Genomic DNA, 72089 nt, shown 5'->3' with positions numbered 1-72089 from the left:
AGTTTGAATGTTTTATTTCTGTACTGTATGTTCTCTGTTTATAGTGTTTGACTGATCTCACCTCCTCAACACGGCAATCTCATTCTCCAGGTTAAAGTCCCTTTTGTTTTTCTTTTTAACACACTTCATGGCGAAATGTTTTCCGGTTTTTCTCTCCTTCACCATGAAGACTTCAGAGAATGCTCCGCTAAAGAAAGAAAGGAAAAGGTCAAAGGATCAATTACTAGGCTTTATCTAAAGATCAGAGAGAGAGTATAATCCAAGGTTTATGTAATGGCAGTGTGACAGTAAAGCAGATTTTAATGAAGGTGAGGATGTGACCTTTTAAACCCTGCTGAGGTCTGTGTGATGCACCGGGTGCGATTCATTTAATAACAGCGAGAAGCTCTTGTACCGCAGTACAGATGTGAAAAGCGCACACATACATAAGAATCATAAACAATATAAATGACACTTATTTATTAAAATTCAAATTGAGCGTCATAATAATGTTAATATGAAACACACTGCATTTGTGCTACAGACATAAAAAAGAGAGTTGAGCTAGAATGCCCTAAAAGTGCTTAGCAACACCCTAGCAACCACCTAAAAATAAAGAGTTGCACTCTCTGACATTACTGCAAGCAACACTCACATTTTTTGTAAAACAACATAAAAAAATCTAGTTTTGTCTAATGCATAACCAAAAATGAATAATAATAAATTCTGTTCATAAGGTCTTAGGATTTGGGGGTTTTAGATCACTCATCTCCATTCAATCCTCTGTAACCGGGAATAGCTGTCCTGGGATGAGGATTACATGTGAAATCCCTTACGCAACGGAAACAATAATGGCTGAGATATTCAGGTGTTACACAGGCCAGTAAGCAGGTCACTTGGCACTGTAAGGCTGGAGAAAGAAAAGAGGCTATAGGTGACCATTAACAAGGATTGGTTAATATGGGTCTTAAATGGGCTATAAAGAACATCTTATAGTTATTGAGAGATTATACATGTTAAAGGTTTAACATATTCATATAATACTCTTATTAGGGTTTAATAAACTGTGGCCCTATTCTAAAACTTTGTAATCAGTGTTTTGTTTTCTAGTAAATAAAAATATTTATTTATTATTTATTTTCTTTCTTTATTAATTGTTTTACATTATATACACACACTAAACTCTTTCCCCGCCATTGACGAGTTATCTTTTAAAATAAGAAAAAAACATTTGCATGAAATAAACGTGTTCCTGATGAGTTTTTATGGTTATCTGTAATACCGCGATTATCCACAAGGTGGCTCTTAACAAATTTATAAAAAACTGAAGCAAAACATAATTTATTAATTTTACACTGTGTGTATGTTTTAATTATCGTTCTGAATCTAATCTCTAACAAAATTCCTTCACAAAAATTCAATTATTTGTAGCTTTTTGCTAAAAAAATATTTTTGAAGAAAAATACCGATATTTAAGAGTTTTTAAGCAGAGAAAAAATATAAATACACTGCAAAAAAAAGATTTTTCAAGAAAAAAAATTCTAAGTATTTTTGTCTTGTTTTCAGTAAAAATATCTAAAAATTCTTAAATAAAATGCTTTTCTTGATGAGCAAAACGAAGAAAATAAGTCTAGTATTTAAACCAAAAATATCAAATTTAAGTGATTTTGTGCATAAAACAAGCAAAACATAAAAAAAATCTTGAACATTTTCTTAAACACTAAATTCAAGAAAAAATTGCTTACCTCATTGGCAGATTTTTTTGCTTTTTTATGCACAAAATCACGTAAAGTTGATATTTTTGGTCTAAAAACTAGACTTATTTTCTTGGCTCATTTTGCTCATCAAGAAAAAGCATCTTAATTTAAGAATTTTTAAATATTTTTACTGAAAACAAGACAAAAATACTAAGAATTTATTTTCTTGAAAATCATTTTTTGCAGTGTAGGATGAAAGTTTTTTCCCGCTTTGTTTGTTTGTGTATTTATTGTTTGTTTGAAAGTAGAATGTTTATTCTTTCATTTGATATATTTGTATGTTTATATATTTATATATGTTTATATATAGTTAAGAAAATTTTCCTGGAAGGGATTTTTGTGAAACTTTTGTAAAATCACAAAAAAATGCTGGCGGGCAACTTTATAAGACTGACTATATAAGACTGGCGGGGAATGGGTTAAGTATATATTTCCTGTCTATAAATCCAGGCAAAAGTTTCATCTCTTATGATGTGATATGGAGCATCAAAGTTTTATTTCACATGGATTTCAATCTTTGACATGACCTTACTCTATCATTATTTTTATCTTATGGGATAGTTCCAAAAATTAAAATTCTGTCATCATTACTCTTTCTCAAGTTGTTTAAAACCTGTATGATTTTCTTTCTTTATTTTTTTGAGCATTTAGAAAAATGATGGTATAAGCACACAGTTTGACTGTACCCATTGACTTCCCATCAACTGTGTGCTTATCATTATTTTCAAAATATCTTCTGTGTTTAACAGAATAAATAAACGTATACAGGTTTCAAACAACATAAGGGTGATTAAATTATGACAGAATTTGTCATTTTTGGGTGAACTATCCCTTTAAAATACATGCATTATAGTACATTCAATGCATTTGTCATTTTCTCCTATTTTTTTAAATGTAGATTTTTGTCAGAAGACTGAATCTGCTTAAAATCACAAGCGCATTATTAAAAACGTGCAAAATGGCACATACTTAGTTTTCGACAGTCAAGATCGTCTTCCCACGCACAAACAGACCATCACCAATCGAGCCGTCTAACACATATTCCCACAAGTGTTTTTGAATATTAAAGCTCAGAGATGTGGTTCACCCACGGCCACAGACTAAATAAACCCTTAAAAAGCCCTAAATACATAACATAGATATCATTGAAATGCATCAATAATAAACAAATAACCTAAAATACAACTCAGACTGAAGGTCAGTACACAGACAGATTTCATACGGCCAAACACACAAAAACATCATTTAAGCACAAATCCCACTGGATATATAAACATAATATTATGCTGTTTTGCAGTTTGACGGATGTTAACTCTCTCAGGAGAGCGCTGAGGGATTGTAAAAGTTTGTCAGAGGAAACCATTGTGCTTAATCCTCCATGGCTTATATTTTCCATATTTTCATCATTATCCCTCTTCAACACCTTTGTGATTTGAGCACTTCTCAGACCCTCAGTTTTTAATTCACATCTTACATTTGGGATCATAAAACTTAAAACACAGTGAGGACATTTTCAAGTGCTCCCAAAACAACACAACACCGTAAGGTTTTGCACATTGCAGGCCATGCCTGGTAGATTATCAGAAAGCTCTCGATCTTGTTAGATGTTTCCTGAAGTCTGTGATCCCTGTTTTAGTCTGCCAAACTGATTAACATACTCGAGCAGTCTGGATGTGTCTTAACCTCCGCTTTACCCTTCATTCATCTACAGCCCAGTACAGAGAAATGAAACGGGTCGACCTAAATGCTTCAACTCTTTCTTTCTTTTTTAAAGAAAATGTGACAGCTGCACCAAGCAATATAGTCAAAGTTTTCTTAAACTTTCTAATAAACATCCTTCGGTTTTATATAAGGAGACGTTTAACCTCTTTAAGTAAATCCGCCGGTATTAAGGTTTGACACATTTAAATTATATAAACACCTCACAGCTGATGTGCAGACATGCTGTTGCTCAATGCCATCATTTCTGTAAATAAATGCATGTGTGTTTCTGGTGCTTAGGTGTCTCTTTAGGGACAAACGATTATTCTGCTTTATGAATACAGTACTGTACTGTAGAGTCAGCAAAGACAACGCACAGCTGCTCACGTCTGCTGAGCTCATAGTCTAGTCAGCTTTCTGCGAATGACATCACCACCACAAGACAACAGATGACTGGTGTCTGCTTTAATCTGAGACCCGTCAGGATGATGAGAATGGGTCAATTTTATTTTTAACCCAAAGCTTTTAGGATTTTTGTAATCAGTGCTCTGTTTCTCAAAACTTTTAACAAGAAATAGCCAGAATGGTCATCCATTATACACCCTACATCGATTTCTGTTTTTTTCAAGGTTGCACTATAAAATATCTATAATAGTCTTCAAATACTGTATTAAATGTCTCTAGAATTTGATTTTAAACTGTTCTTGTATACAGTAGCTACATTAAGCATTGCATTAGCAGCGCATGTGTCATGGACTCAGTGAACACACATACTGATAAAAATGTGTACCTGGTAATGCACTTTGGATAAATGCATCTGCAAAATGCATAGAAGTAAATGTAAGACTTGCTCTTATTCCACTGACATGAAAGGTTAAAAACTTAAATCTGAAAACATTTAAAGAAATGTCTTTAACTGTACACGCCACTGAGCTTTTTCTGAATGAACCACTCATTTCTCAAACACCTGACGGGGCTGGATTGGAAACCCATGGTGTACAATACAAGTAAGATTTAGCAGGGGAAACAGATGGAAAAAATACATATCTTAATTTTATTACTTAAATCATAATGCCAGATAACTTAAGGTACTTTTTGTCAAACTATATAATGGACTTTCAAAAATAATTTTACTTGAGAAAACATCAGTTTATTGGAAAAAAGAAAGTTTCATATGACTAAGATGTTTTGCATCAAATAGATTTTTGTTATTCTTGCAATAGATGATTCATTGTTACATTTATGACTTAAAGAATTACAATTAGTAGATCCTTTTCCTTTTAGTCACGCTCAAGCTTATTTTAAATGTACAAAACCTGTGTTAACATCGTGTGGGACCGGTAGCAAAGGCAGACGGTCCTTTAAAAGGCAGACGAAAGCAGCGCGACCCACGTTTTCCATGTATTTTATGGACACTACAACACACCTACCGCAATTATTTTTATATTTTTTTGCATTTCTTCCAATAAGTGGTCAGGACACAATCAACTTGGGCATAAAGCGGTGGGGGCATCTCGGCAAATTATGCAAGTGGCAGCCTAAGGACGCAACCTTCAACCTGGTGGCATGACAACATCAAAAAAACTAGACTGGCCCACCGGGAATTTTCCCGGTGCTCCCAATTAGCCAATCCGGGCCTGACACCTTAACATCTCCAGCCATTAATTACCAAGCTTACCATTCACTAACAAACCGGTGCCAAATCCTGTAAAGTTATCCATGTCTAGTCATGGCGAGGAAAAAACCTTAACAGATCCCATTGCAATATTTAAAATAATAACCTCTACAAAAGTTACAAACTTTTGTGTTCATGTGCTGCTAACCTGCAGTGCTTTAGATGCACAAAAGGTCATAGGATTGAATCCAGTGAACACACATATGGATTAAAAAAATGCATACCTTGTAAGTCACTTTGGATAAAAGTGTCTACCGAATACTATTGCATTAAGATCTGCAAAGTTTTTATAGCAATATAAATCTTTAATTCTTAAAGTGGTTTTGAAATCTTCAGTAGATCCACTAATACGATGCTGACAATAAATCTAAACCACCTTGGGTCATAAAACAATGATAAAATCAATTCTGCACTTACGATCCAAGCACCTCCATGAATTCGAACACATCCTGAATGTTGTCTGTGCTTTTCTTCCAGTCGTAATCTCCTTCCTTTCTTCCCATTTCGACGTGAGCTTCAGCAGGGATTTCTGGACACAAACAGAATAAAGAAACCTCTTTACAAAATGTCTAATAAACAACCGGATCTATTCGGCAAAATTACGCAACGATTGATGAATTTGTGAATATACCTTTAGTCCTATTCAAAATATTCCCTAATATTCCAGGAGCCATGAGGAATGTTAATAAATATAAATCTGACTAAAAGTCTGAATCAATCTGATAATCTGTGCAGTCCAAATGTAAGCTCAAACTTAGAGATGAAGCTCATACTGTATTCCTGACCATCTCCAGCTAACCATCTCAGTGGTTTGCGTGCCTTTGCCTTGAGCTTTCCTCTTTTAAAAATCCTGAGATCCTAATTGGTTGTCCTACATGACTTTAAGTCTGCTGTTGTCGTGAACAGATAATCATGTGTTGGCAGGTCAGACAGGCAAAGCATCTAAATACATTTGAAGTTTGGGTGTCACAAAGTACGTCATGCATATTGACACATTTGAATGGAAAACATCTACATTGAAGTCCCTGACAACATTAAATACAGCAAAGTATTCTGCCTTGACCTGTCATATCGTAACACAAAGGCATCCACGTGCCTGAGCTGACTGAATGCATGGTATTTGAACAAATGAATAATCTTCAACAAGATAGATCCAGTATTCAAAGTAACACGAACTGCACATAAATACAGCAGAAATTGCCGGGATGTCTTGAATGATGAGCTATTATACACCCCATCTATTTCTGTTTACTCCAAGGTTGCAACATAAAAGGCTTTCGGATGATGCATGAATGCACTTCCAAGGATTTTAAATTTGCCTGCCAACATAAAAACTCTCTAAAGACTTCTGCGTACTCTTAAATCTGTTAAGTTCGTAAGGCTTGCTCTCATTGCACTTATATAACAGGTTAAAGATTGTGATCTTTGGCCTCGCTTTAAAATAATAATAAACTGAGTTCATGATCACTTTTACAATATGAACAACAGCCGAATATGTGAGCGTGGAGGAAAGAAAATCTTATAAAGTATTTTGGTCAAACTGCTCTGTAATAAACAAATTAGGTAACCTAGCGAGGAAGGGATCATTCAATTACAACGAAAAAGCAACAGGGTTAATGCCAAAGATCATCAGGAAGGTTGGGTTTCATCATCAATGAATATTCTAGCAAAATTATGATGAACGTTTACTAAAGTCAAATTAAAAATGCATGAATTACTGTTCAAATTAGGTCTTCACTTGGTTATTTTTTAACAAAGCGCTAGGTCATAAAGGGACAAACCTTGTCTTGACATTGGGTTAAATCCATTTTGGATTGAAATAACTCAGCATAGATTAAATTTCAGCCCAAATGGTTATGGTCGTCCTTTTTGACCCAACACTGGGTTGAAATTAACCCAGCATGCTGTTATGCATTAGCCTAAATATTATTTAACATAAGTATTTAACAAATGTAGCTCAGTTGGTAAAGCATCAGCCAAATGCAAATTAATAAAATATACTTAAAATTTGTTTAATATCATTTAAAGAGCTTAAATGCTGAACAAATATGAATGATACTTTACATCATTTACAATTCACAACATTGCAATAAGTGCACAGATGATGCATCACTCCAGCCATCTTCTGTTTGCTTAAAAAGAAAAACATTCTGTACTTGCTTTTTCTTAATGCACAAGTAACAACTCACACCCCTCCCTCGGTCCACGAGACCAGCATAAACACTTACATGCAACTCAGCAGGGAGACACATTTGCATGCATGCGGCGTATGTCCCGGTGCAAGATGTCCCATACAGTAAGTCCATTATTATACACGTGATGTGACTCAGAGGATTTACAGTATACTGTACACACGTCGCAGCATAACGTGATGCATTATTATGATCAGATGCATGCATAAGCAGATAGTCTTATAGAGAGACGTGATGCATTCCTAATGCATTATTGTGCATAACGTGATGCATTATTATCAGAAGCAGAGAGAGACGGTTGACCTTACCTTCCGGTCTGTAACAACTCCAGCAAGATTTCTGTCTCTTGCAGAAAGTATGGAAGCGCAAGCAAGGACACCACTGACAGATAACACGACGGCGCGCGGAAACAGATAGCGTCGGATCCGAAATGCAATTACGCATTCCTGTGCACTTAATTGCAATCTGCAAAAATCTTTAATATGCATGCGCAGAAAAGTGAGTTTAAACACTGACAGGCATGCATGAATAAGTTTATATCTTAAACATTTATCTAGCGCGCAAAATTAATCTACTTTACATTATAATGTCCATGCTACGTATTTCATAACGGTAGCAAATGTGCACGAAGCAAAATGACAATTACTTAGGCATTTAAAACGTAACATGAACACAAATGTAAAGTAACCTGCAGCAGAAGTCTCGGACTGTACTCGGGTCAGTGTCGCGTCCTTTGACTTACCTAAAGACAAGTGCACTGATGCGCTCAGAGACTCTCCTGGCAAAAGCTCTCTGCACTCTGGATTTAACTCGACTAGATGCGCAGAAATAACCAACAGGTTGCAGATTATAAATGTGCTGGGATGAAGGAGGGGTCTGAGAGAGAGGCGGATTCTCAAGGTCTGCAGTTTTGTAGTAGACATGATGCACATATAGATTTTCTGAAGTAAACGTGCATAGGACTTGTCAGGGCATAACTTGCCACTGCCAGTATAAGGTGTTATGGGTGGTAACTAAGGTGTTGCTAGGGTCTGCAGCTTAGTTTTGCATTTTGTGAATTCTGCTAATATGGTTTTCTTGCAATGGTTTGGCTAAATTTAATTTTGTTGGTTCCTACAATTACAAAAAGTCTAAGTCACTGTTTCACTTATAGGTTTGTGGTGCTAGGATGCACTTAATGTTGCCATAATTGCTTTATGCTTTTTAAACAGCTGTTCATTGTATTATTAATGCAATGTAACATTCCTGATTTTATATAAGTTTTCCTTTTTTATCCAGTTAAATATGACGCCTGTTTTTATCATATTTGACTAAATGTTCAACAATCGAAGAAAAAGTTTGTTTTATTAGATTATAATCTATAAGGACAGCTCTTACAAAAATTTACCATGGTTTTACTACAGTTAAAAACATGGTTACTGTAGTAAAACCATGGCAACCTCAAAATAACCATAGTTTGACCAACCATGGTTTTCAAAAACCAGTTAGTGCAGTAAAACCATGGTTTTGCTGATAGTAATCAATACATTTAAAAAAAAATGGTTACTTCAATATTACACCACACTAAAACCATGGTTAATTCTCATAAGGGAGAAAAATGTTCAATATTAATTACATTCCAGATATAACTATTAATTTCTCTCTTTTCTGTGTTTTCGTTTCTTTGTCTTTTGTGTAAAGCTATTTTGAAACAATGCAACATTTTAAGAAAGCGCTATATAAATAAAATGCACTCTTGATGAATAAATCAGGACCATTTTCCTGTTTGGATTAAAAGTCTTGATAAAATGCACAATAAGTTAATAGATAAACCTATTTTGATATTTAAACCAACAACACTAGTTACTGGTCCAGATTTATGGCTACCATTACATGCATGTCTGTAGCAATGGAAAGTTACGTTTAATTTCATTTACAGTTTTTGCCAGACAATTTTATCCAAACTAACCTATACAAGGTAGACATTTCATCAGTATGTGGGATCAAAGCCAAAACCTTTCACGCTGCGAACGCAATGCTTCACCACTGAGCTACAGTCCACAAATGACAAAAGCAAAAGAACTTATAGATGTTTGGAATAAATAATGCACATCATATCTTAAAACATCACATTGTCCTATTTAAGCTGTCCGTTCTCTTTCTTTGCTGCAGGAAAATACACAGTGGGACACTTCCTGTTTTAATTGGCACATGCAAATCTCCAATGGGAATTTTAATTGTCGTCTTAGTAAACAAGCAAATACAAAACATAAAAAGTTTTCAGTATATTTCCCTTCTAAATGCAACAAACTATTATTGCATGCACATTATTAATACAAAAGTATTAATAGATCCAAATAGTATATTGTGAGAAGATTCCTTAGCAGGACTCACCTTTCCGATGCTTTTTGCTAGCCAGTGCTTTGACCTGTTTAAAATATAATGGCATTTTCAGAAGAGCTTGCGGAAAAACTTTACACTTTAGGAACATGGGTGGAAATCAGACTTCCTAAGATGTTTACTTCTGCAGACTGGGAGCAAGATGAACGAGACTGTTGTCTTATTAGTTCTCTGTGTACGGTGTTGCCATGGTGTGGGAAGGATGCACAGAAGACAACCGGACATGAAGATCTCTAGATAGTTCTATTTCAGGGAGGGAGACGCGTGTATGGGAATACGAATGTGGAGACACGGAATATGTTTCCATGTAAGAGGGTCTCAGATAGATGAATCACTTTATCCTCACAGGAAAGTGTTAGAACAACAAAATGTATTTGAATCTATGCAGAATTATTATAATTCTGGATAAAAAAAAATTGTGATAGATGGATCACTTTTTAGGATTTCAAAATTAAAGTGCATATACATTAATTTTATACAAATTAAAAAGTTGCATTATTATTTAAAGCATTTAGGCCTGAGTTCACAGAAGAGGCTTAAATTAACCCTAACCCTTACTTACTATATCTTTAATAAATCTGAAAAAAAAAGAAACATTACATTACTTGTGTGAAAACAATGGTGCTGATAATATGCCAGGGCAAGTTGTTTTAAGTTTAGATGAATTTTTAGATTTAAAAATATCACAGATGGGGTGGTACCCTTTCAAAAAGTAAACTTTTATATCTAAATGATGCAAATTAGTACCTCAAATGTACATACAGTATCTGTACCTGCTACTGTACCTCTTTGTCTTACAGTGCATCACAATTGTAATAAATGTACTTTTTTAGCAGAATTATATTTTCATCCTGAACTTTAAATGCTTCAGTCGGTTTTTTGAGGAACCTATTGCTCAACCGGATTTGGGCAAGACGCTCTTAATGGAATGATGGGAGAGAGCATATGGAGTTTTTTTATTATTTTATGCCATCGTAATGAATCTACGCTAATATAATTTTGTCTTGTCCTCAATCCCGAGGACAATGGGACTAACAGACCAAGTTCCGGCTGGCGTGGAGGTCATCACACCACTGATGCCTACTGGCCTTCCTTCAACGTGATGCCCAGCCGATGTCAGACCAACGACCACCAGCTGCCACTGTTTAATCTACTTATCCGTGTATATATATATATATATATATATATATATATATATATATAATGTTTTAATCCCCACAAAATTGTATAAAATCATACCTATTATATAATATATCCTTTATAGAATCAGCTATGTCTGGCTCTCTCCCCCAAGATTTTTTCCCTCCTAGGACTTTTCCCGCAGGGTTTTTCTCCTAGGGGTTTTTTTCAACCCCTGGGGAGTCTGCTGACATGGCTTAACTGAGCACCCTCTTGTATACATTACATTATTACTACGCTCGCTAGTATGGTTAATCCTAACTGCTGTGTTCTGCTGCTTATGTTTACGATTTTTCTGTGTTTTCTCCTGCATCTATTAATGTAAAGCTGCTTTGAAACAATTAACAATTGTGTAAAGCGCTATATAAATAAAACTGAATTGAATGAAATTGAATTAAAGATGCAAGGCACAACAGCTGTGTGTACTGCTGTATAAGCAGCACCATTTTTGTGTTTTCCCACTCGTGTTGCCAGATTTTTTACAACCAGAAACTGAGGATAGTGTAGATATTAAAGCGGACATTTCACAAGATTTTTAAAGATGTAAAATAAACCTTTGGTGAGTACATATGTGAAGTTCTAGCTCAAAACACCATATAGAGAATTTGTTAAAATTGACAATTTGTAGGTGTGAGCAAAATTGTGCCGTTTTAGGGTGTGTCCTTTAAAATGGTTGGATAGTGTAGATTAAGAGGCAGTATTATCCCCTTCTGACATCACAAGGGGAGCCAAATGTCAGTGACCTATTTTTTCAAGTTCTTGGGTTGATCTTTTTCACACTTACTAGGTTGATAGAAGCACTGGGGACCCAATTATAGCACTCAAAAAGTCAGATTTTCATGATATGTCCCCTTTAAGTCACTAAAAGGGTGACAATTACAAGGGGCAAGCCAAAATGTAAAATAGGAATTTCTCAGATTTACAAATCCCTGGGAATGTTTGGGATAACACAGCTGCATTTTATATATCACACTGCACTGTAAAAATGTTTTGCTGCCTTAAAATGTTTGTTTTATCAACTCAGATACAAGTAATTTCAACTTACTATTATTTATCTTGAGAGATGAGTTCTACAGCTTGAATGAAGTTGACATATAATTACAACTCATCTCTAGTCAAGATAAATAATTGTAAGTTGAAATGACTTGTAAATCTAAGGTTGATTAAACAAAAACAAATTAAGGCAGCAAATATTTTTTTACAGTGTGTGCGTCTTTGTATGTTTTATTACAAAAATCTGACATATTTCATGATTTTAATGAGGATGTGAGAGAGTAAAATCACCTGACTTGAGGAATCACCTGATAAATCTCATCTGCCTGCACTTTCCAGTCCTGTAATTAATTACCACACCAACCTTTAAATTCACACAGGTGGAATGAATCAACCTCAGTTTAAATTACAGTTTGTGTCCAAAAGCCGTCTCTCTCTGTGTCTCTTAATAAATAAAAGCTAATTTTAAAAAAAAGACATATCTGTGTGTAAGGGTTTTGTCTTGTCTAGTTCATATACCTTATTTTGAAGTTCTGGTTTCTAGTTCATGTCTTTTATTTTGAAATCATGTTTTATCATGTTGTCTCTAGTTTCCCTAATGTGTCACGTTTTGATTGGTTCACTGTCCCTATATAAGCTCTCTTGTTATCATTGTCTCTTGTCAGTTATTGTTAATGTAATGTGTAGCTGCCCTGTCTGTTTTCTTGTCATGTTCATTGTCAAGTTTAGTCATGATTTATGTTTGTAGTCTTTGTTTTATTAAATTTACTTTCTGCAATAAGATCCTGCCTCTTCTCATATTTGGATTACGCCGTTACACTGTGATTATAAGTCATGATTGGTGAAGCTGGCAAATGCTCATTAAATCAAATGAATCTCTATTGTGTAACTGTAGAGCTCTGGTTTATGTGCACAGATGGTTGTATGATCTCATTAGAGAGACTCTCCTTTAACCCTCTGTATGTGACGGTGTAAAATCAGATGAATCCTACACAAACAGTTGTTTGACTTAACCTGCAGTTTCTTAACCTTTCGACGCGCACTAGCTCGCGGACGGAAAGACGTCAGTTTTTTTTTAATGCTGCTAATAATATATATATAGCCTACTGTATACAAACAACAATAATAATAACACTACTATACATCGTTTAAAAGGTCTAAGGGTTAAGCATCAGTGTATGGTGTCCGTTTTGAGATTAAATTGCTCTAGCATCATAAATATAGTATTTTATTACAGAAGTCCAAATAACAACATGCATAATATAAACTGACTCCTTACCTTTGTGCTGGTATAAGGAACGCGAATCGAATCCAGTCTGTTTCAGATGTGTGAATAACCCATAAAAACTCTCCAACAAAGTACATCCAATGACCATTTTTGTCCACAAATGCGTATAATCCGTGAAATATGGATATATTTTCCATTGTTTACATCAGATTTCAGATGCACGTCTTGTAATAGATTATAATATACAATCTGAGGACTATTTACATCGTAACACTTGTATATGAGATCACACTCGCGTTCAAAACCAGCGCTCAAACTTGATTGTACAAGTAGGCGGGAGTATAATACATAATATCCAAACAGCGCTGTCTAATATCGTGACGTCATCTGACTCGCGCGTTCCTCCAATGACTTCATGGAAAATATTGATAGACAGAACGTGTAGCCAATTAGAACACGAATTCAACGATCTTTGTGTGAAGCTTCATTTCCTGGTGTGGATACGGCATTTTATACGCTTATATAAGGATTAGTGGTGGGCGATACTGCAAAATTTGGTATCGATCCGATACCAAATACATATAGGGTCAGTATTGCCGATTCCGATACCAATCCGATACTTTTTACTTAAAAAAATATGTCTGTGTAGGGGAGAGCAGTATGTCATTATTTCTGAGGTGAATGAATGATCAATTCTTTAGGCTTTTTTTATTAAATAATGAAGTCCACAAAATTATTAGTTATAAGGAACTGTAGAATTAATTTGTTACAACCTTTTTTAAAAAAAAATAAAGAATAACAAAAATCACTCCCTTTTTTCTGGTTTTAAAAGCAAATGAAATAAAGTGCACACAATTATTACTTTTTACACGTATCAAATTACAGTATTATTATTTAGAGCCGTAAAATAGCTCCACACAACGCTTCTCTTCCTCTCTACCATCCTGATCTCTCACTCAAGCCGAAAGTATACTAGGGACGTCCGCGTATGCGCGCCGTCCGCATGACGTCATTTTCGTCATCAAGAGGGTCCGCGGCCGGCCGCGCGGACCGTCCGCGTGCAGCCCAAAATTTGAGACCGCGCGGACAGTCCGCGTACAGTCCGCGTACAACAGCGCATGCGCGTGAAAATATTTAGACAGTGCACTCCACTATAAACAATTATACAAAGGAAATAGACAGCATTTGCACACACACTATGGTTTTTCTTCTTTAACTTTTACTTCTCCCAAGAACAGAAAGCTCTGGAGCATGTTTGTTTGATTCCTGTTCTTTGTTGTCTTGTTGTTTGTTCTAAACTGTGTTTGCAATGGTTGATCAGTTACTTTTCTTCTCCTAACCTAATGTTTTAATGTACTGTACATGTCCCCAAATCAGTGCTGCCCTGACAGCCTGTTAGACTAATAATTTGAATAAGAAATCATTTGTATTGCGTATAGTGTCGAGCGCGGCCATCCGCGTGTAGCCGCGGGGAGTATACTCGAAAAGCTGCGCGGACGCGTGCGCGCGCGAGCCGGACGCGGACGCGGAAAAAAAGTATACCCGGGCCTTGAAGTTTCAGTTCGCTGCTCCTCGGCGCGTTGTGTCAGTGAGTCACGTGACGACACAACAACGAATCACAGCAGAGCAGCAGGAGGGGAAGGAGTTGCAAAGTGGGCCAGGATGTGAAAGCAGAGTTTGCTCAGGATTGTAGAGGTAGAAGACACGAGCAAAGTATAATGAACGTAGAGGAGAGATATTTAAATTGAAGTATCGATTCAATTACAATTGTATCGATCTGATACCAATACCAGTGTTGGCATCGATACTATCGATATTTAGATCGATCCGCCCACCCCTAATAAGGATAAACAATAAAAAGAACGAACGTGTATGCATGTAAACAAAAGACTTTTATTTTGTGGCTGACTGGCACTTAGAAAAGGCACTAGTCTTACAAAAACTCTTGCAAGAACCTCATTTTTGGGTCTATTGACTTCAAACGTGAAATATAACTTCTTTAGACTTGTGGCTTTGGCCTCATTGCATTTCTAGGTTTCACACATATATTTATCATTAAGATTTTTAGTGTTAAAAAAGATGTTATGCAAAAAAAAATTTATTACAATGTACTTCAGCCTCTCTAACTTTTTAAATTTTTATCTTAAAATAATTTTGAAACATGGAAAACGAAGCTCAAAGTGTCTTCTATCTAATGATACCACAGTTATGCTTATACTATAAATGGTTTAGTAAAAACAGCCCTTTTAGTGAAAGTTGGTATTTTCATGGTTTCGGGCCAGAATGGGGGTGCTTTTCAAGAAAGCATGCTGGTCTGCTAAATCTTTACCATCCAAAGACTGATGTCAGCTGATCTGAGGTCTGGCAGTTAGGTCCTCAGTGTACTACAAGAGAGATGACTTAAAGGCACAGGGCACCCCCCAAAAAAGAAAAAAAGATTCTGCCATCATTTGCACGCCATCCTGTTCCAAACTCCTATGATTACTCCAATCTGTAAAACCTAAAAAAAAAAATTGGCATAATATAAAGCTTTTACATACAAGTTTTGAAGGACAAATTGACAAGGAAAGTTGTGCTCAAGTCAAAAGTTTACATACCCTACGGTTGAGATCTGGTGACTGTGGGGGCCATTTTAGTACAGTGAACTCAAGAAACCAATTTGAAATGATTCTATCTTTGTGACAAGGTGCATTATTCTGCTGGAAGTAGCCATCAGAGGATGGGTACATGGTGGTCATAAAGGGATGGACATGGTCAGAAACAATGCTCAGGTAGGCTGTGGCATTTAAACGATGCCCAATTGGCACTAAGGGGCCTAAAGTGTGCCAAGAAAACATCCCCCACACCATTACACCACCACCAGCAGCCTGCACAGTGGTAACAAGGCATGATGGATCCATGTTCTCATTCTGTTTACGCCAAATTCTGACTCTACCATCTGAATGTCTCAACAGAAATCGAGGCTCATCAGACCAGGCAACATTTTCCCAGCCTTCAACTGTCCAATTTTGGTGAGCTTGTGCAAATTGTAGCCTCTTTTTCCTATTTGTAGTGGAGATGAGTGGTACCCGGTGGGGTCTTCTGCTGTTGTAGCCCATTCGTCTCAAGGTTGTGCGTGTTGTTTCTTCACAAATGCTTTGCTGCATACCTCGGTTGTAATGAGTGGTTATTTCAGTCAAAGTTGCTCTTCTATCAGCTTGAATCAGTCACCTTTAGCATCAACAAGGCATTTTGTCCCACAGGACTGCTGCATACTGGATGTTTTTCCCTTTTTACACCATTCTTTGTAAACCTTAGAAATGGTTGTGCGTGAAAATCCCAGTAATTGAGCAGATTGTGAAATACTCAGACCGGCCCGTCTGGCACCAACAACCATGCCACGCTCAGAATTGCTTAAATCACCTTTCTTTCCTATTCTGACATTCAGTTTGAAGTTCAGGAGATTGTCTTGACCAGGACCACACCCCTAAATGCATCAAAGCAACTGCCATGTGATTGGTTGATTATAATTGCATTAATGAGAAATTGAACAGGTGTTCCTAATAATCCTTTAGGTGAGTGTATACTGTTTCTTTTCACATTACTTTCATCAAAATTTCGTTAAAACTTATAAAAGTTCAAAGCAAATCATCACTAGTCCAAATTTAAAATACTGAATTGTACTATACAGTTATATTAAAATATTTAAGGAAGCAAGAAGTGTTACAGGGTGCAGGATCGTACATTATAGTGCTCCATGTAAAGCTAATGAGGCCATCTAGTGGTGGACTGTAGATCTCACAGATTCACAGGTTACAGACAATAATATATATATATTGTGGTCAAATATATATAGAAATGTGGTCAAACAAAAGATTTAATTCAGTTCTGCAAGGTTCTTAGGGACATATATGCGCAGACAAGACCTAACATTTTCCCAATCATCAGTTCTTTAATGGCTATCAGTGAAAAAACAAACTCCTGTTGATTTATACAGAGGCCATGAAATGTACAGTAGGGCAATATATGAATGTCACTGCATTAGATAACAAAATATCAACATTTTAAGATAACACAAGCACAATTTTACAAAATAGAAGTCTGGATTTTAAGTAATATTAACAACATTATATTCGGTTTGACAAAAGTATTTTGTATTTTTCTGGTTGTCAAACACGTTCATAATAAATGTTATATGTGTGAACTTTAGGGAAACTGACATTGTACATTCACTAAAAAAATATGTATCTTTTTTTGTCTAATGCAAGACCACCTAAACATATTCAAGAATGGCTGAGTCGTCCCACATTTTTTATGACACCACCAGCACCTTAAAGATATGAGAATAAAGATTCATAAAGTGCCATATATTTTTATTAGCGTGTTTAGTGAAAAACTACTGATGCAAAAATATTTGAAAGAATACAAAGAACGAAGGACTAAAGTAAACAGTACACCACTCTACCCCAAACAATACCACAAATTTACTCTCCGATGACGTCCCACAGTTTTCACTTTAGGCAAACAGTAAAGTTGTTTGTAAAGTGTTGATGGAAGCAGTCCAACCCTCCATTTACTCTCTAAAATGAATTTGTTATGTTTTATATTTTAAATATTTTTTTAAATAATGATATGCATTTATACATAATTCCAAATATATAGATAAATATATGGTGACCAAGTCAGGCACACATACTGTACCCCTAATAGTCAAAACAATGATCATGCAGAATATATAAAAACAATGAATAATAATCCATAATCTCTTTTGTTTGATGACAATTAACTGTGTGGAAAAATACAGAGTACATTGCACGAAAGCCCATGTTGATATTAAATATCTTAACGTTGCAAAGCTGTATTACAGTACATTCATAAGCATACAATGCAAGTGCTGTTTAAGATGTGATATTATCTAGATGCCGCAACAAGTTTCACCATTTTGGCTGAATGTGACATCAGAAATGTGTAGATACATATTATATCTATTTTAATAATAATGATAAGGAGATTTTGATATCCAAAACACCTGCGACGTCGATAAACATCTTATAAAAATCGACGTAATAGTCGAATGGCACAGGATGGATGTGCACAATTGTGCACGCCTATAGCCTGTGTTTGAGCTTGTGTTATTAACCTCCCTTGGGTTCATGCAAGACACTTCCCACTTAAGTCCAGCCAGATTGTGTACTTTCACCACATTGTCTTCAGAATCTGTATTTTAACGGCAACCACCCGAGTATCTCTGGGTTTTGGTGCCGTAACCACATCTGTGCACACTGGATTTATGCCTTTGGTTTTGAAATAAAAGACACAGCTGTGCAATGCGTGGATCTATGCCGGCACATCACAAGGTGCATTTATGTAATAGGTGTAAATAATGATGTCACCGAGTGTGTTTGAGGTCCATCAGGCCCAGTGCACCTGGGATCCTGCGGTCGAATGCCTCTTGGTTTCCATGACCGAGTTTACCATAATATCTTCGTTGAGTTCCTTCAGTCTCTTCTCCTCCAGGAAGGACACCAGTGAATTCCTCATGTCCACCACATCCAACATCTCCTGCAGGACCTGATCCTCATGTGCTCGCTGTTCTGGGGTTTTCTCAGATTCTGCACAACACAAAAAACACAACATTGATATAAATGTATGCCCCTCGCTCTTACATATTTACTCGACTTGTCAAAAGTTTAAGTTGACTAAGATATTTATCAAAGATGTATGTCTAAAGGTTTGATAACTATGCAAAAATATTAGTTTTATCTTTTAAACATTTTATTATTATCATACAAAATGTCTTAAAGGGGACTCATTATGCCAATTTTTAAAAGATGTAATAGGCGTGCCCAGAGCGTGTCTGAAGTTTTAGCTCAAAATACCCCACAGTAACGCATTGGGAGTAAGGCATTACAAGTAACGTGCATTACGTAATAATATTACTTTTCTGAAGTAACAAGTAAAGTAATGCATTACTTTATAAATTAACACATTAATATTTGAGTTACTTTTTAAAAAAGTAACTGCATTACTTTTACTAGTAACACCGGTTATAACAAAATGATTTTCAAGAAAATAATTTCTTAGTATTTTTGTCTTGTTTTCAGTAAAAATATCAAAAAAATTCTTAAATTAAGATGCTTTTTCTTGATGAGCAAAACGACATATATATATAGTATTGTTTCATAATAAATGTGACCCAGTCTGTGAAAGCCTGTTTTTTTACATAAACTCATCAAACATATTGTAAAGAAAGAACATATAAAATTAAAATATAATCATGATATCTTTAACTCTTTCCCCACCATTGAGGAGTTATCTCGTCAATTAAGAGAAAACATTTGCATGAAAAAACGTGTTCCTGATGAGTTTTTATGGTTATCTGTAATACCGCGATTATCCACTAGATGGTGCACTCACCCAATTTATAAGAAAACTGAAGCAAAAAAAATATTATTTTTACACTCCGTGTATGTTTTGATAATCGTTCTGAATCTGATCTCTAACAAAATTGCTTCACAAAAATGCTATTATTTTTGCTTTTTGCTAAAAAAAATTTTATTTAAAAAATACCAATATTAAAGGAGTTTGTATTCACAGAAAAAATATAGATAGGATGAAATGTTTTTTCCCCATTTTGTTTGTTTGTTTGGAAACAGAGGGTCCGTTCTTTCATTTGATATATTTGTATGTTTATATATTTTTAGAAGAAAGCATTTTTAGGAAGGCATTTTGTGAAACTTTGTGAAAATCACAAAAATGCTGGCAGGCAACTAAAAAAAAAAAAGGCTGGCGGGGAATGAGTAAGTAAACGGCAAAAAATTATTTTCAAGAAAAAAAATTCTTAGTATTTTTGTCTTGTTTTCAGTAAAAATATCTAAAAATTCTTAAATTAAGATGCTTTTTCTTGATTATCAAAATGACCCAAGAAAAAAAATCTAGTTTTTAGACCAAAAATATCAAATTTAAGTGATTTTGTGCATAAAACAAGCAATAAAATCTGCTAATGGTGTAAGCAAAAAATCTTGAACATTTTTCTTAAACACTAAATTAAAAAAAATTAAAGAAAAATTTGCTCACCCCATTGGGTTGTTTGCTCATCAAGAAAAAGCATCTTAATTTAAGAATTTAAATATTAAGAAATACTAAGAATTTTTTTTCTTGAAAATCAATTTTTGCAGTGTAAGGTTATCTCAAAGATTGAAATCAATGTGAAATTAAAATCTCTAGATTATGAGACTTGATTTCACAGACACGGTAACAAATGTTTTAATTTCGCACCATCCATCTCCATGTATCTGCGTAGCTCCATCTCTAACATGCTCTGTTTGTCTTCCAGTTCCAGCTGTCGAGACCTATAAAACACAAAACCAGTCACACAAATTAATTACCGTACACTGCTGTCGACACAGCCTGTAATTTACTTTATCATAGAGGAGCCGAACGTGCACACAGCGAATGTATGCTGAACACAAGCATAGCGTCGAGTTAAAGAAACGAGGACACTCTGATGAGCATTAGTGCTTCAGATGATGCTCAAAGACATGCAGAAGAGAGGTTGCCAGGGGCAACGAGACCACCAGCTGGTTTTTCAAAGAGACACGTGTGTGTTTTCTGAACAGATGCATACATGCTATTATGCTTTTGCCGAACACCTTAGATGTGAAATTCATTGTTGAGATTATTGCTCGCTGGAAATGTGTCTTTACTTTGCGTCTTTTGATTTTTAAATCAAAAAGCTTTGAGAAACATTAGTGATTAGACTTACGCCACCATGAGATCAGACTCCTCTGAAAGCAAATCGTTCTTCTCGTGAACCAGATCAATCCAGTTATTTATCGTTTCAGAGTCACCTGATCCTAGAACAGACACACAGACAGTATATATTCAGTCAAAAAGTCAAATGATCTAATACTCTTTAACAGTGCAAAGGTCATAGGTTTGATACCCAGAGGACACACATACTGACTAAATGTAAACCCTGAATGCAGTGTAAGTTGCTTTGGATAAAATTGTCTGCCAAATGCATGAATGTAAATAAACATCCTTTAAGTTCTTAGTAAATACTAAATATTTTGCTCATTAGTTTAGTAAGAAATGTGAATGCCTGAATATTTTAGTCTGTAGATGGATGAGATGATCATACCAGCCTCTCCTCTCAACGTCCTCTCCAGCTCAACTCCTTTCTCTTCAAGATCTTTAAAAGTCACCTCGATCTCCTCCAGCCTCCTCTGAATCGACTGCATGTGCATTAAAACCAGAACAGAATAAGCGAAACAAGAAATCAGAACATTTTCATCTTGATACGAAACTGATAACAAAACAGGTGTCGATTTAACATATTTATTTAATGAGAAGGATGAAAATAGGTCCTGTGTACACAGGCTATCAAAAATAGCACAGACAACGAAAGAAAACATCCCAAGTGAACTTCTGAAAGACTGGATTATGTTCGGTAAAACAAACAGTTGATGGTTTGGTTTACCTGAGCTTTGTGGAAACGCTGAATTTCGGTCATCTTTGCTTTCCGCTCTAGAGTTCTCATTCTCATCAGATCTCGTTTCTGAGACTCGGAAATCTCAAACTGTGCTCCCTAAACACATAACAAACACTTCAAAAGTCAAACAAAAACCTTGCTCACAAAATTAGCTTGAGGTGGATGCAAGATAACAAAATCTACGAAAAGTAGGGCTGCTGAATGCTGTATAATAATTTTTTCGATGCATCACGATCCTAATGTAAACGATTATTCCATCGATACATAAAAACTAATAATCGATTAGTGCCCAAGCATGTCTCTCTCTTGCATGCGCATGCATGTGCATCTCTTTCGGTCGTTTCTCTCTCAAGATTCAAAACCATGCTTTATTGGCATGGTAAAAAGGATCTTTACATTAACGATGCATATAAACATAAATAAAATCTCTCTCTATATGGTGAATGTGCGCACATGGAGACTGCGTAAATTTTAGATTTTTGAACTCAAATTTTGTATCGCTGTTGAAAGTTCTTTAGTATGTTGAGCGCTCAGTCGACAGGTTAAAAATGCCACATTGCGTCCCATAGCAATACGCGGCATATCAATGAAGCATATTAATCGTAATCATATCAAATCGTGAGATCAGTGATGATTCACACCTCTAACAAAAATAACAATGACTTTGTCTACAGGAAGTCCACACAAAAAAATGTATGTCTTAAGAATTTTTAGATAATTATACTGAAAAGCAAGACAAATAATCGTGATTCACACTTGAAAAGCAAAGAAGTCCTGTTTTCTGAAAACAAGTAAAACATCTGCCAGTGGGGAAAGAAGAATATTAATGAACTTGAATTTATTTCTTTTTTCCTTTATTTTAAACCTAACACTTTTGGCTTTGACTCTATCATTCAAAAAAATATTTAAGTTAGATTAATATTTTTTGTACACAATCCACACACACACACATCTCTGCTACAAATGAACACTTAGGGCCCTATTTTAACAATCTAAGCGCATTGTCTAAAGCGCACAGCGCACGATCTAAATGGGCATTTCCGATGCCACTTTTGCTAATTTAATGATGGGAAAAATGGTTTATGCGCCGAATGCAGGGTCGAAAAGGGTTGTTCATATTTTGCTAATGAGTAATGGGTGTGTTTTGGGCGTAACATGCAATAAACCAATGAGAGTCTTATCTCTCATCCCCTTTAAAAGCCAGTTGTGCTGACGCTATGTCTAATCCCTATTTAGGACTTTGTAAACTGAAAAGCTAAGCGGAGGAAGAACCCCCAGTTTAAGAATAATGTTAAAAATATGTGTTGTTTTCATTTTTATTGAAATTTTAATTTTTTGGATTAAAACCTTTAAAAGCTGTTTTCTTTCAGTCATAGAAGTACAAATAGCAGGCTTTTAATTGCTGTAAATGTACAGTATTGATATCCTACATAATCATTGTAATCTTATAAAATAATTTGCAAATATGCAAGAAAAGGTTTGTACTCAAAAAATACAAACAAGAGATAAAGGATTTACAAACGTGCTGAGAGCCGAAGCGTTTCAGCACTAGAACAGCGCCATGGGATTTTTACAAAGCATTATTTAAAATGTTTCTCATCTCACCATATCCACAGGTACAGAGTCATCATATACAATAAATCCGTAGGGTAGCATTTAAAAAACATTTAAAAACGATGCATTTGTTTAAAGCAAAGCATTTATTTACTTACCAGGCTGCAGGTGAAGCAGCTCTTTGCGCCTTCTAACGTCTCATAATCCTCATTCCTCATTTATGTCCAAGAGACTCAATAATAATCTTTTACATTCAATTCTTTAATCTTTCATATTTAACAGCGTTTTTGTGCTGCTGCGCATTCATGTATGTGATAAGCAAACCCGCGTTGTCGTCCCGTTTATAGGCGCATATTACTAACAAGCTCATTAAATAACAAAAACATATTGCGCCATTGACTTTAGACTTCAGAGCAGGTTTTAGTTGGTCAAAGGCGTAGTCTATTTTAGTTGCCTCAAAATAGCAACGCGCCAAAAATGCGCCTGAACACACCTCGTTTTCAGACCAGAACGCCAATGGGCGCAAAGGGGGGCGCAAATCCATTTGCTATTTAAACAATGTGGCGCTAAATGTGAAAATTATAATTGCACAGGGTTAAAACTAGCAAAAGCCACCCAGCTGCATTGCGCCGGGTGTATGATAGAGCCCTTAAAGTTTGTTTGTGGGACCTACCGTTATCGTACAATTACCCCGAAAGTGACAGGAGTGCAAACGTTACCCCATAGGTGGGGTTAGAGGCGGGGTGCATGATTTTTGAAAAAAAAAAACGTTGGAAAAGGGAGTCGGCCAAGTACCAAAACACACTTGTAGCCAATCAGCAGTAAGGGGCGTTTCTACTAAACGACATCGTTGTCTATAAAAAAGGCCAGATTCTATTGGGGTAGGGGCGTGTTTGTTTAGGTGATTTCAAATGTCAACACTGGCTTTCAGAGATCATGCATCCCTTTAATTGTAACAAACAGAGGGTTTGTTGTAACACCTGCTAGAAAATCTGGTTAAAAGGCAAATAATTCAATAAAATTCTGTTTATATACTAAAGGAGGATATTGTGTTACCGTTTGTAGTCTCACCCCCTCAACAAAGATATTGGACTTCCTGCTTTCACTGATGCAAAATGATGATTTTTACATCATTGAAAGAAGGAATTGCAACACTGAAATCTGTATTTCTCCTGTCTCAGCAGCAACTGAGAAAATGATGCATGACCATTCAAAAACATGACTGGGGTTCTAACTATACAAAGCTTAATGGAAATGGGTGAAGTGTCCCTTTAAAAACCTCTTTTAAAAAAATCTTTTTTTACAGTGTACACACATTTTTCTCTACAGTATGTTACAATGCAAATCAAGTCATCTATAAGTATGCCTAGATTGAAAACCATCTTACCCTGCAATCTAGAAAATGATCTTCATTTTGAAGATCCTCATCATCCTCTTCATCATCATCATCGTCATCATCGTCACCACCTTCAACTTCATCTTCTGATACGTAATGATCTAGCTTGGCTTGTCCTTATGAAAAAATTCACACAAAAATCAGGCTTTAGCACAACATACATCAGCTCAGCAAAATACTGCATTCTGCATCAAAACACAAGACCTAAGCAGATAAAGTGATATTAAACATTGGGTGTCCAACCTGAAGGTACAACTCTGAGCACACTGAAGCGCGGGTGCAGTCGTGGTGAAGACAGATTCCAGGGGGAAAACTTTGAGCGGGGTTTGCCGTGCTGCGATTGGACGGAGATCGGTGGCTCGCTCTTTCGCCTTAAGCATTTGCGGTTTCGTAGCTCGCGCAGGCTTTTCCCTGCCGGGGTACATCCGCTCCAGTAATTTTCCTCCTCACCACCTTCATGCTGCTTGGAGGAAGATGATGTCGAGGCAGCAGAAGAAGAAGCAGGCGTCTCCGAGTCCGAGTCCTGGCTGAAGCTTAGGTTGAGAAGATCGGTCTTTTCGTCTTGGCTCAGCTGAAGTTTGCGCAGAGACTGTTTGGGTTTAGAGTCTGGTGTGAGGTTGTGAGGACCTTTCTGGACCTCTGGGTTCTGGTCCTGGTTCTCTGAAGTGTTTGGGTCTTGGGAAACAACATTATGGACAGTGCGAGGTTTTGGAAGCGGAGGATGCAGTGGTTTTTTGGAATTCCGAGGGGCCGGCACCGGGGTGGCAGACTCTGATGGGCCGCCGTTAGCGTGGTGGCTCTCTGTGTCCGTGGACTCTGGTTGGCTCTCTGGATTGAGCTCTGATGGTGCGTGAGTTTCGTCAGGGATGGATGGTGGTTGGTCAATCTGCTTTGTAGGGGTTGGGGATTCTGTTGATTCTTCAAAGTCCGGGTCAACAGAGATTTTATACGAGCCCTTCCGCCTCACTGATATACGTGGGAGTGGGGATTCAGTCCGCACATTTTCATCATTCTGTTTTGTTTCGTCATTTTCGCTCACTTTAGTGCCATTCTCAGCATGACCCTATAAAACAAGACATTTACATTTACATGAATGCAAAAAATCCTGTATTTATGTTCAAAATAGAACATTTGTCATGCATTGGTCAAATATGTATATCATCACACTTACGTAGACTATGTTTCGAATTTTTAAATGCCTTACCAATACTGCTTATTTTAAAGTCAGGTAGCTAAAAGTTGCTTGAACAAGGTTTCCAAAACCTTAGTTAACTTCAAATTCAAGGACCTTTCAAGGACTTTCCAGGTCCAATAGCCTCAAATTCAAGGACTAAATGTGGGGACACATTTCAAGTGAGAGCAAGGTTACATCGTGTTACCTTTTAAGATACATTGTTACAGTTCCCTTTTGAGGGAACTCGCGCTGCGTCACTGCGATGACACTTTGGGGACGCCTCCAGGGGTAAGTGCGTCTTAATGTGTATATCAAATTCAACCAATGGTGAGGCTTAACGACAAAGACAGGGTGACATGGGAGCCAGGAAGTTTATCGCTATCCGAAATATTGCCAAAGACGGCGTTAAAGGGACGCAGGAAGTATGGCAAGGGAGACACAGCGTCTCGTTCCCTTCTCAGAGACGTTTTCATGTGTCAAACACAACTATGCAAAAAAGCATTTTGGTATGAATCAACATTCACATACAGAAGATATAAGCATTTAAAGCGAATAGTTTAGCACGTGTGCTTAAAATGTCTAGAATTTTTATGAGATTATCCTACACTACACAGGGAATAATATGGATTTTTTTCCAGAAAACTTCTTGCATAAAATAGATTCAAGCACTTTCAATGACCTGTATCTATGCATGTATATTTTCAAAAACTTCACATTTTATATCACTATTATACTAAGAAGTGTCAAATAAAGCAACAAAAACTAAATCTTTACACATCACCTATAACAGAGGTCCAAGTACCCCCTTAATGGACCCCCGGTACAATTTAAGACTGTATTTACATACTTTGTTATAATGGTAAGATATTCAAGTTATAATTTTTGGCACGGTACATAACATTTTCACTGTTGAAACGTTTAATCAAGTTCAAATCTTTATTATTAATTTATTTTTGTTTAATGGCTATTTCATTTTCCCAAAAAATGTATTTCAAATTCAAACGATACTTGGAGGACCCCCGGTAATACCACCACAGATCCCCAAGGGTCCCTGGACCCCCTTTTGAAAACCCATGATCTATAACATTAATTAACCTACACTTATTATATAATTTTAATTACAGTTCATTGCTTAAATGTTCACAGAAAAAGAAATGTGAAGAAAAACACTGATTTATAAGCGTTTATAAATTTCAGAAAAATATCAGAAAGATTTACATATTTAGCATATGACATGGTACTAATAGTTAACTCAAACAATACCATGTACAATGCCAATACGATGTCCAAAAAACATCATACTGTACTGTGATAGTTTATGTATGGCATCAAAGCATCTTCATCTTTAAAAGTGCAGACTAAAATAAACATCATCACACAGGAGATCAGGGATTAAATCAAAGCCTCATTAGCTTTAATGTTCTTCATACCTGTGAAGCTCTGTGCTCTTCATCACCTTCCTCATCCTCAGCCTCTGAGTGCAGCTCACAGTAAAATCTCCCTGCAGACACATCAGACACGACAGTAAACACTGAGCTCTGAATAAACAACACCGCCATCATATCACACCTTCAGTCTGGCCTCTAAAACACCGAGCTGTTACAGGGATGATGTAACGTTCTTTATTTTAACCTTGATCTTCTTCATCCCTCTTGCTTTACAGACAGGCAGTACTTTGGCTCAACTGTTGTTGTTCGAAAATGTGTTATATAATAAAGTTTGACTTGCTCTACATGCATTTCTCATCTGAGGACTGAATTATTGAACGAGTCCCACTTTTCTTGTGGATAGACCTGGATGGATCACAGGTGCAAGATATTAAACTGAAGTACAGTTACACAACTCTACTGGTCGCTGATCGTAATTTAACTTTACTTAATGTTAATATAAAATCACATGAAAACTACTAAAACATATTCTGTAAGAGTTATGAATACAATGAAAGCTTATGAGAAATTTTACATAACATCAAGAAAATACAGTATGAGCCAGATTTGCAAAAAGCTAAATATTAAAGGTATAGCGGAAGATTTTCCCGAATTTTTGAAAATAACCGCCCTCCTTACTTTTATAAAAAATGCAATTGCACAACACTCTGCTCCCGACAGAGAACGCCTATTAAACGTGATCACTAGAGAGCATGCACAAGCCTAGTTTTTCTCGTGCACGCTCTGTTTACAAGTTGCTGTCAGCATGGCTCATACATTGAGATGTTAACCATGTCTGCACGGTTCGTGACTTGTGCCAGGGCTAGCATTGCTAATCATAGCTTACATCAACTTTTACTAGAAGTGATTTTAAATGGATTTCTCCAAATAGCATGCCAAACTTTACCTGTCGAGTAGAAACTTTGCGACTGTCATACAATTTGTAGACACATTATCTCTTGCGACCATCAGACATTTGGATAAAAAACACGGTGAGAACACGAGCTTCAATGAATGGCTGAGACGGTAGCTCACCACACATATACACCTAAAAGTGCGCGCATGTGCAGAAAGCGAACCTAGGGACGAGCACGTACGATGGCCTTACATAAACATATCACTAGAATGATTGACAACTAGGAGGACCAATAGTCTTGATGATCCACCCGGAAAAAGAAAATCCTCCTCTATGTCTTTAAGTATTTGATATTTAATGTACAATATTTAATACTGTATGTCAGCATAGATTTTTGCTACAAATTAAATACATTTTATTAAATAGGAATGCTTGATTTTGATTGGCAAGTCGCAACATTTGCAGGTTTGTTATTCCCAGATAACAACCGTACAAACTAATAACACAAGGTTACCCGGAAGCTGCAAATCATTTTGACAGGTACAGTTTAATATTACACAAAAATAGAAATGTGTCTGTTAATAACATATATGTTTTTTTTTAAATATGCCCATTTTCTAGCTTCCCTAGAGTTAAACAGTTGATTTTCACCATTTTTGATTCCATTTAGCCGATCTCTGGGTCTGGCGATACAACTTTTAGTATAGCTTAGCATAATCCATTGAATCTGATTAGACCATTAGCATCGCGCTTAAATAACCAAAAGAGTTTTTATATTTTTCCGATATAAAACTTGACTCTCCTGTAGTTACATCATGTACGAAGACTGGCAGAAAATGAAAAGTTGCGATTTTATAGGCTGATACAGCTAGGTACTATAGTCTCATTCTGGCGTAATAATCAATGAGCCTGCAGGAGGTGCAATGATATTACGCAGCAGCTGAAAATAGTCCCCTTAGTAACTTTCAATAGCATGGGGACTATTTTCGGGCACAGCGTAATATTACTACCAGGGTTCTAAATTAACTTTTTTGACCACCAGCCAAAGTGGCTGGTAACTTTCTAAAGTTACCAGCCAAACAGCATTTCCACTAGCCAAATTTTATTCGTGAAAATAAGATAAATTATGAGTGCCACTGAATGCAACAATGATTCGTTTTTTCTTTCACGTGCATGCGACAATCCTGACAAAACATGACAACATTTTTGTGATGAAACACAAGCTTTCTTAATTTCTCTGTCGATAGACATAAAGCTTTACTGGGGCACAGGCCCCCCATTGTTTGAAAGCCTGCTGTGTGCAAGAAGTGTGCAACACTTCTATACAATGCCCTTTGCTTAACCCACTATTCTAAAGTGCAACAGGTAATGTGAAAGATAAATATGTATTTAAAAATATTTAAGTGTAATCTTCATCATACCTAACATTATTAACATGTTTGGAGGCACACATAGCATAAAATGTTTGGTAATAATGACAGCAGAGAAATATTTTCTACAATATACAATGATAGCAATGATTAATAACTTATTTTTACAAGAATATTTTAATATTTTATGACTGCTATACTAAATAATCTCAGTCATAGTTACTGCTAACTGTTTATGTAGTGTCCTAGTGTTAAATAATAGTAAACTAAATATTAATTTCATATCTGAAAATACAGAACAGTATAACACATACATCTGTTGATTTTCTAAGCAACAATGAAATCCTATAGACTTGACAAAAGGTTTTCCTGCGATTTTTCCTCTAATGTTTGAGACCTGACAGGGTGAGGATGTAGTTCGTCTCATACCTCCCTTAAACTCATCATCTCTCCTTTCTGCTTCCCTTTCCCTGCTTTGCACAAAACATTTCTGATGTCCATCTACAGAAGCCAATAATGATCGAGTCAAAATAAGATTAGCATTATGATTTAGAAACTTACTTCTTGTCATGTTTTCATAATTACTCACTCGCGTACTCATGCAGTTGCGCGCGCGGATGAACGCAAAGACGCGCGTGGACATGGATACATGCGTGCATGCGTCAGTGCGACTGCTTTGCCCCTTTACAAGCGTAAATTGGGTAACTACATTGCATATATATCTGTTTTTGCTGCTATTATCTTTGTAAAGGAATACACTAGTTAACTGCTAAAATTTAAACTTGAGATTTACACCTGGGCACGAAAGATTTACACTGGAGCACATGCCCCAGTAAAGGGGTGTGGCGACACAGCTGTCTTTTAGTCTATCCTCCCTGCTCTGCCCGTTCGTTCTCCTTCTTCCTTTAGTTTTCTGGTGGACACGGTCAGTTCGTTTCCATGGTTTCTCGCGCTGGTTTCGCTGCAAACTGCGGGCAGCCAATTGGTGTATTAAACACCATCACGTAGCATTACGGCACAGTGTTCATGGGAAATGTAGGAAGTACTGCCAGAGGGATAAATGAGCTTTATGTATCTTGCATGCAATGCCTCATGCATCACCGGCCAAACTGGCTAGTAAGTTTTTATTAACACCCGCCAAAATGAATTTTAACCCGCATTTGGCGGGTTGGCGGGTGTTAATTTAGAACCCTGATTACTACGCCTGCTGCAGCCATGTTAGCCATCAGCAAAGTCCTTGATTATTACGCCAGAATGAGAGTATAGTTCCTAACTATATCTGCCTAGAAAATCACAACTTTTAATTTTCTGTCGGTCTTAGTACACGATGTAACTGCAGAAGAGTCAAGTTTTGAATAGGAAAAATATAGAAACTCTTAGGTAATTTTTTTGCGCAATGCAAATCAGATTCAATGGATTATGCTAAGCTATGCTAAAAGTGGTAGCGCCAGACCCGGAGATCAGCTGAATGGATTCCAAAATGGTAAAAATCAGAAGTTTAACTCTAGCTGGAAAATGAGCATCATTTTTTTTTTTTTACGTGGATTGTTCCTTCAATATAAACTTAAAATCTATATGCAAAAAAGCAACTAAAACATTTAATGCACATTTGTTTAAACATTCTGTTCACCTCATAAGATGACCATGAGGATTTCTGCAGTCATTTGTTTACACTGTCTGATCTTATATAAAGTGATTTTGACATTTTCATTAAAAGCATCTCTTGTGTTTTGCTCACCCGTGTTGGGGTGGAAGGTGTATCCGCCCTGCCGGAGGGTGGAACTGCATTGATAACACTTGAAACAGCCCCGGTGGAAGATCTTGCCCTCAGCGCTCCCTCGCTCCAGCAGGTAAAGACGCTCCTGGCAGAAATAACACAGCTCACCGTTGCCCATATCGGACGGTGACATTGGCATCACAGGCTGCGAGAGAGGAGATGATGTTACTACAACATGTAAACTACCAATAAAACGTTTAGACACATCCAATCATTCTTCTCGGTTTTACATTTTAAAACAACAGTGCAAGAAACTACATTTCAACACTTACACTTTCCTGTTTCACCTCATTCCCTTCCTCTTTCTCCTTCATCTTCTCTGTTCCTGATCCTTGTTTAGATGTCAGGCGCTCCTGAGGAACACAGATCACATGATCTCATTTACAGTTCAGGTTACACGATCTGACAGAAATAAACAATGATTTCATCTTCATCCTGCACGGCAAACACAAGTATCTCTTTCACTTGTTGTGAGCGGTCTTGTTTAATTTCACAACGCATTTCTTCATTGTGTTGAAAGCAGGCCGTAAATGGGTTTGGTAAGAGCCGTGTGTGCAAGACAGGATTTGGATGGTTTCTTTAAAATGATGATTAGTTACAACACAGCTCATAGCACACGACAACATCACACTCTGTTTAACACAACACAACACACATGACCTTCAGTAGCCGCTGCTAACGTGATGCAAACGACAGAAGGGTTTTGTATTACACAAACAAGATTCAGGTGACTGCGTACCTTGCGTCTTTGCAGGGAGTTGTGCTTGAGTTTGTTGAGAAACAACACAGCCGTTCGAGTTCTGGAGAGAGAGAGGCTCTTGTTGTGGGGCGAGAGACTAGTAGATTGATCTGTGGAGAGAATAATCAAAAGAATTTATGCATTTGGCAGAGATCTTTTAAAGCCACTTACAATGCATTACGATTTTATCAGTATGCGTGTTCCCTGTGATCAAACTTGTACCTTTTGCGCTGCTAACGCACGGCTCTGAGATGCTTGAGTGTTTACTCATTTATGTTTCAAGATGTGACAATAACCTAGATTGCTCAGCATCAAGAAATGTGGTACAAATCACAGTGTAAATTCAAAATAAAGAAATAAAACACAAGTCAATGGAAAAAAAATCAGCAACGTTTAATTTTAAAGTCAACATGCGTTAACATTTTAAGTATCTAATTCTTTCTTTATTTTTTTAAATAAAGTATTTTTATTTTTTATTCTTATTTTAACTTCATATGCATCTTAATTTATTTAGCTTTAATTGTGATTTCGGTAACACCTTACAATAAGGTTGTAATTGTTAATAAATTGCAAAAAATATTTTTAAAAATGCAAAATAATTTATGCATTAGCTAACATAAACTATGAATGAACAATACTTCTACAGCATTTAATCATCTTAGTTCATATTCATTTTAGCATTTACTTATAGTAATACCTTTGTTGAAACTGATAACATTAGTTCATGCGCCATAAACTAACATAAATAACTGTATTGACATTAACTAACATTAACAAGGATTAATAAATGCTGGAAACTATATTGTTTATGGTTTGTTCATGTTAGCTAATGCATTTACTAATGTTTACTTACACAACCTTATTGTAAAGTGTAACAGTGATTTTAAATAATTTAAAGGTCTTGATTGAATTTTTACTATTTCTCCATGTTGGTTTTTCCTTTTCTATAAATTATTTCTTTGTAAAGCATGAATATAAAATCAAAAAACAGCATTGAAAAATGTAAAAATATTTTTTAACATCAACATCTTAAAGTCTAAATTTAGATGCATTTCAAAGCAGAGATACTGCAACATATAGGTGCTATATAAATACATTCAAACTGAACTGAGCAATTTATTATGAAGCTATATAAAAATTAAAATCACAAAAAATCGTGCATTTAAGATGCTATTCATTTGCAGCAGTACTAAAAAAACATTAACTTTTAGATGCAAATCATCTGCAGCAAAAGAAAAATAAGAAATCAATTCAAAATAAATCATGTCATACCTACTGTATAAAAGAGACGACAGTCGTCACATTCAATATGTGATTTGCAGTGGTGTGTAAGCGATGTGTTGTATCAGACCGCACCCCCTTCCCCAAAATACACACATACAGATCCCGTTTGAGTGACATTTCAACCTGGAGCCCATCTGCATGAGATCCCCCCCCCCACAAATACAGCATCCGACGGTAAGCCCCTCTCTGATAGCACTCCTGCAGAAGTGCATCCGTCTACAGCAGCATAATAATGCGACCCGTGTGAAATAAAAGCCACTCCCACCGTATAAACGATGAGATGCTGATTTCTAAGCAGCGGTGCGTGCTTGCTACTGCAGCCTTTGCTGTCAGACGGCAGATTACTGCCCATTCAGAGCTGTGCATGCTGGGAACGGCTCTTAAAGAGACAGCTGCACCGATTACATGTTAAGATCATGGTCATGATGCGGATACTGTTGTGAGCTTTCCCAAATCTTAATTTGGTTAGGGTTTCTCTGGAATACCCCACAGTCTAATAAATATGATAATATACAGTATATAAGCTACAATGTTCCTGGCAGAGCCCAAAATTGTATGGGTTTGATCAAAGGGAATGCACATACTGATAAAATGTATACTGCAGCTTTAAGTAGTTTTGGATAAAAGCTCCACCAAGAGATTCGCAAAAGATGATAGGTTTGAACCCAGAGAACACATACTGATAAAAAAAGTATATCTGGTAATATAGTGTACATCGCTTTGGATAAAGGCATCTGCCAAGTACATAAATGTGAATGATAAACCACGCAGGCTTAGGGTTATAGATATAATTTTGTATTACTTTTACCATGCATACTTAGGGTTATAGATATAATTTTGTATTACTTTTACTGCGTAGCCTTAGGGTTATAAATATAATTTTGTATTACTCTTACCCCACATACTTAGGGTAATAGATATAGTTTTGTATTTCTCTTACCGCACATACTTTGGGTTATAGATATAATTTTGTATTACTCTTCCCGCACATACTTTGGGTTATAGATATAATTTTGTATTACTCTTACCGCACATACTTTGGGTTATAGATATAATTTTGTATTACTCTTCCCGCACATACTTTGGGTTATAGATATAATTTTGTATTACTCTTACCCCACATACTTAGGGTAATAGATATAGTTTTGTATTTCTCTTACCGCACATACTTTGGGTTATAGATATAATTTTGTATTACTCTTCCCGCACATACTTTGGGTTATAGATATAATTTTGTATTACTCTTCCCGCACATACTTTGGGTTATAGATATAATTTTGTATTACTCTTCCCGCACATACTTTGGGTTATAGATATAATTTTGTATTACTCTTCCCGCAGATACTTTGGGTTATAGATATAATTTTGTATTACTCTTCCCGCACATACTTTGGGTTATAGATATAATTTTGTATTACTCTTACCGCACATACTTTGGGTTATAGATATAATTTTGTATTACTCTTCCCGCACATACTTTGGGTTATAGATATAATTTTGTATTACTCTTCCCGCACATACTTTGGGTTATAGATATAATTTTGTATTACTCTTACCGCACATACTTAGGGTAATAGATATAATTTTGTATTACTCTTCCTGCACATACTTTGGGTTATAGATATAATTTTGTATTACTCTTCCCGCACATACTTTGGGTTATAGATATAATTTTGTATTACTCTTCCCGCACATACTTTGGGTTATAGATATAATTTTGTATTACTCTTACCGCACATACTTAGGGTAATAGATATAATTTTGTATTACTCTTACCCCACATACTTAGGGTAATAGATATAGTTTTGTATTTCTCTTACCGCACATACTTTGTGTTATAGATATAATTTTGTATTACTCTTCCCGCACATACTTTGTGTTATAGATATAATTTTGTATTACTCTTACCGCACATACTTAGGGTAATAGATATAATTTTGTATTACTCTTCCAGCACATACTTTGGGTTATAGATATAATTTTGTATTACTCTTCCCGCACATACTTTGGGTTATAGATATAATTTTGTATTACTCTTACCGCACATACTTAGGGTAATAGATATAATTTTGTATTACTCTTCCTGCACATACTTTGGGTTATAGATATAATTTTGTATTACTCTTCCCGCACATACTTTGGGTTATAGATATAATTTTGTATTACTCTTCCCGCACATACTTTGGGTTATAGATATAATTTTGTATTACTCTTACCCCACATACTTAGGGTAATAGATATAGTTTTGTATTTCTCTTACCGCACATACTTTGTGTTATAGATATAATTTTGTATTACTCTTCCCGCACATACTTTGTGTTATAGATATAATTTTGTATTACTCTTACCGCACATACTTAGGGTAATAGATATAGTTTTGTATTTCTCTTACCGCACATACTTTGGGTTATAGATATAATTTTGTATTACTCTTCCCGCACATACTTTGGGTTATAGATATAATTTTGTATTACTCTTCCAGCACATACTTTGGGTTATAGATATAATTTTGTATTACTCTTCCCGCACATACTTTGTGTTATAGATATAATTTTGTATTACTCTTCCCGCACATACTTTGGGTTATAGATATAATTTTGTATTACTCTTCCCGCACATACTTAGGGTTATAGATATAATTTTGTATTACTCTTACCGCACATACTTTGGGTTATAGATATAGTTTTGTATTTCTCTTACCGCACAAACTTTGGGTTATAGATATAATTTTGTATTACTCTTCCTGCACATACTTTGGGTTATAGATATAATTTTGTATTACTCTTCCTGCACATACTTTGGGTTATAGATATAATTTTGTATTACTCTTCCAGCACATACTTTGGGTTATAGATATAATTTTGTATTACTCTTCCCGCACATACTTTGTGTTATAGATATAATTTTGTATTACTCTTCCCGCACATACTTTGGGTTATAGATATAATTTTGTATTACTCTTCCCGCACATACTTAGGGTAATAGATATAATTTTGTATTACTCTTACCCCACATACTTAGGGTAATAGATATAGTTTTGTATTTCTCTTACCGCACATACTTTGGGTTATAGATATAATTTTGTATTACTCTTCCCGCACATACTTTGGGTTATAGATATAATTTTGTATTACTCTTACTGCACATACTTTGTGTTATAGATATAATTTTGTATTACTCTTCCCGCACATACTTTGTGTTATAGATATAATTTTGTATTACTCTTACCGCACATACTTAGGGTAATAGATATAATTTTGTATTACTCTTCCAGCACATACTTTGGGTTATAGATATAATTTTGTATTACTCTTCCCGCACATACTTTGGGTTATAGATATAATTTTGTATTACTCTTACCGCACATACTTAGGGTAATAGATATAATTTTGTATTACTCTTCCTGCACATACTTTGGGTTATAGATATAATTTGTATTACTCTTCCCGCACATACTTTGGGTTATAGATATAATTTTGTATTACTCTTACCCCACATACTTAGGGTAATAGATATAGTTTTGTATTTCTCTTACCGCACATACTTTGTGTTATAGATATAATTTTGTATTACTCTTCCCGCACATACTTTGTGTTATAGATATAATTTTGTATTACTCTTACCGCACATACTTAGGGTAATAGATATAGTTTTGTATTTCTCTTACCGCACATACTTTGGGTTATAGATATAATTTTGTATTACTCTTCCCGCACATACTTTGGGTTATAGATATAATTTTGTATTACTCTTCCAGCACATACTTTGGGTTATAGATATAATTTTGTATTACTCTTCCCGCACATACTTTGGGTTATAGATATAATTTTGTATTACTCTTCCCGCACATACTTTGGGTTATAGATATAATTTTGTATTACTCTTCCCGCACATACTTTGGGTTATAGATATAATTTTGTATTACTCTTCCCGCACATACTTTGGGTTATAGATATAATTTTGTATTACTCTTCCCGCACATACTTTGGGTTATAGATATAATTTTGTATTACTCTTCCCGCACATACTTTGGGTTATAGATATAATTTTGTATTACTCTTACCGCACATACTTTGGGTTATAGATATAGTTTTGTATTTCTCTTACCGCACAAACTTTGGGTTATAGATATAATTTTGTATTACTCTTCCTGCACATACTTTGGGTTATAGATATAATTTTGTATTACTCTTACCGCACATACTTAGGGTAATAGATATAGTTTTGTATTTCTCTTACCGCACAAACTTTGGGTTATAGATATAATTTTGTATTACTCTTCCAGCACATACTTTGGGTTATAGATATAATTTTGTATTACTCTTACCGCACATACTTAGGGTAATAGATATAATTTTGTATTACTCTTCCTGCACATACTTTGGGTTATAGATATAATTTTGTATTACTCTTCCCGCACATACTTTGGGTTATAGATATAATTTTGTATTACTCTTCCCGCACATACTTTGGGTTATAGATATAATTTTGTATTACTCTTACCGCACATACTTAGGGTAATAGATATAATTTTGTATTACTCTTACCCCACATACTTAGGGTAATAGATATAGTTTTGTATTTCTCTTACCGCACATACTTTGTGTTATAGATATAATTTTGTATTACTCTTCCCGCACATACTTTGTGTTATAGATATAATTTTGTATTACTCTTACCGCACATACTTAGGGTAATAGATATAGTTTTGTATTTCTCTTACCGCACATACTTTGGGTTATAGATATAATTTTGTATTACTCTTCCCGCACATACTTTGGGTTATAGATATAGTTTTGTATTTCTCTTACCGCACATACTTTGGGTTATAGATATAATTTTGTATTACTCTTCCCGCACATACTTTGGGTTATAGATATAATTTTGTATTACTCTTACCGCACATACTTTGGGTTATAGATATAATTTTGTATTTCTCTTACCGCACATACTTTGGGTTATAGATATAATTTTGTATTACTCTTCCCGCACATACTTTGGGTTATAGATATAGTTTTGTATTTCTCTTACCGCACATACTTTGGGTTATAGATATAATTTTGTATTACTCTTACCGCACATACTTTGGGTTATAGATATAATTTTGTATTACTCTTCCCGCACATACTTTGGGTTATAGATATAATTTTGTATTACTCTTCCCGCACATACTTAGGGTAATAGATATAATTTTGTATTACTCTTACCCCACATACTTAGGGTAATAGATATAGTTTTGTATTTCTCTTCCTGCACATACTTTGGGTTATAGATATAATTTTGTATTACTCTTCCCGCACATACTTTGGGTTATAGATATAATTTTGTATTACTCTTCCCGCACATACTTTGGGTTATAGATATAATTTTGTATTACTCTTCCTGCACATACTTTGGGTTATAGATATAATTTTGTATTACTCTTCCCGCACATACTTTGGGTTATAGATATAATTTTGTATTACTCTTCCCGCACATACTTTGGGTTATAGATATAATTTTGTATTACTCTTACCGCACATACTTAGGGTAATAGATATAATTTTGTATTACTCTTACCCCACATACTTAGGGTAATAGATATAGTTTTGTATTTCTCTTACCGCACATACTTTGTGTTATAGATATAATTTTGTATTACTCTTCCCGCACATACTTTGTGTTATAGATATAATTTTGTATTACTCTTACCGCACATACTTAGGGTAATAGATATAGTTTTGTATTTCTCTTACCGCACATACTTTGGGTTATAGATATAATTTTGTATTACTCTTCCCGCACATACTTTGGGTTATAGATATAGTTTTGTATTTCTCTTACCGCACATACTTTGGGTTATAGATATAATTTTGTATTACTCTTCCCGCACATACTTTGGGTTATAGATATAATTTTGTATTACTCTTACCGCACATACTTTGGGTTATAGATATAATTTTGTATTTCTCTTACCGCACATACTTTGGGTTATAGATATAATTTTGTATTACTCTTCCCGCACATACTTTGGGTTATAGATATAGTTTTGTATTTCTCTTACCGCACATACTTTGGGTTATAGATATAATTTTGTATTACTCTTACCGCACATACTTTGGGTTATAGATATAATTTTGTATTACTCTTCCCGCACATACTTTGGGTTATAGATATAATTTTGTATTACTCTTCCCGCACATACTTAGGGTAATAGATATAATTTTGTATTACTCTTACCCCACATACTTAGGGTAATAGATATAGTTTTGTATTTCTCTTACCGCACATACTTTGGGTTATAGATATAATTTTGTATTACTCTTCCCGCACATACTTTGGGTTATAGATATAATTTTGTATTACTCTTACTGCACATACTTTGGGTTATAGATATAATTTTGTATTACTCTTACCGCACATACTTTGGGTTATAGATATAATTTTGTATTACTCTTACTGCACATACTTTGGGTTATAGATATAATTTTGTATTACTCTTACCGCACATACTTTGGGTTATAGATATAATTTGTATTACTCTTACCGCACATACTTAGGGTTACAGATATAGTTTTGTATTTATTTTACCGCACATACTTAGGGTAATAGATATAGTTTTGTATTTCTCTTACCGCACATACTTTGGGTTATAGATATCATTTTGTATTACTCTTACAGCACATACTTTGGGTTATAGATATAATTTTGTATTACTCTTACCGTGCATCCTAAGGGTTATAGATACAATTTTGTATTACTCTTACCGCACATACTTTGGGTTATAGATATAATTTTGTATTACTCTTATCGCACATATTTAGGGTTACAAATATAAATTTGTATTAACTCTTTCCCCGCCATTGACGAGATATCTCGTCAATTAAGAGAAAACGCTTCCCCGCCAATGACGAGATTTTCCGTCTTTCCGCAATACCGCTATTATCCACCAGGTGGCGCCCTTCCGCAACTTTTTAAAACCGGAAGTATTTCCCTATGGCAAGCTGCTGCATGTCCGTGTCTGTTTCAAAGATCGCTCTGAATATGATCTCTATGAAAAGTCCGTCATAAAAATGGAATTATCTCTGCTTTTTGCTCAAAATATGGTGTTTTTGCAAAAACCTACCCATACTCAAAAGCTGATTGCAAAAGAACCACTAAAGGTAGGATGAAACGTTTTTTTTTTGTTTGAAAGCAGAGGGTCTGTTCTTTCATTTGGTACATTGTATGTTTATATATTTAAAGAAGAACATTTTCTGGAAGGCATTAAACTTTGGTGAAAATCATGAAAAACGCTGGCGCTGGCTGGCAACTTTTTTTAAAAATGCTGGCGGTGAAAGAGTTAATTTTACCGCACATACTTAGTGTTACAGATATAATTTTGTGTTACTTTTACCAAAAATACTTATGGTTATAGATGTAATTATTGAATAAACCCTTAACCATTACTACTGAAGGCATGTGATGATGCAACTTGTTATTTTTCATTACCTGCTGGTGTTTGCTTTTCATTGAGGGCATTGCAGATCTGTGTAAGATACACGACCATTGAAAGCTGATCGATTTTATTGCATCCACTTATATCACTGGCACGCATGACGGGAGCGATCCCAAACTCTCTTTCTATCAGGTCAAAGGCCAACTGGTTGTTCTTAGTGACATCAGATTCATCTAGTGAGGACATGTCACTGAAAGAAAGGACAATTAGTATACATTTGCACATTATGGTTCGCTTTACATTTACAAGACAACATTATAAACTCTATATATTATGTTTGTAATGCTTTGCGTGTTTGTTGTACGGTCCCTTACAGAAGTTCAGGTCGGAAATGGTGGATGAGAGCGCAAAGAGCCAGGCCGGATCTCCAAGATTCGGTCAGATCTGTCACCTTCACGCGATCGTATCCGGCTGTGTTTCTCTGACACCAGGACAACATCTCATCCAAACGCCTGATCGACTCTGAATGACCCGAAATCAGTGCATTAGGTCACTGGAAATGCTGAGTTGATGTGTACACAATCCTACACAATCTGCTTTATAGACTATAAGGAAATCAATCAATTCTTCATTAACATTGCCTCTAGTTATATTCATCAGCAAGACATTATGAAGACTTCATTATTTAGCTCAATTGTCACAAAATGGAATTAAAATTCTTCTGTATTAGAACATTAATGCTGACTGAGTTTGGTATTTGCATTAATAAAAGTTACTGTGGTACTGGATGATGTTTACCTTGTCTGGGCTTTGATTTTAAAATAGGTTTCTTCTGTTTGCTGGATTTGCTTATATCTTCCTCTAAGTCATACAAATGCTTGACCTTCAAAATGATCAAAACACACAAATAATGTTTATTTACCAATGAATGCATGTTATGAATTATAGTGTATTAATAATGCTTTGGGGACAAATTTGTGACTTAGGACTACAAAACCAGTCATGAGGGTACATTTTTTTGAAACTGAGATTTATATAACATAATGCAAATTAAATAAGCTTTCCATCGATGTATGTTAGGATATGGTTTGTTAGGATATGAAAATATTTGGGTGAGATACAATTATTTGAACATTTTTAATCTGAGGGTGGAAAAAATCTAAATATTGAGAAAATTACCTGTAAAGTTGTCCAAATGAAGTCCTTAGCCACACACATTACTAATGATAAATACATTTTTGATATATTTATGGTAGGACATTTATAAATACCATCATGTAACGTGATCTTTACTTGATATCCTAATGATTTTTTAGTGCTGGGCAAAGATTAATCGCGATTAATCGCATACAAAATAAAAGTGATTTTTTGCATAATATGTGTGTGTACTATGTGTAATTATTATGTATATTTAACCACACACACATACATATATTTATTTAAGAATTCTTTTATTTATATATTTTTTTTAAATGTATATATCATGTAGAATATATAAAAATAGAAATAAATTAATTAATTAATTAATTTTATATATACACACATGCAAATATTTCTTAAATACATACATGAATGTACATAATAATTACACACAGCACACACTCATATCTTCACTTTTGCAAAAAAATCACTTTTATTATGTATGCAATTTATCGCAATTAATCTTTTCCCAGCACTATTTTTGACATAAATAAATTAAAAATGTTGACCCATACAATATATTGTTGGCTATTGCCACAAATATACCTGTGTGACTTATGACTGGCTTTGTGGTCCACGGTCACATTTGTTTTAATAAAACTAAGAAATACTTTTAATGTCTTCATTCAGTTCAGTAAAGACTACTGTCACGGTTATGAAATGTGGCTGACGGTTAATTTTCTCTCATAAACTGTGACGAATAATGGTCTGTTTTATTGCTTTGACATTTAATTCTCATAAATTTTTTGTTTGTTCATGAAATAATTTTCACACACTGTTGTGATTATTTAAATTAAATATTTTACAAGGTTTACCTGGCAGTAAATAATAATACACATAACAAGGCTCCCCCTTGTGTTTTAGAGAGATGCGCAATCATTGCGGTGATCTGAAATCATCGCGATGAGGTCAAACAATCGAGATGAGACGATTATTTAATTATTGTGACAGCCCTAGTAAAGACGTGTGAGTGTGTGTAAATGATTACCTGTCTGGGCTGGATAGAGGACAGTTTAAGGTTTGGGTAACGTGTGGATGGGTTAATGCTGTATGAGTTGTAATTCTTGCTGGTGTTTTCGGGTGTGGTCTGAGAAAGTAACTGATACACGCTCTCCCTGTGAAATACACACGCAGCAATGTTATATTCATTATTGATATATAAATTATATAAATACATATTCACACAATATTCTCTGTAATTCTTCCCTTCACTGGAACTTTATGGATACGTAAAATATTGGAAATGTTTCAACCAACATTTGAAGTTGTTTTGGCTCCATTGCTCAAAGTGCGCTAACCACTAAGGGTGTTTTTACAACTGAAGCCCTGTTTTTACAGTTGGCGTAAGATGTGTTTAGGTCGATGGGATCACAAGTGGACAACACTAAATACAGGGTGTGAAATGTTTTGAGTTTGTGCACTTTCAACCACTTTCAGGGGTGCGTTTCCAGAAAGCAACTATGGTCGCAACTTCTGTCGTTACCAATAGAGTTCAATGGTAACACTGACCACAGTTATCTAACGATGCATTTTGGAAACGCACCCCTGAGCGGGTGTTTGATTCGGAAACCGAGTGCATTTTTCCATTGGTTCGGCAAATGTAGCATGTTACACCCTATTAAGTATGCGAGTTTCATAATAACTTTGAAGCTAATGACGGCAAGTAAAAATGATTGATTATACCTCTCAGCCAGAACCTGAAGAGGCGGCAGACCTTTGCCCCAGTTTCTCACCATCCATGCAGCGTCAAACGCAGCTAAAAAACCACGAGCGATTCCAGTGCCCAGAGGCCAAAATGGCTGTGAAAGATATAAACTATTGAAACAACCTTACAAGAGCTTTTATAAATAAAGATTACTACATGAAATATACAGTGCATATACACTGAGATGCTAAAGGGAAACCAGTTGTGAAAGTATAACTGAATCCATAATACAAATGACATAACAATTTAATTTTTACCCTGTCTGTAAAAATCCAGCTAAAGTCATTTTTGTGGTTTAATATTTCTACATAAAATCATCCTACATAATGTAAAGGACATTATGTGAAAATATAACCTTAATATCTTTAATACTGAGTAAGATCAAGTTAAAGATTGAAATCAATGGGTGAAATCACACTTTCTAATCATTAGATTATGAAACTTGGATTTTAACCTGGAATCACCAAGGTCAATGATTTCTAATGTGATGTTGTTATATCAGTTTATGTTAAGTGATGTCCTAAAACCACAGAAGCTGAACAACTGTATAATCTCACGCACCTCGACCAGACAGTCACCCACTAATCCGATGAGCAATCTTTTCCCCTTTCTCTCTTTGACCAGAGAGGCGTACTCTGCCCTGTGCATGGAGGTGAAGTCAAACATGGCCACGTCCGGCTGGTTCGCGTGGTTCAGTGCGAACTCAGGGTCCGGCAGCATGTGCTCTGTGGAGAAGTCGGCCGCGTCGTAGGCGTACTGAAGCAGGGCTTCCTGGTTGACGTTTGCCGATGCGAGCAGCTGGTTTGCATCGGTGAAGTCCTGAGAAGGAAAACATTTTGGATCAAGATTTTATCCTGTACACCTTAGATATACAGTTTATCACTAGATGTGTCCCATGCCCTATACTAAATGAATGTTTTGATAAAGTAAACAATATTTATAAACAAATAAAAACATTTTAGTGATAAGAAACGTGTTGACACATCCTCGAATATAAACATCCTCAACATAGTATGAGATACAAAAATGTGAGTGTTACAAAATTGACTTTGGAGATATTTTTTATCTTTAAAGTTGTCTAATCCTACTTGTATATAAAGAGCTCACTTCAAATCCACCCAATCCCAACCTCAGGCCATTCAGAAGTACTACTTTGTTGGCAAAATCTGGTAGATGCCACAGCATTTTTTTAGCAAAGTCCTCTAAGTGCACAGATGAAGAATTGGATAAACAATGGTGCCCGTACGTCAAGGTGACAAAGAGTTTTGACCAGGTTTAAGGATGTTCACCAAATATATTAGGATATTGGACATTTTTGACCCTTTTACCTTTATTCAGAAAGGACAGTGAAGAGTGAGTGGAGATTTTTGGCATGCTTTTTAGTTTTGCAGCTAAAGACAGTAAAATTTGTTAAATACAAATGAAATAACTAAAGTGGCATTTGTAAAAATTAGGCATCTCAATTACTTATAACTTTTTCATTGGCATTAAAGCCACAATATGTAAGATTTTTGTAATAAAATATCGCACAGTGTGCTATATTTCATTGAGTTCCCAAACGATTTGTAAATCCAGAAAAATTCCTATTTTAAATAATCAGTGTAGAGTAGCGCGTGCTGTTTTTTGTTTCTAAGATCACAAACGCAGAAATGGTTTTATGTTTTTAAAACATAAACATGGTAAGGAGCGTCACATTTCCTTTACGCAATTGAGGTAATCGGCCAATCACAAAACGCACTGGATAGCTGACCAATCAGATCACAACGCGCTTTCTCAAAACAATGAGCTTTGTACAAATCGACACGTTACAGAAGGGTGGGACTTTGAGGAGCTACAATAATGTAAGGTATGTGGGAAATAACGTGTTATTTTAAAGGGAAACCAGGCAAGTCTGCGTAATATTTCTCTACGAGCTCCCCCTAGTGTCTGAAAGTAACACACTGTCGTAAAAGGAACTGTTGTCCCTCCCCCCTCGGAACCAAGTTTATCAGCTTATTTCCAATCCAGTTATGTTTCCCTTACGTCAAGGGTTTTTGATGCTTCTTCCCCGGCTCTGCCATTTGCAACAATCGCTAGCTCGCCTGCCCTGCCTCTGTGTTGTTTGCCGTAAAGTGATACTGCTTCTCGCGATATCTGAGACTTTGTGAGACTGAAGGACACCGGGTCGGATACAGCGAACTTGCAAGTGGGGTATTCTTCCTATAGACGGTAGGGGCGGGCAAGAGAGTCTTCATTCGTCCGGTAATGAGTCATTTAACCATATACCGACTTACAAAGATGATTTATTAACATAAAAATGCTGCCTGTGTACCTTTAACCATAAACCATGCAAACACATTGCATTTCTCCAAATACACAAAGTAATGTGCTTTTTAGCCATGGAATATTGGCCCTTGATTTTTTCAGTTCCACTAAAGTTAAACATTTGATTTTTACTGTTTTGGAAACCATTCAGCTGATCTCCGGGTCTGGCGGTACCACTTTTAGCATAGTTTAGCATAATCCATTACATTTGATTAGACCATTATCTAAATTCCTATTTTAAATAATCAGTATAGCGCGTGCTGTTTTTCCTTTCTATGATCACAAACGCAGACATGGTTTTATGTTTTAGTATCACTCAGCTGACATTTGATTTTTACTGTTTTGGAAACCATTCAGCTGATCTCCGGGTCTGGCGGTACCACTTTTAGCATAGTTTAGCATAATCCATTAAATCTGATTAGACCATTAGCATCACTCTCAAAAATAACCAAAGAGTTTCGATATTCAACCAAAGAGTTTCGGCACTGGTAATTTCATTGCGCCTCCTGCACCCATGTTACTGCAACAAAGTCCTTGATTATTACGCCAGAATGAGAGTATAGTTCCTAGCCATATCTGCCTAGAAAATCGCAACTTTTAATTTTCCGTCGGTCTTTGTACACGATGTAATTACAGAAGAGTCAAATTTTAAATAGGAAAAATATCGAAACTCTTTGGTTATTTTTGAGCGCGATGCTAATGGTCTAATCAGATTCAATGGATTATGCTAAGCTATGCTAAAAGTGGTACCGCCAGACCCAGAGATCAGCTGAATGGTAAAAATCAAATGTTTAACTCTAAGAAAATATGCAATGAGCATATTTTCAAAAAAAGTGAAGTGTCCCTTTAAGCTTCTCCTTTGTTTTGTGTTGTTGTGAAAAAGCGACATCTATGGGTGAAAATCCTACATATTGTGCCTTTAAGGGAAATTACCGAACATATACAAAAAAGTTGGACAAAAAAAATGCTCATTTACAAGAAAACATGTCAGATGCACTTTTGCATCTGAGCTCTTTATATGATCTTTAATATACAGATTGTGACTGAACACAAATAGCAACTCTCCACGGTTATTCCTATGAGAATACAGGCCAGAAATAGCTGGAACACACTGTGAAGATACACAAATGTTTTTATATGAGCTGGGAATGTGTTGAAACATGTCTTATTCTTAGACACTGTCTCATTGTAGCCAAATCTATTCAAAGTTCACTTCTGCTTTTTTAAAGGTCTTGTTCTTTCTGTGTTTTTGAAGCTTTGATTGTGCGCAATATAACATGTTCATGTTTCACTTCTAAAAAAACACACATTATTTTTCACACAATTAACTTATCTCTATACTGTTGTTTTCACTGTCCTAAAACGAGCTGATGTCTTCCTTATTCTATGAAATTCCCCCTACAGAAATACATAACAAGTTTTGTAGCATGTTTAGTGTGTTGTGATTCGACAGCAGCTTAGCTTGCCGTTAGCTTAGCTAGCGACTGACGTATTCCTATGAGCGGAATTTAGTAAAAACTGTTTTATTGACGTCATTCAACTGGGACGTAGAGAGTACCGTTTGCTGTAGGCTAATTTATCGCCTGGCGGTGAACTCTAAACTTTTTAATTTTACAGGTATTATTATGCTTTAACAGCAACATTACACACTTACTAAAGTTTGGAAAATGAGGTCAGGAAGAATGCGACCTTTAAAACATTCTCAAAGACCAGAACATGTGTGCGTGTTTGTGTGATACCTGTTTTATGACACCTTTCTTTAACAAGCTCGCCTTCTTTGCAGTCATGACAAAATAATGCGTTTCATCTTTGTAGTAGACAATGTTTTCTAAATCAATACCTGAGGAGAAGAAATAACGGATATGAAAGAAGATAAAAGAGTTCAGACAGGAAGAGACTTGTGGGTTGTGTCATACCCGTCTCAGACTGAAGCTCTTGGAAGAATTTCTGATTGTATATTCGGGCGACTCCGCTGATCTCAGGCACTTGAGTTTCCTCTTTAGTGTGACGGTTTATGAAGTTTGCTGTGATACCGATAGCCAGTTTCCCCCTGAGCTCCTTTATCTTAAAACCTGAAGACACAGCAGGAAAGCATCTAAAACATCAAATACGCTCTCTTTGAAATATAAATGCGAGTTTAGTGGCTTTTTTGTATTATAAATTCTGCAGAAGTGCTTTTACCATCAGGCACAAAACGTCCTCCTCCAGCTGAGATTAAAACATCAAACTGAAATGCACCGGCTGGGTGAGAGTTTGGAGACACTTCTGCCCTCCATCCTGAGTAAAAGAAAGATCAGATAAATCTAGATCCCAGATTTGGAAAACTTCAAACATGATCTTTGTTATGAACGATCTTACATGACAGAAAATAAAAATGACACATTTCTGCCTTAAACTTTTCACACGTGTGGTAACCACTAGTGTTGGTTTGTACCTGTGGTTCCTGATGGTTCGAGAAGTCTTTGAAAAGTCACACATGTATGAACTTCAACACCCAAAAGAACAGCCAACTTTAGGAGAATCAACTGCAGCTGACGGATACCTGAACAAACACAGGCCTCAACATTACCTAACTTATAGACATGTTACACAGGTTCAGTAGATGTATAGTATGTATTTTTATGATGTACACTAAAAGAGATCAGTTTTAAGTAATAATAGGGGTGTGACGATACACTGCATCCACGAGACATAATGCATTCACGGGAAAGAAATTTTAAAAAATTAAGAAATCCCCAATAATAAAATATATAAATGGGAAACTAAAATCACATAATTTTGAAAATTTTAACCTGTCCCTAACAATTATTTTTGTAATTGATAATAATAAAGCAATTTGATATTTTTTGGTAATAAAAATAGACCTAAGTGAGCAATAACCTTTAAAGTTACATATAATAATGACTATGCAATAATAGTTGGTTCAAATAAAGTATCAAAACCAAGTAAACACATTGTTTTATAAAAAAACATTAGTAATATATGTGTATGTATGTAAAAAACTAGGGCTGGGAAAAGATTAATCGCGATTAATCGCATACAAAATAAAAGTGATTTTTTGCATAATATATGAGTGTGTGCTGTGTGATATTAAAGGAATAGTCTACTCATTTTCAATATTAAAATATGTTATTACCTTAACTAAGAACTGTTGAATCATCCCTCTATCATCTGTGTGTGTGCACGTAAGCGCTGGAGCGCGCTGCGACGCTACGATAGCATTTAGCTTAGCCCCATTCATTCAATGGTACCATTTAGAGATAAAGTTAGAAGTGACCAAACACATCAACGTTTTTCCTATTTAAGACGAGTAGTTATACGAGCAAGTTTGGTGGTACAAAATAAAACATAGCGCTTTTTTAAGCGGATTTAAAAGAGGAACTATATTTTATGGCGTAATAGCACTTTTGGGAGTACTTCGACTTGGCGCAGTAACACCCTCCCTCTCCCATTATGAGAGTGAGAAGGGGAGCGGACTTTTCAGGCGAGTCGAAGTACTCCCAAAAGTGCTATTACGCCATAAAATATAGTTACTCTTTTAAATCCGCTTAGAAAAGCGCTACGTTTTATTTTGTACCACCAAACTTGCTCGTATAACTACTCGTCTTAAATAGGAAAAACGTTGATGTGTTTGGTCACTTCTAACTTTATCTCTAAATGGCAGCATTGAATGAATGGGGCTAAGCTAAATGCTATCGTATCGTCGCAGCGCGCTCCAGCGCTTACGTGCACACACACAGATGATAGAGGGATGATTCAACAGTTCTTAGTTAAGGTAATAACATATTTTAATATTGAAAATGAGTAGACTATTCCTTTAATATGTACATATAAATACACACACATTTATGTATGTATTTAAGAAAAATGTACATGTGTATATATATTTATTTATATTTTTATATATTTTATATTATATATATATAAATAAAAAAATTGATATATAAATAAAACATCTGACATGAATATATGTATGTGTGTGTGTGGTTAAATATACACAATAATTACACACAGTACACAAACATATATTATGCAAAAAATAACTTTTATTTTGTATGCAATTAATCGCGATTAATCTTTTCCCAGACCTAAAAAAAACACATCATTATGTTTTATAACAAATGCCACCAGAGGGCGCAATCAGTCTCACGATTGTAATTTTTTCTTTCATTTTAGATTAAGAAAACACTTACTTTTGGCCAAACAATGTTTAAAGGTCCGTGTACGTTTTGATAGTTTGTTTTTTCGTTTACACCAAAAAACAAAATAACTAGAAACCACACGTTTTTCGTTTGTCGTTTCAAACTAAAAAACAAAAACCGCTAAAATAAGAGCCGTTCTTCCGTTTTTGATTTCTGAATCTAAAAACGAAAAACGACTAAACCAAATTCAAATAACGGTCCGATTTTGGTTTTTGGAAATTCCTTTTTTCATTTCTCCGTTTGAAGATCTACATTAAAAGAAAGACAGGTTGGCCACGTGACGCGGAAGTTATAGTAAATACAGCCTATCAAAATAAAAGCCGGTCATGATAATATGCAGCACCAGAGTAACGTTAGAAGAAAAAAATCAATAAATAAATAAATAGACTTAGTGGTTACTGTTAGCGCAGAGTTGTTACTGTTAGCGCTATATTATATAATTAAATTAATATTTAATGTGGTTTCCACCAAACTGTTCCCCCTTTCTACCAGCAGGTGGCAGTATTTAAACGACTGACTGTATTGTGTCTTTGGTAACTGTGTTTTAAATCAAGATTACTGATCCAGAGTTAAACCTGCATGCCCTTCTGTTTTAACCTGATTCTAACACTGCTATCAGCTTCTTAGCAGCTCAGATCAAACAAACATCAGAAATGTCCTAATGCAGTAGGCCATCTGTTCAAAATAATAATTTACCAGTGTGCTATATAGTGTGTGAATCTTTCTCCTCTATTCCAGTGTGTATAACATACAACACCCCCATTGTGTTACGCAAGTAAAGATGATCCAAGTCTTAAACATTTTTTCAACATATATAGCACATAAATGCTTTCAATGACATTGCATTTGCAATCTATGGCTGCCGAACATTAACTGTGAAGCCCTAAGGCTTAACTCTGTTTATTATAATTGCTTCTATATAAACATTTTATCCGTCTAGTATAAGCTTCCTCACATTATACAATTTGAATTAATGTTTGGGCGATGCGTGTATGCAGATGTGAAAGAGGAAAGTCTACTGGACAAGAGAAGACAACCAACCATGTATTTCATTCAGAGGTCTGAAATATGACAAAATACCCCCCACCCCCGTTTTCAATTCCACATCATTGTCCATCTGCACCCCCACATATTCTCACTCCTCCTATTCTACTCAGGGAATTTAAAACTGTTCAATTTAAAAGTAGTGTACGATCAAATACAGAAGTATTTTGCTTTAATGGGTAAAATACAATTTATCAGCATTCATATAAAATGGGTCACTCCACGACTACAGCACTGACTCAGATTACTGATCGGAAACTGATCAGTTAACGGAAATTGATAAGAAAAATTTGGTTGGTACAGTTTTGTTGGATTTAAGTGCTGCGTTTGATGTTTCAGATCATAGTTAATCAAAAAAATATGTTGTTATGGATTTGAAGCAGCTCCTATTAAATGGATGGAGAGTTATCTCAGTAACCGAGAGTATACTGTGTATTTTAATGGTAGTTACTCTGAGGTTGAAGAGATGAGGTGTGGAGTGCCCCAAGGTAGTTGTTTAGGGCCTCTTTTATTTTCTATCTTTACAAATGATTTTCCCCTTGTGTTGGAACATGCCACCATGGCATGCAGATGACAGTACATTATATGCATCTGCAAGAACAGTAGATCAACTTAATAACATCTTAAATAAAGAAATGACCTTAGTTACACAATGGATTAGTGCTAATAGATTAGTCATCAAAAAAGACAAAATGTATGGTAGTTGGGTCAAAAAATTTTTTAAACACGACACCCACATTAAACTTGTTATCTGGAGATACTTTGATTGAACAAGTAGAAGAAACTAAATTATTAGGTATGTTGATAGCAAGTTGTCTTGGAATAGTCAAATAAACCAAATTTTACAGAAAATGGGTAGAAGCAGGGCTATTATTAGACAATGTAGGAAGTTCATTCCTTGTTGGACAACAAAACAACTGGTTCAGTCATTAGTGCTTTCTCATTTGGATTATACCTCAGTTGTTTGGTCAAATACAAGTGAAAACAATCTACACAGACTTCAGGTTGCTCAAAATAAAGCAGCTCGAATTGTTTTGGGCTGTCCATATAGAACCAGTGTGATTGTTATGCATGATAGTTTGGGTTGGTTAACTGTAAAAATTAGACTTAAGTACTTTTTAGTAACATTTATGAGAAATATTATTGTATCCTAAACTCCAGAAACAATTTATAATTTTTTTTCAGATACACATAATTATTGCACTAGACAAACAGGTGAGATGCGATGTGTGTTGCCTTTATGTCGAACAAACCAAATACAGCGGTCAGTGTTTTATCAAGCTATGGTGGCATGGAACTCATTACCAGGATTTTTGGTGCTGGAAAATAATAAAAAACACTTTCAAAAGAAGTTAAAACTTTTCTTGTTCACACAGTGATTATTGATAGGTGTATACTCTGATTTTTATGAAGATTTATGTTGAATTCAATGACTTAGTTTTGTTTGTGAATATAGAATGTTTATTGGAGTATAGAATAATACCAGAAAATGAGCTGTTTTTGAGTTTTTCTTTTCTTTGACATTGAGCTGCTATGTCTTGTATATTGTTATTGTGTGTAGGTGTGTGAATGGTGTAAAAATATAAGTGAAACATGTAATGAATTTTGAGGAGACCCCAGGAAGAATAAACTAAAACACAATACAGTCAGTCGTTTAAATACTGCCACCTGCTGGTAGAAAGGGGGAACAGTTTGGTGGAAACCACATTAAATATTAATTTAATTATATAATATAGCGCTAACAGTAACAACTCTGCGCTAACAGTAACAACAAAGCCTATTTATTTATAGGTATGATGACAAAATTTTCAAAAACCCCAAAACTCTAAATTTATCACATGACTAGACAGAGCAGACATTCCCATTTGCAAAGAAACAAGGATTGTAAAAATCTATTGAGTATTGAGAAAGTTATGATATTTTTAATATTAGAAATCAGGGGAAAAAGTTATATATGGATGTCTATGGAATGTGTGTGACCGAAATGCTGCTTTTTCACAAGTTTTTGCTTGTAACTTTCTCATTTTATCAGATATTTGCATGAAATTTTAACAGAAGGTAGAATTTTGTTAGTACTTTCAAAATAAATTATAAACATTTACTGTTTTAGTTGGAATGGGCATCAAACTTTAGTTGGAATGTGCATCAGACCCATGGTAACCATGGTTTTAAGAACGATACCTGCAGTGGACGTTCTGACAGAACGTTCACTGTAGTCTATTTATAGATACGCGACTACGAAATTTCCGCGGTTTATTTAAATACCTTCTCCACCATAGACTATGAGTAAAATGTTTCAGGACCAAGATAAAAGATATTTATTTGGGTCCATCTACCTTTCATTAGAGACCAGAGCTTAGTGGAAGCACACCGCCCAGTTGAAACTGACACAAATGTTTAAACAGTTGCTGTGAATTAAAAACACCTCCGAGTTGAAAGTTAAAAATATCAAACGCTTCCGGTGGTCGGACTTGACCTATTTATTTTCGTATTTAGTAAAAACATACTACAACCTTGCGGCGAGAAGTGGATATTGCATGACACACATTTAAAAGTACTGCATGGGCTGAAACAGATTCTTCGACCCAGAAATTCGACGCGCGTGCCCGCGATGTCAGCATTGCTATTATTTATTGATTTTTTTTCTTCTAACGTTACTCTGGTGTTAGGTTAGTGCTGCATGACCGGCTTTTATTTTGATAGGCTGTATTTACTATAACTTCCGCGTCACGTGGCCAACCTGTCTTTCTTTTAATGTAGATCTTCAAACAGAGAAATGAAAAAAGGAATTTCCAAAAACCAAAATCGAACCGTTATTTGAATTTGGTTTAGTCGTTTTTCGTTTTTAGATTCAGAAACCAAAAACGGAAGAACGGCTCTTATTTTAGCGGTTTTTGTTTTTTTGTTTGAAACGACAAACAAAAAACGTGTGGTTTCTCGTTATTTTGTTTTTTGGTTTAAACGAAAAAACAAACTATCAAAACGTACACGGACCTTTAAATCTATTTAAATCCAATCCATCCCCAAATCTTTATTATATGTCCAATTCTTTACAATAGAAATGATACAGCCACTGTGATTCTTGAGCAAAAACATGCAAACATTAAATCATGTAAACTCAGAGTAAGAAGTTTCTAAGACTTTATATGAGTTCTCAAACGAACATTATTGGAAACCCAAACAAAAAAGCACACGCAGTAAATACAAAATATGATGCATGCACTGTAAAAGGTTTTTCCACAAACTCAACTTTAGGCTGATATCAGGAGACATTTCACCTCCACGAGAAATATTTTTTTGACATAATTAATCTCGCAAGCAGTGGCGGCTCTTGACTGCTCATGCGAGGGGTGCTAATTCAAAAAAAGTGTTGGTAGTGTCATGTGTGTTGCTTGCGTTTTCAAAATATGTGTTTGTTGTGTCATGTAAACCATGTGCATCATGTGTTTTGTCAAAATAAGTGCCTGCTGCACACGCGTCAAAACGTTCATGATTCACAAAATACACGCAAGACACTCCCTTAACACTAAACTCTGATTACGCTGAGATTATGTGAGTATCTGGCAAACGCGAGCGTCTCTTTTATCATAAACCCTTTAGACGCATCTGCAACAGGCACTTATTTTGACAAGACACGTGATGCACAGAACACATACTTTGAAAAAAGGAACCACACACATGACGGGCTACATACATGTTGTGACGAACTTTGCATCGAGCGCCCTCGAAAAAGGAAGTCACTGTCCGCCACTGCTCGCAAGACTTATTAAACTCGCAAGACATATTTAATCACACCCCTAAGTAAAAATAATAATAAAAATGAAAAGGGCTTTTAAAGTACAATTTGCATGGCTCTGAAAATGCTTACTGATATGATCAAGGGTGCCAGTGCAGAATCTTCCATAAAATTTCTTTGCGCCGAAGTTTCGCAGATCACGGATGGTGTAGGGCCACAAGTGTAAAACGTTATTTCTGGTAAAAGATCCCCTTCTTTCCAGTACAACCACCTGAGCACCAAGCAAGGCCAACTCTATAGCAGTCCTCAGACCACACGGACCAGCTCCCAACACTAAACACTGACACACACACACACACAGAAAGAGATATTGAGGTCTCTTCCCAAAGATAAACAATATTATTGATGAGAATATCTATAATTAATCATCATATTATTAGTAGTACCTTGTTTTGGCGACAGACTTGGCCCTGTTCATAATCTGGATGGGCGGCTCTCTTATCTATTTTCTGCCAAAGATCTTTGGCCTTCCAGTAGTTGAGTCTGTCCTTGAGTTTGCTGTAAAAGTGCTTGTAGTCTTTAGGGTCCAACTCTAGGTGGCGACAGAGTTCACTGAAGTTCTGCAGGGCCTCTTTGCAAGTCTGGGCCTGGACGAATCGATCAAACAGAGCGTGGCTGGGATTGACAGGGTCTGGCTGGCTAGCCATTGTGAGGAGAGAGTGGTGGAGCCTGCTGGACGACCGACAGAGAGAAAAGAAAAGCTTAAAGAGGGATTTTAAACACAACAGATGTTACAATAGTTGTCGATTATTCACCGACTCAGCATTGTAAAGAATTTAACAGGTTATTGTTAAACATTAAATACGTTAAAAACTATACATTAAGCTATAAAAGAGTCAAAAAAAATCTTAAAGTAACAGACATGTTATCTGTACTTGTGTTATGAGCTTTATTTGTGGTGTTTGCTAATGCAAACATAAAGCATCATAAAGTAAGGTAACCAGATTTATAAAATTAAAAGTGGGGACATTTCCTAGTTTATTGGTCAAAATATCATTAAAAAAATCTTATTTGTTATTATCTTAAAAAACAGTCAGGGCTCCAGACTAACTTTTTTCACTAGGAGCACGGTGGCCACCAACTGAAAATTTTAGGGGCGCAACCAGAAAATTTAGGGGCACACACTGTAAATCAAAATGCTAACCAAATATTCACATTTCTACTAATTCCCACTGTATTACTAATAAATACTTTAATGATAGATGCAGAAAGTACAATGTGCTGTTTTCAAATTCAGTGTCACATCACAAAAAAAGGCCAAATTTACTGGTCGCACATGTGGCACACTCAGTGGCACACTCTCAAATTTTGGTGGCAAAATGCCCCCATTTGGTGGCAGTCTGGAGCCCTGAACAGGAACAAGAATATTTTCTTTTCGTCATTTTGTTGTTGTGGGTTTGGACTGTCCCCGATGGTCACCTTATAATAAAGGAACATAATTCATTGAATATATTAAAACCTTTAGTTTGGCTTAGTTTAAACATCAAAGTCAAACGTTAAAAAAAGCCCAGCCGTGACTCAGAAACAAATGCAGGCAAATAAGTTTCAGAGAAACCACTTTCAGTACTAAACAAAGGGTCTGTTGTGTTAGGTAGCCTATACAGTATATATGTACACACACAAGGATATTCGGACAAAAGTATTGGAAACAGTATGAAGTAAATGAAATCACGTGTTGAAATCAACAGTGGACAGTGTTAACTGACTTATAGACCTTAACACATAAGGGCAGGTGTAAATAAGTCACTCAAACACTACAACTCCAATAAATGCATTATAAATTAGATAAGAAGATTTTACACCATGTGACTCATCTGTCTGAAGGGTAAATAGAGAAAAAAACCTGGCGGAAAATTTGTCTGTAAACTTATCTGTGACTCATGTAGACTAGCAACATTTAAAGCAGGACTATTTTGTGACTCAGCGTCACCTGCATCTACGTAACCTGTGGTTTCCCTAAATAAAAATATGCACTCAAAAAAAAAAAATGTTGGGTTGTTTTACCCCATAGCTGGGTTACTGTAAGTATGAACAAACCTAAGAGTTGTGTTAATTTCAACTCATAGTTGCATATCAACAGCCCAGAAAAAGATTATTTATAACCCAACTTACGGGTATGTCCATATTTAACCCAACTATGGTTTGAAACAACCAAGCATTTTTAAGAGTGCATCAGCGTTTTGTTATGACAAATTCCTAAGAACGTATAACCCTTTAAAGGTGACATAGAATGATTGAACGGGGTATTTATCCTTGTTCTGTAATGTGACATGTAGACAAAACATTTTTTGTTTGGGTCTGTAATGCCTTAAAAGCTTCCTAAAAACCTCTCTCAGATGGCTCTATTAGTGTGAGGGATTTTAAACAAGTGGTTTTGCACCTATTTGGCTCCCCCTACTGGCTTAACTTGCAATCTCATTACTGATTGGCTGACTTTGCTGCCACTCAAACATTTTTGCCTATTATTTTAAAGTGGAGGGGCAGTTAGATGCCTGTGATGTCATAAACATCAGTTTTTCAGATTGGGCCGTTTTCTGGCTGACATTTCTAAAAGAGGAATTTCTATGAGACTGAGATGTTTAGCATGTCTAGCACTTTTTGTATGTTTGTGAATGTGGGTAGACTACCATTATTCAACAAAGACAAGGGAAAAATGGTTCCCTTTCAATACGGTTCACTTCGCATTGCGTCAGTTTGCTGACGCTATGGGGGAAACTCCTGTTTACTCCGTGATTGAAGCCTATTGGTTAACGTCTGTAGAAAATACAGACCAATGACGTTTGAGCCCGCGCGGGGGCGTGGCACACGTCCCTATATAAGCCGGTGAAATACGTCAAGAGCTCATTACTTTTCTCCTTCAGCGCGAACCTTCTCGCTGCTCCGAAGAAGAAGCCCTTACTCGCCGTCGATCCAAGCACTGCAGCGGACTACAACACACCAGCGTGTTCCCCTGCCGCTTTCCGGTGAGCCTAAAAGAGAGTATCTAAAAGAGCAGAAGCGCGTTGAGATAATGTCGCTTCGGCATTGCGGCTCCTGCCGAGCCCCTTTGCCTGTGGAGGATTTCCACAAGGAGTGCGTCATCTGTCTGGGTCCTGCCCACGCCGAGGCCGTACTCGCCGAGGCGGGCTGCGCCCACTGCGAGCTCCTTCCTATCGCGGTGCTGCGCTCCCGCCTCGAGATCTTTAAACGGAAGGCTTCCCGTGCTCTCCCGCCTAAACAGCAGCGGAGCCGTGAAGCTGGAAGACGCCCTGAGACCGAGTCCACGCCGGCTCATCCCCCGCGTGCTCTGTCTCCCCGCCGTCACCCTGTCACCTTCGCCCATGAAGACCTGCGCCCCCTGCCGAGTGCTAGCGGCATGGTTTCCTTTGGGTCCGGTGACAACTTGGAAGTGATGTCATCCTCTGAGGAGTTAGAGGATTGGGCGGCTTCGGATGACGACGCCCACGCAGCCGCCGCTGATGAACCTACCGAGTCGCGTCCTCACGACTCTGAGCTCATCCGCATCTTGACGCAAGCTACGGCGGAGCTCAACATCAAGTGGTCCCCGCCGTCAGAGCCTCAACTCAGCCGGTTGGACGAGTGGTTTCTGCAGCCCGGGCGCCGTCAATCGTCCCGCCAACGGCCGGCGCCGTTTTTCCCTGAGGTTCACCAGGAGCTCACCAAATCTTGGCGTGCTCCCCACTCCACCCGAGCTCAGAGCGCCGTCTCCCACGTCCTCTCCGTAGTGGACGGCGCCGACGAACACGGCTACTCCAAGATGCCGCCGCTCGAGGAAACTGTCGCCGCCCATCTCTGCCCGTCTTCAGCCGGCGGATGGAGGGCGAAGTTGAACCATCCATCAAAGCCCTGTCGCCTGACATCGACCCTGGCGTCAAAATCTTACGCCGCTGACGGCCACGCTGCATCCGCTCTCCATACGATGGCGGTGCTGCAGGTATACCAGGCAAAGCTCCTCCGTGACATGGACGAGACAGGTCCGGACCCGTCGACCTTTCAGAACCTGCGCAGCGCGACTGATCTGGCCCTTCGCGCCACTAAAGTCGCCACTCAGGCTGTAGGAAGAGCCATGGCCAGCCTGGTTGTTCTGGAGAGACATCTGTGGCTGAACTTGACGGAGATAAAGGACACGGATCGGGTTGCCCTTCTTGACTCGCCCGTGTCACCGTCGGGGCTCTTCGGCTCCGCTGTGGAGGGGTTCACCCAGCGCTTCACTGAGGCACAGAAATCGTCGCAGGCTATGCGGCATTTTCTACCTAAACGATCTGCCTCAGCGTCTGAGACCGGCCGCCCAAAACCGCCGCCAGCTCAACGCCCTAAGCCAGCACCAGCTCAGCCCCAGCAGAGAGCTGAACCGGAGGTCAAGCGCCAGCGTCCTGCACGACCGACTGGCCCGCCTCGACGCCGCGGTCCCCGTCCTCGGATTACGCTGGACCCGACGCCGGCGCCGCCTCCCTGAAGAGAGTCTGAGGAGGAAAAGAGGCTCTGGTCCCGCTTCGGCCGGCCCGCCCTCGAAAGTTCTGCGTGTTTCAGTCCCCTCGGGCGCTGGACACACCCTCGCTGTAACAGCGAAACACAAATTTTTACCTTTTCACAAAAAGAGCAAATTTCCTCCTCTGTACACACAAACACACACACACGGCTTAACGTCCATAAGCATATCGACGCTCGCCGTCAAATTTCACGTTTGGCAATCCACCCCCGGTATGCCGGGCTGGATTCTAAACGTAATCCAACACGGTTATTCACTCCAATTCGCCCGGAGACCACCCCGGTTTCGCGGCGTTCTCTACACCACTGTCCCAGACGATCGTATGCAGATCCTCAGGGAAGAGGTGCGTTCTTTATTACTAAAAGACGCGATAGAGACGGTCCCGGCGGATCAAAGCGAATCAGGCTTTTACAGTCGTTATTTTCTCGTTCCAAAGAAAGACGGCGGCCTCAGACCGATATTGGATCTACGCGTTTTGAATCGCGCTCTTGCCAAACGGCCGTTCAAAATGCTTACAGCCAGACGAATCATGGCGTTAATTCGACCGGGCGATTGGTTCATATCAGTGGATCTGAAAGACGCTTACTTTCACATTCCGATAGCGCCACGTCACAGGCCGTTCCTAAGATTCGCGCTCGACGAGACAGCATACCAGTACAAAGTTCTGCCCTTCGGATTATCTCTGGCACCACGCACATTTACCAAATGTGCGGATGCGGCTCTCGCCCCTCTCAGACAGAGCGGCATCCGCATATTGAATTACCTCGACGATTGGCTTATTCTAGCACAGTCAGAGAGGGAAATTACTGCGCACAAGACCGTTGTACTCCAGCATTTGGAGAATTTGGGGTTCAAAATCAACCTCCAGAAGAGTTTGCTCACCCCCACGCAGCGAATCGCGTTCTTAGGCACGACGCTCGACTCATTAAAGATGCGGGCATGGCTTACACAGGAACGCGCGCTCACGGTCAGACGCGAGGCGGCATCGTTCAAAGCGGGTTCACATCTCCCTCTCAAACGATTCCAAAAAATGTTGGGTCTGATGGCAGCAGCATCCCCACTAATACCGTTGGGAATGCTGTTCATGAGGCCGCTTCAGTTTTGGTTGAAAGCGAAAGTTCCGCCCCGTGCTTGGTTGTCGGGCCGCTTATTAATCAAAATCACGTACAGCTGCGTGAAAGCGCTTTCGATATGGACATCCCCTCACCTTTTCCTCTCGGGCACGGAGCTCGGCTCCGTGAGCAGGAGGAAAGTGGTGACTACGGATGCGTCTGCGACGGGTTGGGGCGCTCACTGCGACGGCGAGCTCGCCTTCGGTGCGTGGAACAACCAGTTATCTCAGCTACATATCAACCACCTCGAGATGTGGGCGGTTATCTTGGCGCTACGACACTTTCGACCGAAACTCCAACATCAACACGTTCTAGTGCGGTCGGACAGTATGACGGTGGTTTCGTTCATAAACCACCAAGGAGGGCTGAGATCTCGCTCCCTATCCAGGCTGGCGAAACGGCTTTTATTATGGGCTCACGCGAACGTACGTTCGTTAAAAGCGACTCACGTACCGGGTGTAGCCAATACGGGTGCAGACATTCTCTCGCGCAACGGTCCGCCGCCGGGAGAATGGAGACTGCATCCTCAGACGGTCGAGAGAATATGGACCGTCTTCGGCCGGGCGGAGATCGATCTGTTTGCATCAGACGAGAACGCGCATTGCCCGATCTTCTTCTCGAGACATCACGATGCCCTGTCGCAAGCATGGCCGGCGTGTCTTCTGTATGCTTTTCCTCCGGTGGCCCTGTTACCACAGGTCCTTCAGAGGATAAGAGAGACGAAATGCGCGATAATTCTGGTCGCCCCGTTTTGGCACAATCAACCATGGCTCCCCGACCTATGGCAGCTGAAAACATCAGCACCATGGCCAGTACCGCTGAGGAAAGACCTCCTATCTCAGGCGAGAGGGACGATATGGCATCCACAGCCGGAGCTATGGAATCTACACGTTTGGTCTCTGAACGGCAACCATCACGCCTTTCAGGACGAGTGTTAAATACTCTAACTGAAGCTAGGGCCCCATCTACCAGGCGCCTTTACGCTCAAAAGTGGTCTATTTTTTCTGATTGGTGCACGACGAAAGACTTAAACCCAAACACCTGTGAAGTGGAGCATATTCTCTCCTTTCTGCAGGAAGTGCTGGACAGCGGTCGCGCGCCCTCGACGCTTAAAGTGTATGTGGCGGCGATAACGGCGAATCACGCCCTTATCGCCGGTCGCACCGTGGGAAAACATGATCTCATCATTAAATTCCTCAGAGGCGCTCGCAGACTAAACCCACCGCGACCTAACACGGTCCCGTCTTGGGATCTGTCCACGGTCCTGAAAGCGCTGCGCGGTCCCCCTTTCGAGCCCCTCGAACAGGCTGACCTGCGCGCTCTCTCGTTTAAAACCGCTCTCCTCCTGGCGTTGGCATCGGTTAAACGAGTGGGCGATTTACACGCGTTTTCAATTGACCCGTCGTGTCTGGAATTCGGTCCTAACGATAGCAAAGTGATCCTTAGACCGAGAGCGGGATACATTCCTAAAGTTTTGACCACGCCATTTAGAGTTCAGGTGGTTTCACTTCTCGCCCTTCCGACGGCGGACGGCGAACAAACCCCGAACACGCTCTGCCCCGTCAGAGCGTTAAGAATATACACGGACCGTTCTGCCTCATACCGCAAGTCAGATCAGCTGTTCGTAAGCTTCGCGCAACATTCCTTAGGTATGCCGCTCACTAAACAGAGGCTATCTAAATGGATCGTCGAAGCCATTGCTTTGGCTTACGCCTCCCTGAATGAACATTGTCCAGTTGGTTTAAAAGCTCACTCCACGAGGGGTATGGCTTCATCTTGGGCTTGGTCTACGGGGATTTCTATCGTTGACATTTGTAACGCGGCCGGCTGGTCCTCGCCGTCTACGTTTGTCAGATTTTATAGCCTGGATGTCCCTGCCTTACAAGCACAGGTCTTATCGGCTTAATGATTCACGCGACTGCGTTTCTGTATGCCTTCACGGTGCGTTGCTAGCTCACCGTCATGGCTACCTATTAATAATTCACGCACAGCTCGCGGCGCGCTCAGGGAACCCGCCGTCTCGTGCTCTATTGTATATGCATCATGGTGCGTTTAGAAACTTCACTGTATGCGTATTACTGTCTCATATATGGTGCTTACACTTGCGCTCGCTAGAGCTATGTATATGCTGGGTTAGGGCCACATGCAGTGTCTCTCCGGTAAGGGCACCTCAGTCCGTTGTGTATGCACGGCGGGATGGGATTACGTTCCCCCATAGCGTCAGCAAACTGACGCAATGCGAAGTGAACCGTATTGAAAGGGAACGCTTAGGTTACTCACGTAACCCCGGTTCCCTGAAATAACGGGAACGAAGCATTGCGTCGCTGGCCGTGCTACAAACGTCTACGCAGCGAGTGTTATTCGGCTGCGCGCTTCAGTCGAATAATAATGAGCTCTTGACGTATTTCACCGGCTTATATAGGGACGTGTGCCACGCCCCCGCGCGGGCTCAAACGTCATTGGTCTGTATTTTCTACAGACGTTAACCAATAGGCTTCAATCACGGAGTAAACAGGAGTTTCCCCCATAGCGTCAGCAAACTGACGCAATGCTTCGTTCCCGTTATTTCAGGGAACCGGGGTTACGTGAGTAACCTAAGCGTTTTTCATTCTCTGTCCCCTTTAATAATGTTCAATGTTCTTTTTGAATTAGTTACAAATTCAATTCCTTTCTTATTATTACAGTTTTTTTTACGTATCTTCTGTTTGTGCTAAACTTGAACGTAACTTCCGCTCTCCATTTGTTTAATGGTCTGACTAGTGGCTAAACTGAACTCTGGAATAAATACCTTGTTAAAAATAACTAATGTTTTGGTTTCCTAAAGACGAGGGGAGGCGGCAATCATGGATCATCACTGGGAGGTTTGGAAGCCGATCTGTAGTTAACATTTTATACATTATATAGTACACATTTTACACAGTAACGTTAGTTCAGTCAGTGTAGTTTTTGATATGCTTTAGCTATGATTTGAACTAGGGCTTTGCAAAAAAATCGCCTGCGATTCTCATGCGCGTGTGTTCAGTAAAGGCGGTTCCGTGGTTACAAGTAAATCGCCATCATCAGCTTCTTTCAGATGGAGCGGCATTTACTTCACAGATTATCGGAGTCGATTTTCCTCGATTATGAACACGGTTTTGCCTAACTTTTCTGTGAACTACGGATCTGTGTAGTAAATGCAGCTCCATCTAAAAGCAGCTGATGGCGTTTTACTACTAATCAAGGAACCGGCTTTACTGATGAAACACGCAAGAGAATCACAGCCCTAATTTGAACTAAGATAATCTACGTCTTGTAAGGTTATCTACGGTCGGGCCAGTAGTTCAGGTTTTCACTTGCCCTGCAAAAATTTTCACCGGGCCCACTTAAAAAAAATAAAAAAATCTGTGTCTGTCACATATTTAAAAATAACTATTCAAAAGTCAAATTTAATTGTATACATATACAACAGACATGTTCCAATGAAAAATGATGGCAAACTGTGCAAAACATTGCATTGTTTCTTTTTTCATGTTTTACAATGCAAGTAAATATCTGCTTCCAAGATGTTACATAATTTTGGTTACAATATATACAGACATAGGGCCACAGGCAGAAATGAAATTTTAGTGACTGAGGGCAAACCACTGGCCCGATCAGGCAAGTGACAATACTGTTTACTAGCCCGGGCGTCACTCACGCTAGCCCCGGGCCGCCGGGCAGTAGGGCTGTCACTTTTTATTCGATATTCAAATATGCATTCGAACATGACGTGAAATATCCGTATTCGAACTATAAATAAACCATCCGGTTTTTAAAATGCCATGGGTAGCGCATTTTTTACAGTAACACCTCGTAATAAGAAGGAGGCTGAGAGTGAGACGGCCACTGTGTGCAAGAGAGGAGTTTAAATTGGACCAACCTGAACCTAATGTGCATGTCAAGATATAATTATAGTTTGTATATAAAATGACATATTGTTTATAATGTTTAATATTATAGCAGAATAAAAAGCTTGTGTTAATATATTAAACATAACAAGAGCATTAGTCTTGTAAACGGATTTGAAATGATCATGTGCTGACTGTCGCGCGTCCGTTTGGGCTTGCTATATGCCTTATGTCTGCTGCTGTTTAAGTTGACACGTTATTGTTTGTACCTGTTCTGAATGGTTTTTTTCATACAAGTTGTTATTCATAAGTTAATAACCTACTGTTTCAAACATTAAGTAAAAAAAGTAATCCAGACAGTCCTGTTTATGACTGTTACTGTTAATAAATTTGTGATTGAATCTCCATTGAAGAGTTTTTTTTTATGCGCGTGAGGGGCACATAGATATTCGAATATATTCGGATACATTGCATGATATTCAATATCCGTTCGAATTAGATTTTTCTCAAAAATGACAGCCCTACCGGGCAGGCCTTAATCTTGAGCCCTGTAGTCATAAGTCACATGGGTATATTTGTAGTAAATAGCCAACAATACATAGTATGGGTCAAAATGATCAATTTGTTATGCCAAAAATCATTAGGATATTAAAGAGCACCAATGGTCCAATTCACAATTTTCAATTTCCTTTGTTGTGTAGTAGCCGTGTATTAGTACATGTTAACGATATGCAAAAGGCACAAACACTAAAGTAAACAATGACACGAGTTATCATCTCAAACGTAAATCTCTGTTCATAGACTACAACAAACACACGGATTGTAGGCAACAGTTTACTTCCTGGGATTGGTGATGTAGACAAGACCGACATAATCATTATTCCTCCCGCTTCGGACTCACAGCCTGTAACTTAACTCCTTTCAGCATTGCATTGTGAGCAAATCTTTCAAACATGGTAAGGAGCGTCACATTTCCGGTTGACGTCAGAGGTATTCAGGCCAATCACAACGTACAGATTAGCTGGCCAATCAGAGACCCAGAGCTTTTTAAATCAGTGCGTTTCAGGAAAGAGTGAAATCTGGAGCTACAAAAATGTACAGTATTTGGAAAATAATGTGTTTTTAACCATAAACCATGCGAACAGATTTTATTATATCAAATATACAAAATAACGCTGTTTTTAGCAATGAAATAGGTGCTCTTTATGTAAAGATTGTGTTTTTTTAATTTCCTACCTTAAATATATCAAAAATGTATTTATTCATTAGTAATATGTGTGGGTAAGAACTTTAAAGGCGATTTCTCAACTTTTTGCACCCTCAAATTCCAGGTTTTCAAATAGTTGCATCTCGGCCAATATCCTAACAAACCATACATCAATTGAAAGCTTATTTATTCTCTCCATATATTTTAAACTTGACCCTCACGACTGGTTATGTGGTCCAGAGTGACATATAGGGCTCTATTTTAACGATCTGAAACGCAAGTGCGAAGCGCAACGCGCAAGTGAGTTTGTGGGCGGATCTTGGGCGCTGTTGCTATTTTCCCGGCGTGAGAAATAACTCTTGCGCCGGGCGCAAATCAATAAGGGGTTGGTCTGAAGTAGGTTCATTATTCATAGGTGTGGTTTGGGCGTAACGTCAAATAAACCAATCAGAACGCTAGCCAACATTCCCTTTAAACGCAAGGGCGCAAGTTCCATGGCGGGTTGCTATAATTATGACGGATTTACCAGGCGCACGCCAGGAGCGGTTCACAGCCGAGGAGACCGACGTCCTTGTACGGGGGAATCCCACACTTGCCAGCATAAATCGGGCACGCCGTGTAACGGGAGGTGGATCTGCCTCAGGACTTGACGCCAGCAGAGGACATCGCTGCGTCCACCCTCACCGCTGAAAGGGTTTGGGGGCTTTGAAATCGGACCCAAGAAACGCAAGCAAGGTCCAACCCCAAAGTACTCTTACAAATCAAGTTCATATACATTAAAGGAATATTCCATTTTCTTAAAAGAAAAATCCAGATAATTTACTCACCACCATGTCATCCAAAATGTTGATGTCTTTCTTTGATCAGTCAAGAAGAAATTATGTTTTTTGAGGAAAACATTGCAGGATTTTTCTCATTTTAATGGACTTTAATGGACACCACCACTTAACACTTAACTCAACACTTAACAGTTTTTTCAACGGAGTTTCAAAGGACTCTAAACGATCCCAAACGAGGCATAAGGGTCTTATCTAGCAAAACGATTGTCCTTTTTGACAATAAAAATAACAAATATCCACTTTTAAAGCACAACTTCTCGTTAAGATCCGGTCGTCATGCGCTAGCGTGACCCGACGCAATACGTCATGACGTCAAGAGGTCACAGAGGACGAACGCGAAACTCCGCCCCAGTAATTACAAATGTGGTGAAAGAGGACCGTTCCTACGTTGTTGTATGTCAACTGATACTAATTAATGTCTTTGTGTCAGTTTATTGTTTAAAATGGTCCGCAAATGTGCGTTTTATATATGTAACACGTGACCTCCCTACGTCACTACGCATTTACGTTAGGTCGCGCTGGACCGGACCTAAACGAAAGGTTGTGCTTTAAAAGTGTATATTTGTTATTTTTCTTGTCAAAAATGACAATCGTTTTGCTAGATAAGACCCTTATGCCTCGTTTGGGATCGTTTATAGTCCTTTGAAAGTCCATTGAAAAAAACTGTTAAGTGTTGAATTAAGTGTTAATTGTTGGTGTCTATTAAAGTCCATTAAAATGAGAAAAATCCTGCAATGTTTTCCTCAAAAAACATAATTTCATCTTGACTGAACAAAGAAAGACATCAACATTTTGGATGACATTGTGGTGAGTAAATTATTTGGATTTTTCTTTTAAGAAAATGGAATATTCCTTTAAGGTTTCTTATGAAAACATTTTAACTATTATTTACATAAAATAAACGTAATACAGCCACACAACAAAGTTATGAAAATATTTTAATCGTTATTTGCATGAGAATAAATAAAAACTATCACCACAATGCTCACCACTATGATTCCCCTTATCTCGTGTATTAATATTTTTAAGTGTAACAATTTATGATTTGCAAAAATAACTGTTGCATCTGTGTAGATTAGATAAGCAAAGTGTATGCGCGTTGTGCACGCTATACATTATGGTCAAGCATGCGCCCTTAAAATAGCATAATGAACCACGCGCAACGCGCCACTGACTTTAGACTAGTTTTTTTTGGTTAGTAGCGCAATTGTTTTTTGAAACTGCAAAATAGCATAAGAGATGGTTTGCGCCGCAACACACCTCCTTTTTGCGCTGAACCGCCCAGGGAGCGCAAGTTCATTCCCTAGTTTGCTGACGTGCATCTGTGGAGGGAAAAACCCCGCTGTGCGCCGGCGCAAAATACGAATGATACATGCGTCACTGACAAAGTCAATTGCGCTGGGTGCAAGATAGGGCCCATAATGTGACTGCAGTTGGACTAAACTATATATTTACAACAGATTCTAACAAATTATTTAATAAGCAATCACAATCAAATCTCCATAAGCAACAAACACTGAATTTGGGTTAATTTGGTCTGAATATTGTTAATTTTCAGAATATTTGCTTCTGAATATTTGCAGCATCGGCGTTCTCGTGATGATCAGTTACAGCAGTGCTTTCTGTAAACACAGAGGTTTATAACACCACATATGGTATTAATAAGATCATAAAGACTCGTAGCTATAATTCTCATCATATGATATATTTGTTGGCTGCTATTTTTTCTAATCTCTATTAAAGGCATCAAGCAATGCAAAATTAAGACTTCCTTATGGTTACAGTCATGTGAAGTTGTGAACCTCCTTAAATAGCAAAACTGTCACAAACAGGATGTAATATGCAAATCAAGGTTTTTTTGCTTGTTTTATCGACCATCAGCAGGTGTATTCCTTGTTAAAGTGTGATCAAGGAAATTGGGCATCTGTCAGAGATGATACAACTTCCTGTATGACCTCACCAACAGTACCACAAAAGCACATGACATGACTGCAGGACATTTGCTTCCCTTTATGTTTGCAACCTGTAATCAGCCTCTTATGTGTCAACAGAAAGTTCAAATAAATGCTGCAGTACTTCCTGGATCTGTCCGGTCACACAGCATGAAACTAACTCAATAACTTTTTACACTTCCTGGAAATAAACACACAACGTCTTGTTCGCATTAACAAACGGTAGCCTGCTGGCTAAAACTGCTTTAAATAAACCACCTGACAGCACGCTGGTCCTGCTGTTGTTTGCACATAAAGGGCAACAGATGTCAGGCGTTTAAACTTAACATCCAGATATTTTAAGGTCCAACACAATCATCACATCTATCAACAGTCTGATTCACTGTCTGTCAAAACTAACATCGCATGGGTGAATCTCACGAAACCTGTCAAGAATATTTCCAGGGTCATATTACAACCGAAAACAGAAACTATGCAGCAGATGTTGTGCATGGTTTATAGTACTGTGTATCGTTTCATTACAATACAACTTAATCTTATTGCCGTTATTGTAATCTGAATTACAATATTACAGGTGAATACTTTACCTGAAATGTAAGACTGCACAATATTATATTTTATAAATGCAACATGTGATACATTTTACTTGCTTATGGAAGAATACTGGTAGCAATATTTAATTCAGAGTAGGGATGCAAGTTGGCAACCATAATTATTCGGCCGATTGTATTTTGGGACATTTTTTTTTATGATAATTTTGCTATAGTTTTTGCTTGACCATGTAAAACACATCTGAGTAATTCTCGCGAAATTAGACTTATGAGGTGTCGTGAAACATTTTTATGAAAAAATAAATAAATGCAAAGTAAGAGTATCAAAATAAGAAGCATACAGTTACAAACATCTCTTCATGTACTATTTTGCAAATGATTTCAAATGACATCATGCAAACCAATTTTGTTGTTTTTTTCCACATTTAAGGGGAAAATTTTTCATTACCGCAACGTGTCCATGACTGGATTTGGGTTCTTTAACTATAAACATTTACAAGAAAGAAACATGTGGTATTTGGTGATCATTGGTAAATGTAGAGACAATAATAAGGAATTTAAATGTGTCCAAGATAAATTTTCTCATCCTCCGCAACAATTTTCAATCATTGTTTAAAAAAAGTTTCAAAACAAAATTTGTTGAAAGGGACATAATTGACTGTGAAACTCAAGATGGCTACCAGGTTAGCAGTTCTTATTGTTTCTCTCCAGATAAAAGTTGAAATTTTGTTTGTCGTAGTACCTAGACAACTTTTTGGTTCTCATTACTGAAACATGAGTTTGTAAATGCATATATTTAATATAATATCATGTTGCGGTAATGATAATTAAAAAAATATATATTTCTAAAAATGTAAATAATTTTATAGGAAATATTTTTTAAATCCTCTAAAAATAATAGTTATAGTAAGTTCAGACCTTAATCTTATATGTGCAAAAAAATTGGCTTCAAGGGCTTTTTAAAAATTCTAACGCTGGACACCTTCTAAATCTGGATTTTGTGAGAATCACCTATCTAATCAGTTTGGTTATTACATTTCCATTTTAATTTCGAAACTTAAAGCATTAACAACCGTATTTAAATTACATATTAAAACTAGTGTGGTAAATGTTAACTTAATAAATTTAAATTTTGCATCATACATTGCACATATGGACAAGGAAACATGCATTTAAATACAGAAATGCATTGCAATATTACATACTTCGTTGAATATTGCTTCCAATATTCTTATATATCACAATATATATAACAAAAAAACAAAAAATGTATGCAAACATTCGTGGCAACTCTTTGCTTTGCCTGAAGCTGAATAGTTTTGTATTGTCTTTTACTGTTTGGTCTGGTGCTGTTAAATAAAGTCCCTTCAGGTTCACTAGCAGCTAAATGAGTTTAGGTGTCTAAAAAATGAATCTGATCAGACAGGAAAGTCTAGGCTGAATATTTACATCTTGTTGTAAAAACTACAAGATGCAGTTTCAGTTTCACATTCCACCGTATCAAAGCACGTTTTACACAAATATGTGCTATTATGTCATAAAACACAAAGTCAGCCCGAACAAGTGTATGATGTTATCTTAATAACACTGTTAACTGCACAGACTGTCATATAAGTTTAAAAGTACAAAGTGCACTGTATAGGATCAGATTCAGCACAATAAATAAATTACATTTTTATGATGAATGCAATGAATGCATCACAATCCTTAAAGACAAAAAAAATCGACAAAGAGCACTTCTATTGAAAACATAAACTCACAAGGATATATAAGTATATGGTTTCGCCTTGCAGCATGAAGTTACCCAATGCTACTGCTTGTCTACGTCATTTTCAACTTTACAAGTTTGTGCAACACCCGGTAGGTGTTTTATCTCAGGAAACAGGCTTGTGCAGCTTCCATGCATTTGCAGGGCACTAAAGCACAACAATTCTTGAACAAAACATAATGAGCAGTTTAAGAAAACGATTGCTTTTTATCTAGTTTTTAAACACAACAACAGTCTAATCACATCTTTTTTCAATGAGGAAATGTGAAACATAAGGAGATGAATGGTCCCGCCCTTACAAAACAGACTGTATGACCATGCTGCTGTAATGATATCAGATGGTAAAACCATGGCAGATTCAAATAAATCATGATCCTTAATGATTACTATTATTATACAGTATGATATCTTCTATATGTGTACTTTGAACCACACAGTACATAAAAATAGGGTGATGGTAACTGAGATTTCCCATGCATTTTTAACTTTTAACTGATGGGAACACTTTTTCAATACGTCTGTGAAAAACAGCATTACATGTATACTGTAAACAATGACAGATTACTTCCTATACAGCGTAGAGACCATTTTACATGTAATACATTTACATTTGTTGATTTAAAAGCAGCAACCCTTTGTATCCAGACCCAACATGTGTGTTTACAAGCTTTTATCAAATTGCAATATTTATCGTAAACTATTTCTTTATGTAATCACATTTATTTAAACTCTAACTAGTTGTTAAATTTAAAACACATTACATAACCATTAGTTTATAATCGCATCAAAACACCAACTATGCTCAAGTAAGTTACAACACTTGTACTGATACAATGCGGCATCACGCAACAAAGTTAACTTCACGCATTTCCGATTCCGAGATCATAAAACTATATAAAACCATCACATTACCTTTATGAAGTAACCCTGAGTCGTTTGAAAGCAGCTGTACATAAAACACAAGCCGTTCTTATGCTGTCTCGTTGTTTACTGTGTGTGTCACAGCACCGATTTCATTTACCTGAGGAAGCAGTACGGCCATTTACAAACCCTACTAGGCTGAAGGCACGGCTCTTGCAAATGCATCAGGTACCGTGGTGCGTAGACCCTACTAGGCTGAGGGATGGCTCATAAATATTCATTACGTGCCTCGAAAATATGTAAGTCTGATTGGCTGACGTTGCAAATAGGAACTGCTAAGATTCATAATATTAATTTATTCGTAAAAGGACGCATTTTAGATTTTTAAAGTAATAAAAATATACTATTTGTTTATCGTTTCCTAGTTGTGTTTTATGCATCATATATTGTTTAGACAATAAATAACATCTAAGAATTGAAATCATTTATATACAAGGTTTTGAAGCAATATTTCTCTTTATTATCCAAGATTTAATGATTCATAACTCATATTTCAGTAAATGTATATAAAAAAATCCAGTACCACAGGTCATTATTTTGCGAAATGAATTTACAACGAACACTTGAAACTTTCGAAATTATT

The 72089-nt window shown here is 37.1% G+C and overlaps 2 protein-coding genes across 8 annotated transcripts in view; both read right to left on the bottom strand.

Annotated features, from left to right (window-relative positions):
• camk1gb (calcium/calmodulin-dependent protein kinase IGb) overlaps positions 1–13514 on the bottom strand; it is a 23083-nt gene extending 9569 nt beyond the window's left edge. The window contains exons 1-4 of one of the 5 annotated variants that reach the window (XM_065285209.2): positions 13135–13514; positions 9678–9711; positions 5530–5641; positions 62–187 (exon numbers count right to left, since the gene is read on the bottom strand). In XM_065285209.2, coding sequence (XP_065141281.1) covers positions 62–187; positions 5530–5615 — 212 coding nt within the window. In that variant the 5' untranslated portion in view covers positions 5616–5641; positions 9678–9711; positions 13135–13514. Of the gene's footprint in view, positions 1–61; positions 188–5529; positions 5642–7612; positions 7772–8046; positions 8145–9252; positions 9335–9677; positions 9863–13134 lie in introns of those variants that run through there. The other 4 variants (XM_065285208.2, XM_065285207.2, XM_065285210.1 and 1 more) reach the window with 4 other exon arrangements.
• A 3475-nt stretch (positions 13515–16989) lies between these two features.
• Positions 16990–71672, bottom strand: mical1 (microtubule associated monooxygenase, calponin and LIM domain containing 1). 3 transcript variants are annotated; one of them, XM_065285212.2, is made up of 24 exons: positions 71607–71672; positions 55188–55470; positions 54874–55081; positions 48194–48301; positions 47941–48036; positions 47676–47831; positions 47499–47599; positions 44017–44274; positions 43434–43549; positions 42739–42865; positions 41349–41433; positions 40925–41072; positions 40604–40800; positions 31850–31959; positions 31383–31463; positions 31072–31255; positions 27111–27181; positions 24750–25569; positions 24498–24622; positions 21545–21652; positions 21206–21299; positions 20828–20918; positions 20341–20414; positions 16990–18674 (listed from the first exon to the last, which is right to left on the bottom strand). In XM_065285212.2, exons 1-24 carry the CDS (start codon positions 71669–71671, stop codon positions 18475–18477), a joined length of 3906 nt encoding a protein of 1301 aa, XP_065141284.1. In that variant the 5' UTR covers position 71672; the 3' UTR covers positions 16990–18474. The 3 variants fall into 3 exon arrangements, with proteins under 3 accessions (XP_065141284.1, XP_065141285.1, XP_065141286.1); XM_065285213.2 differs by having other exon boundaries at positions 55188–55473; positions 71498–71651; XM_065285214.2 differs by having other exon boundaries at positions 71498–71651.
• Between the last annotated feature and the right edge of the window lie 417 nt (positions 71673–72089).

This window comes from Paramisgurnus dabryanus, chromosome 21 (assembly GCF_030506205.2).
Source record: "Paramisgurnus dabryanus chromosome 21, PD_genome_1.1, whole genome shotgun sequence".
Classification (NCBI taxonomy): Eukaryota; Metazoa; Chordata; class Actinopteri; order Cypriniformes; family Cobitidae; genus Paramisgurnus; species Paramisgurnus dabryanus.
This window is presented reverse-complemented; position numbering and strand designations above follow the sequence as displayed.

What these genes read in the sequence shown, in the direction of transcription:
- mical1 (XM_065285212.2), bottom strand. Translation starts at nt 71,671, where the DNA reads ATGCATTTGCAAGAGCCGTGCCTTCAGCCTAGTAGGGTTTGTAAATGG. An exon ending in ACTCCCTGCAAAGACGCAAG is followed by an intron (nt 31,464 to 31,849) that starts GTACGCAGTCAC and finishes TGTGTTCCTCAG; the next exon opens with GAGCGCCTGACATCTAAACA. An exon ending in CACCTTCCACCCCAACACGG is followed by an intron (nt 27,182 to 31,071) that starts GTGAGCAAAACA and finishes ATGTGTCTGCAG; the next exon opens with GGAGATTTTACTGTGAGCTG.